The 72,089-nt window shown below is 35.5% G+C and overlaps 1 protein-coding gene and 1 non-coding gene across 3 annotated transcripts; one reads left to right on the forward strand and one right to left on the reverse strand.

Annotated features, from left to right (window-relative positions):
• The first annotated feature begins 26,667 nt into the window (after window positions 1-26,667).
• Window positions 26,668-39,235, forward strand: LOC141724386 (sphingosine kinase 2-like). Of its 2 annotated transcripts, XM_074526515.1 has the most exons (10): window positions 26,668-27,143; window positions 28,772-28,894; window positions 28,985-29,085; window positions 31,370-31,442; window positions 31,875-31,961; window positions 32,072-32,149; window positions 32,353-32,423; window positions 33,502-33,801; window positions 34,327-34,449; window positions 38,782-39,235. In XM_074526515.1, exons 1-10 carry the CDS (start codon window positions 26,813-26,815, stop codon window positions 38,971-38,973), a joined length of 1,479 nt encoding a protein of 492 aa, XP_074382616.1. In that variant the 5' UTR covers window positions 26,668-26,812; the 3' UTR covers window positions 38,974-39,235. The 2 variants fall into 2 exon arrangements, with proteins under 2 accessions (XP_074382616.1, XP_074382617.1); XM_074526516.1 differs by lacking the exons at window positions 26,668-27,143; window positions 28,772-28,894 and having other exon boundaries at window positions 31,367-31,442.
• Window positions 39,236-62,836: 23,601 nt separating this feature from the next.
• Window positions 62,837-62,943, reverse strand: LOC141662559 (small nucleolar RNA R71). The gene has a single exon (XR_012550668.1). It is a non-coding gene; the product is annotated as a small nucleolar RNA R71 (small nucleolar RNA).
• Window positions 62,944-72,089: the final 9,146 nt, after the last annotated feature.

Here is a 72,089-nt window from a genome sequence, read left to right on the forward strand (position 1 = left end):
CTCTAATGGATCCTGATTGGATATCTGCCATGCAGGAAGAGCTGAATCAGTTTGAAAGGAATAAAGTTTGGGAGTTAGTTCCTGCACCAAATAATAGAAGCATAATTGGAAGAAAATGGGTGTTCAGGAACAAGATGGATGAAAATGGTATAGTTACCAGAAACAAGGCAATGTTGGTTGCAAAAGGCTACTCACAAGAAGGATTTTTCTAGCATTTGCTGCACACTCAAATTTTAAGGTGTATTAAATGGATGTCAAGAGTGCCTTTCTAAATGGTGAGCTAGAAGAAGAGGTTTATGTGCAACAACCACCTGGCTTTGAAGATCCAGAATTTCCAGATTTTGTGTACAAGTTACTCAAGGCTCTATATGGACTAAAGCATGCACCTAGAGCTTGGTATGATATATTGTCAGAATTCCTGCTTAAACATGATTTTACTAGAGGTATTATAGACAAGACTCTCTTCTACAAGAAACATGGTGAATATATGATCCTAGTTCAGATCTATGTGGATGATATCATCTTTGATTCTACAAATAAAAAGCTTTGCCAAAGATTCTCTAGGCTTATGCAGAGTGAATATGAAATGAGTATGATGGGGGAATTATGTTACTTTCTTGGACTTCAAGTCAGTCAAAGAAGTGATGGAATCTTCATCAGCCAAACAAAATATGTTAAAGATTTATTGAAAAAGTTTGGCATGGTTGATTGTTCACCTGCATCTACACCTATGTCTACTGCAACAAAATTGGATGCAGATAAAAAGGGCAAAAGCGTAGATATTTCAAGCTATAGAGTAATGATTGGATCATTATTTAATTGGAAGTAGACCGGACATCATGTTTGCTACATGTTTGTGCGCTAGATTTCAAGCCAATTTAAAAGAATCACATTTGATGGCTGTGAAGAGGTTTTTCAGATACTTGAAGGGTACTCCAAACTTGGGATTGTGGTATCCTAAGGGAACTGGTTTTGAAGCTGTTGGTTATACAGATGCAGATTTTGCTGGATGCAGGGTTGACATAAAGAGTACTAGTGGAAGCTGTCAATTTTTTGGACAAAGACTTGTATCCTGGTATAGCAAGAAACAACAATATGTATCAACTTCTACAGCAAAGGCTGAATACATAGTTACAGGAAGTTGTTGTGCTCAAGTGCTTTGGATTAGAAATCAGCTAATGGATTATGGCCTAGTGTTACACAAAATTCCTATCATGTGTGACAATACTAGTTCTATATCTATAGTGGTTAATCCAGTTAATCATTCTAGAACAAAGTACATTAATGTAATGTACCATTTTATTAGAGAACATGCTATAAATAATACCACTGAGCTTATTTTTGTTCCAATAGAAAAACAATTAACTGACATTTTTACTAAACATTTGGATGAAGCAACTTTCACTATACTTATAGGTGAAATTGGAATGCTTAATTTTTCATCCTAAGGCAAGAAGTCAGCTAATATTTTGCAGCAGATTAATTTCTAAGAAATCAACATTTATTTGATTTAATTGGAAATCAACTGAAATATGAGTTATAAATATTTCAGAAATCACTGCATATTTATTTTTCAAAATTCAAAATTTCAACTTGGAATTTTTCAAATTCTAAGTAAACTGCTCAGTTGTTAATCTACATCTTTAATATGTAAAATTAACATAAGGCAGGATCAAATTGATTAAAAGTATATAGAGAACTGAGTTCTCGATAAGTCTAACTGACTTATCGACAAGTCATTTTGAGACTTCTCGAGTGAGTTCTCGATAAGTCAATTTATTGACTTCTCGATAAGCATTATTATGACTTATCGATAAGTCATTGTAGAGTTCTCTATAAGTTTAAACTTACAAAGTTCTCTACAAGTATCTTTTTAGACTTATAGATAACTCAGAAATAAAATAATTTAATTCAATAAATTATTTTGGTAAATTATTTTTGGCAAAATTTTTCTGATTTTATTTTGAATTTATTCAAATAAAAGTTGGAATTAATTCAGTCCATTTTGGATAAACTGGGTATTTATTTGACATCTCGATAAGTTAATTTTTAGTTTTCTACAATAATTAATAAAATGACTTGTCGATATGTTTTTCATTCTTTAAATTTACTTCTCGATAAGTATAACCCAAACGTCTATTTTTGACTTCTCGACAAATTATTTGCTTTTAGTATAAATACCCAGACATCTCGATACATATACATACTTACAACTTTCCAGAGTAGGGAACAAACTACCTAGCTTTTACTGATGCTAACCAAGCCCCTGATAGTTTTAAGGGGTTTATAAAATTCTTTTATGAATCCTACATTGCAGGAGCTTTAACCATTAACCATTGTTGTACTTGGATGTTCTGCATGAGTTTTGGACAACAGCTGTGGTAAGGACTGTTATGAATGACAACACAGTATCTCTGGTGGTAACTTGCTCAGTTGGAGGCCTGTTAGATTTTAAACGCAGCGGGGTCATGGTAAAACACTTTTACACATACAAAATCAAAATAAAAGTATATAAATCGTGAATAAAAATTCGAGGGATCGAATCTAACCTTTTAAAATAATTCGGAGATAACGATCAGAGATCCTTAGCAGTTGCTCCTCAAGTGTGAAGCACTCCACCGGTATCCACCAAGAAAACGATGTTAAGGAGGAGGAAGGAGGTAGAGAGAATTGGGTTTTCCAAACTTTTTGGGTTTTGTGTTTCGATCATAAAAATAGGGTCTATAATAGTATATTTATAGGCAAAATTTTCAGCTGAAATTTTCCCATAAATAATATTATTATTATCCCATTTATTATTCTCATTAATAATTAAAACACCTTTTAATTATTAATCCTTTTTCTAAACACTTTAGAAATAATTCTCTCTCTTGATTTAATTTCCAAAAATTAAATCCTTAATTAATAATATTAAGAACTTTTCTTAATAAATTTATAATCAATTAAATCTCATTTAATCAATTATTAAATTTGCCAATTAATTATTTATTTCACAAATAAATAATTATTAGCCATTATTAATTAATTCATCCACCATTAAATCATTCTCTTTTTATGGTGTAACCCTGTAGGTTCAATATTAAGCCGGTAGTAGAAATAAATAATAATAAAACTATTTTATCACATTTATTCTACATCGTGAGGGATACTTCTCAGCATATCGCGACTATCCGGATAATATGAATTCACTGCTTAGAATACCAAGAACCTATTCAGTGAATAGTTACCGTACAATAAACTCATTCTACCCTACAATGTCCCGATTAAATACAAGGCATGAATCTCGTGTCAAGCCTATCTAATTTAATCACTTGCTTTCCATTTACTATGCTTAGTTCTATGCAAATTAGAAACTCCTTTCTAATTTCATTCACTCTGGCCAGAGATTCCTGAACTAGCATAAGTGGATCAGCCTTGAACATTCGCTTCCTTCACTGGAAGGGGTAGATCCTTTATTGATCATACACTATCTTCATGTACAAATTCCTATACCCAGAAGAGCCCTAATAATTGTCCCTGGAGACTAAGAACTAAACCAAAGCATAGTTCAGTGTACACAAGATGACTATGATGACCTCAAGTCTAAGGATACTTGTACAACTATCACTATGTGAACAACTGCTGACACGTGAGTGAACTCCATCAGTTGTTCAGCTGTGCGAGTCATGTTCAGTGAACTTATTCCATAATAAGCACATACATACTAGCTATAGTGTCACCACACAAATGTCTATGAGAACAGACATCCTTCATAATGAAGCAAGCATAGTATATACCGATCTCTGCGGATTATTAATTACCAGTTAGTAATCCTACGACCAGGAACTATTTAAGTTTAGAGTTATCATCTTTTTAGGTCTCACTATTATGATCTCATCATAATCCATAAAAAGTTTTACTCTAAACTATGGTATATCTTATTTAAACACTTAAATAGATAGAGCCCGTAATAAAAACAAAACAAGTCTTTTATTAAAATCAATGAAATCAAAACAGATTATATAAAAAGTTATTCCTAAATCCTAATACATGATTGGACTTAGGACATATTCCTTTCAATCTCCCACTTGTACTAAAGCCAATCACTCTGGTATCTAATACCCATCTTGTCTTTATGACGATCAAAGTGACTTTCAGAAAGTAGCTTTGTGAGTGGGTCTGCTATGTTGTTATGTATGTCAACTCTATTTCAATACAATACAAGAAATGTTACCGCGCTCTCACTAACCTTTTGTAGACACATGGTCCATCTACGTCTTTGATAATACCAAACTCTTTGATTGTCTCATCAAAACGGATGTTCCATCTACGAGAAGCTTGCTTTAAACCACATATAGTTCGCAGCAGCTTACACACTAGGTTTTCATTTCCCTTGGAAAGAGAACCATCTGGCTAATTGCCAGATCTCATAGTCGTAGTAAGCAGCAATCGCAAGCAAAATCCGAACTGATTTTAACAGGGCTACAGGTAAAAAGTTTCATCAAAGTCAATCCATTGCCTTTGTTTGAATCCTTTTGCCACAAGCCTAGCCTTATAGGTCTCCACCTGGCCATCTGCTATAATCTATCTTTTGTATACCGTATACATAGATTCCATTCTGGATTTAATGGCACTATGCCATTTCTCTGAGTCAACACTACTCATAGCCTCATTATAGGTCACAGGGTCGTCATCATCAATGATCGACAACTCATTGTCATTCTCAATGACAAGGCCATAATACCTCTCAGGTTGGCGAGACACTCTCCCTGATCTATGAATGGGCTGTTCCACAAAAGGTTGTTCAGTCAGAACAGGTGTTTCCACTTGATCCGTAGTAGTTTGTGCTTCTTGAACTTCATCAAGTTCAATTTTGCTCCCACTGTTTCCTTCAAGGATAAACTCCTTTTCCAAGAAGGTAGCATGTCTGGAGACAAACACCCGATGATCGGTGCAAAAGTAATACCCTAAAGTCTCTTTAGGATATCCCACAAAACTACATTTTCCGGATCGATATTCCAGCTTATCTGGGTCAACTTTCTTGACATAAGCTGGACATCCCCAAATCTTAACATGTTTAAGACTCGGTTTCCTTTCTTTCCATATCTCATACGGAGTTTGAGGAACAGATTTGGAAGGCACCTTATTCAGTAAATATGCTGAGGTTTCCAATGCATGACCCCATAGGAATACTGGAAGATTTGCATAGCTCATCATGGACCGAACTATGTCTAACAAAGTTCGATTTCTCCTTTCAGATACCAATCTGGAGGAGTCCACTGGGAGACTATACCATTTACTTTGAGATAATCTAGAAACACTCCATCAAAGTATTCACCACCTCGATCTAATCGAAGAATTATAATACTATGTTTGGTTTGTTTCTCCACTTCATACTTATACTCTTTGAACTTTTCAAAGGCCTCAGACTTGTGTTTCATCAAACACATATCCGAATCCAGATCTATCATCTATGAAAGTAATGAAGTATGAAAATCCACCCATGGCATGCATAGACATTGGTCCACATACATCTGTGTGTACCATTCCTAGCAAATTTGCAGCCCTCTCTCCATGTCTACTAAATGGAGACTGCAGTGCCACAATGAAGTGAGATTTTCATCATCTCTTTTCTTTTATTAGTTTGTTCAATCTGAAGTAAATTATGTCACATACATACAAACCATTATTTAAAGTACCACGTCCATAAAGAATATTATCTCTAAGAATAGAACATTCATTATTCTCAATAATAAATGAAAATCCAGCCAAGTCTAACATTGGAATAATATTCCTCACAATCGAGGGAACAAAATAACAATTATTTCAAACAATAGTCTTGCCCGTCGGCCTATGTAAATGAAATGATTCTACATCTTCAGTAGCAACTCTTGCTCCAATTCCCATCAGTAGAATCACCTCCTCTTCCTCAAGAGTCCTACTTCTCCTTGGTCCCTGCAACAAATTGCAGATATGAGAATCACAGGCGGTATGTAATACCCAAGTAGAAATTTGATTTAATGACATATTCACTTCTATCATGAACATACCTGAATCAGAAGCGGTAGTCTCACTACCCTTCTTCTTCTTCAATTCTGCAAGGTAAACCTTGCAGTTCCTCTTCCAGTGCCCCACCTTGTTACAGTGAAAGCAAACAACTTTGCTCTTGGGGTCTTCAGCTTTTGGTGGAACCGGCTTTTCTTCACCTACTTTCTTCTTCTTGGAAGTGTTCCTCTTCCTTTTCTTAGGATTGGAACCTTCACCAATTAGAAGAACAGAACTCTTCTTAGGGGGAAAATTCGATTCCGCAGTCTTCAACATGGTGTGGAGTTCAGCCAGGCTGACATCCAACTTATTCATGTGAAAGTTCACAACAAACTGCGAGAACGAACTCGGAAGCGATTGCAAGACCAAGTCTTGGCCCAGCTCCCCATCCATGGCAAAACCAAGTTGTCCAAGACATTCAATCAAATTGATCATCTTAAGTACATGGTCATTCTCAGATGATCCCTCAGACATCCTACAACCGAACAACTCCTTCGATATCTCATATCGAGCTGTCCTCCCCGCCACATCATACAACTCTTGTAGATGCATGAGGATAGTGTGAGCATCCATATGCTCATGTTGCTTCTGTAGCTCAATGTTCATGGAAGCTAGCATGATGCATTGAGCAATATTTGCATCATCTATCCACTTACGATACACAACATGTTCATCATTATGTGCATCAATAGCAGGTTCAGTAGGCTTAGGTGAGTCAATCACGTATTTCAGCTTCTCAATCCTGAGAACAATTCTCAAGTTTCGAAGCCAGTCAGCATAATTAGGACCAGTCAATTTGTGAGCATCTAGTATGCTCCTGAGTGATAGTGCAGAAGACATAACGTACAAAGTAAATCTGTAAATGATAAACACATAACAATACTTAGCAAATATTCGATTTCATTTGAAAACACTATATGAATCGGGTCTTTATTCATAAGTGGCTCCCACTAGTTTATCTAATTTATTCAACCCCCTACGTGAAAAATTAAGCATTTATAATGCTAGTGGGAATAGGGATCCTACATTCCATTACACAACCCCGGCTGTGGCACGAAATGCCATGTAATGTTCAATAGGCAGGCAACTCTTGTCAATTACATCTAATGTTATTCCCTAATCAAACTTTAGCCTCTTGAATAATTGAGTCACGGCTGTGGCACGACAAACTCGATATTCTAAGTCAAGTCTAACCCAACATTCTATACAATTGAATCAGTCCCCAAAAGCCCACGGCTGTGGAACGTAACGACCTTTAGATTCTTATTCAATGTACACATCTCTATGTAATAGACAAGTATTTCTTATTTCGAAATCAAAGCCCTCGGCTGTGGCATGAAACAACAATGATTCAAAAATAAGAACTACTTTTCTATCATGTTGGAAGGCTATGACCGACACAAGCCCGTTGTATCATTGGCCAATTACTACTTGATATTATTTAATTTTAGAGGGATTATATTACGTTACAATCATAATCATATTATAAAGAGATTCTTCCTTTTAAACTAAATATTTCAAATCAATAATCAATAATCAGATGATTCCCAGATCGGGTGGAGCATTGTCAAGAGGCGTCACTTAATAACCCTTTCTTACATATAGAAATCTGTTGTTGACAGAATCATCCTTTCTCTCATATCAAAAATTCATATTCAATTACGTGTTTCACAAACACAAGAATCTCATGATTGTATTCATAATATTGTTATTAAGGTTATGAAATAATTTCAATATACTAGGTTGTCTAACAAGCGCCTTATGTTCATTTAAGTTCACCTAAATCTATCATTGCATGATAAACTAAGCATATATCACATATATCAACATGAATAAACATCAAGGTAGGCATGTTATATCATCTAGCATATTGGTCTAAGCATTATACATCTCTATGTATCACATGAAGCATTTAAAAGCAGTTAAAACAGTTAAAAACAACTTTAAAACACTTCCTGGAATATAATCAGTTCAAAACTTTTATATAAACTAAAATTGATCACTCCATTAGATCCGTCTCGGAAAAACGAATCCAACGGTATATTGCACGCCCAAAACGGAGTTACGAAACTCCCAGAAAATCAAATTTAATGTGGACAGTCGGGCTGTAAAGCATTACAGGAACGCGTTACAAGCCCTATAACGCATTCCGGTGATGCGTTACAAAGGTGTAACGCCTTCCGTGAATGCGCCACAGGGGTGTAACGCATTCCCGGAATGCGCGACACCCTTAATTTTTTTTTCTTTTTCAGCAGCCGCCGCCGCCCATGGAATTCCGTGCCGCCAGACCTGTTCCCTCTGTCTTTTCCCCGTGCAGCACAGACAGCAACAGCAGAAGTACAGCAGATTTATATATATACTTACTAACAATTAATATATATATATATGATTATTTAATTACGAATTTAATTGTAAGAAATTCAAAAATTCATAATAAAAAATCTATACATCATAAAATTATGAAAAAATACCCAGACGATCTACAACACTTGTAGAACCCAGATCAACATTCAAAATTATTCTGAGAAACGATTTCTCATCAGACAAAATTAATCCATGATATAACTTGTAAAAATCATAATTAATTCATACAAGCACATAAAATTCTGAAATTTTTACCACGGATCTATATGCATACAACCTATGCTCTGATACCATTGTTGGATTTTAAACGTAGCGGGGTCATGGTAAAACACTTTTACACATACAAAATCCAAATAAAAGCATATAAATCGTGAATAAAAATTCGAGGGATCGAATCTAACCTTTTAAAATAATTCGGAGACAACGATCAGAGATCCTTAGCAGTTGCTCCTCAAGTGTGAAGCACTCCACCGGTATCCACCAAGAAAATGATGTTAATGAGGAGGAAGGAGGTGGAGAGAATTGGGTTTTCCAAACTTTTTGGGTTTTGTGTTTCGATGATAAAAATAGGGTCTATAATAGTATATTTATCGGCAAAATTTTCAGCTGAAATTTTTCCATAAATAATATTATTATTATCCCATTTATTATTCTCATTAATAATTAAAACACCTTTTAATTATTAATCCTTTTTCTAAACACTTTAGAAATAATTCTCTCTCTTGATTTAATTTCCAAAAATTAAATCCTTAATTAATAATATTAAGAACTTTTCTTAATAAATTTATAATCAATTAAATCTCATTTAATCAATTATTAAATTTGCCAATTAATTATTTATTTCACAAATAAATAATTATTAGCCATTATTAATTAATTCCTCCACCATTAAATCATTCTCTTTTTATGGTGTGACCCTGTAGGTTCAATATTAAGCTGGTAGTAGAAATAAATAATAATAAAACTATTTTATCATTATTTATATAAATTCTCTAATTTATTAAATATGATTAATTAATCAATCACATTTATTCTACATCGTGAGGGATACTTCTCAGCATATCGCGACTATCCGGATAATATGAATTCACTGCTTAGAATACCAAGAACCTATTCAGTGAATAGTTACCGTACAATAAACTCCTTCTACCCTACAATGTCCCGATTAAATACAAGGCATGGATCTCGTGTCAAGCCTATCTAATTTAATCACTTGCTTTCCATTTACTATGCTTAGTTCTATGCAAATTAGAAATTCCTTTCTAATTTCATTCACTCTGGCCAGAGATTCCTGAACTAGCATAAGTGGATCAGCCTTGAACATTCGCTTCCTTCACTGGAAGAGGTAGATCCTTTATTGATCATACACTATCTTCGTGTACAAATTCCTATACCCAGAAGAGCCCTAATAATTATCCCTGGAGACTAAGAACTAAACCAAAGCATAGTTCAGTGTACACAAGATGACTATGATGACCTCAAGTCTAAGGATACTTGTACAACTATCACTATGTGAACAACTGCTGACACATGAGTGAACTCCATCAGTTGTTCAGCTGTGCGAGTCATGTTCAGTGAACTTATTCCATAATAAGCACCTACATACTAGCTATGGTGTCACCACACAAATGTCTATGAGAACAGACATCCTTCATAATGAAGCAAGCATAGTATGTACCGATCTCTGCGGATTATTAATTACCAGTTAGTAATCCTACGACCAGGAACTATTTAAGTTTAGAGTTATCATCTTTTTAGGTCTCACTATTATGATCTCATCATAATCCATAAAAAGCTTTACTCTAAACTATGGTATATCTTATTTAAACACTTAAATAGATAGAGCCCGTAATAAAAACAAAACAAGTCTTTTATTAAAATCAATGAAATCAAAACAGATTATATAAAAAGTTATTCCTAAATCCTAATACATGATTGGACTTAGGACATATTCCTTTCAAGGCCAACAGATAGAGTTTAATGAGCAAGATGTGAACATAACCTTGGGTCTTCCAACTGCAAACTTAGTGGAGGTGCCAACCCAGGATGAATTGACTGAGTTTATGGACTTCATCAACTATGGTGGGAGAATCAACTTGTCAAGCTTGAACATGACAAACTTAAGGAAAAAATGGTCTTTTGTGTTTGATTATGTAGTGAGGGCCTTCACATGTAGGAAGACGGGGTATGACAATATTTCAAGTGTGGTGCAAAAACTGGTGTACTCTATAGCCCACAACAGACACTTAAATGTTGGTCTACTGATCCTGAAAGAACTTGCAACCAGGCTAACCATGCCCCAATCTGCTAGAGGTAAGGAAATTTTTTTTCCTAGGTTCATGATGTCTACTTTAAATCATAAAGTAATAGACATACATATGTTGAATGGTATAGATAACACAAAAATAGGCAATTGTAAGAAAGTGTCCAAAATAATATTTGGTTAACTTACTACAAAGGATAAGGTAAATGTGAGTCTGAAAATCACTCCATTTATGATGGAGAGATTTAGGACTTACCCAATGCCTGACATGAGATCCAATGCACAATCTAGCACATCTATGGTTCCTGCACCTGTGGAAGTACAAACACAGACCCACAGGGACCTTTCCAAGCTGAAACCACTTCTTCAAACCAACCAATAGCAGCTACGAAACCAACCACCTCATCTTCCCAAAAGGATAAGGTGAGTAAAAAGAAGCGAAAGGAGATCACCTTAACTGTTTTAACTGAGAGTGGTGAGGACCAAACATAAGCTGAGTCACCATTGGTCAAGAGAACACAGAAGAGCAAGAAATCTGAGTTGACCACTCAAGCCACCTCTGTATCCTCCTAAAAGGATGCAGTTGTACAAATGAGTACTAAACAGACTCTAGATACATCCTCTCAATAGGGTGTGTCTATTGAAAAGAGCATTCACCCCAATGCATCTTGTATAGAGTCTGCACAGCCTGCACTTGATCAAATCCAAGTGTATGGTAGAAGAAATATGGATGGCACACACAGTGAAGGCACATCTATTGAAGCTCCTTCATCCATTCAGGGGGAGCTACCAACACTCACTTCTGAACAACAACTTCTAATCTCACAAATTTCTTCTCTATCTACAGCACTTGAATCTAATTCTCAAGTGCAAGCTAAATTAAACGACTTGGTTCAAGAAACATTGCTCACCACCCAGACACTACAATTAGATGGTGAGAGGATACTAGCTGGGGTAGACCTTGATGACACCATCAAAACTATGGGGGATTCATCAGTTTTTTCTGAAGACCCTATGGATGTCTCAAATGCACCTTCATGTACAAATCATCCTTCACATGCTGTTAGGTTTGAGGGTAGTACTTCTGAGGGGGATCTATCTAAATCCTCTCCAATTCAATTGAAGGTTCCTATACAAGGAATACCTCCCCTTAAAACCCTAGCGTAAATTGCATTAGAAGTTGATGTTAGGAGTACAATTGCCAATGACCCTGCCATGGGAGAGGCAAGTTTATCACAATTATGTGACAGTGCTTTACAAGAAGCACAAGGGTTTGAGACCGATGTACATGACAGTAACCCAGTCAAATCCCCTACAATTCAATTAGAGGTTCCCATAACTAGTGTGGAACAACTGGTCATAAACACAGAGCAATCTGTGAGTAAAATTGTGACTTCAGTCAAAGATGGTTCTGATCCCTCAACAGCTCAACCTTCAACCTCACAACCTCAACAACAACACATTCTCTCTCAATGGCAGCAAGAATCTGACTCTCAACCTACATCTGTAGATGATCTTCTAGTTGAGCAGATTTCTGGATTAGCAAATATCTCACAACATCTACTCACTTCAGACATGAGCAATCAAGACTATCAAGCCATTATGCTCACATACAATGAAGATGTTAAAAAATAGAAGGAGAAGATTGTGAATGATGCAGAAACTGAAAGAGATATGTCCTAAGTCCAATCAAGTATGAGGATTTAGGAATAACTTTTATCTAATCTGCTTTGATTTCATTTATATTAATAAAAGACTTGTTTTGTTTTTATTACGGGCTCTATCTATTTAAGTGATTAAATAAGATATACCATAGTTTAGAGTAAAGCTTTTTATGGATTATGATGAGATCATAATAGTGAGACCTAAAAGATGATAACTCTAAACTTAAATAGTTCCTGGTCATAGGATTACTAACTGGTAATTAATAATCCGCAAAGATTGGTACATACTATGCTTGCTTCATTATGAAGGATGTCTGTTCTCATAGATTTTTGTGTGGTGACACTATAGCTAGTATGTAGGTGCTTATTATAGAGTAAGTTCACTGAACATGACTCGCACAGCTGAACAACTGATGGAGTTCACTCACGTGTCAGCAGTTGTTTACATAGTGATAGTTGTACAAGTATCCTTAGACTTGAGGTCATCATAGTCATCTTGTGTACACTGAACTATGCTTTGGTTTAGTTCTTAGTCTCCAGGGACAATTATTAGGGCTCTACTGGGTATAGGAATTTGTACACGAAGGTAGTGTATGATCAATAAAGGATCTACCCCTTCCAGTGAAGGAAGAGAATGTTCAAAGCTGATCCACTTATGCTAGTTCAGGAATCTCTGGCCAGAGTGAATGAAATTAGAAAGGAGTTTCTAATTTACGTAGAACTAAGCATAGTAAGTGGGAAAGCAAATGATTAAATTAGATAGGCTTGACACAAGATCCATGTCTTGTATTTAATCAGGACATTGGTGGGTAGAAGGAGTTAATTGTATGGTAACTATTCACTGACAGGTTCTTGGTATTCTAAGCAGTGAATTCATATTATCCGGATAGTCGCGATATGTTGAGAAGCATCACTCACGATGTAGAATAAATATAATTAATCAGTTAATTATATTTAGTGAATTTTAATATTCATATAAATAATTAATAAAAAGTTTATTATTATTTATTTCTACTACCGGCATAATATTGAACCTACAGGGTCACACCATAAAAGAATATTTCCTTTGATGAATAATGAGAGAGAGAATTATTTTTCTAAATAGTTAAGAAAAATAAATAATGACTAAAATAGTTTTAATTATTATTAAAGCATTTTATGAAGATAAAATGTGGGGGTTAAAATATATAAAGATATATTATAAAACCCTAGGAGAGTCCTATAAATAGAATGAGATGGATGGCTCATTTGATAAGACACACAATTTTGGTTTTATGAAAATCCTAGCCTACATCTTCTTCTTCTCTCTCTCTCTCTCCCAAAACTCCAATTTTATAAAAGCTTAGTTTTATAAAAAGGTTCATTGAAGCGGATCGTTCTTGGTGGATACCGGTAGAGTGCTTCACACACTGAGGAGCAACTGCTAGCACTCCAATCATTATAAAGCTTCGATTCACGAGGTATGATTTCGATTCCTCAGTTTTTCCCTTTTATATATTTTTCTATATGTGCGGTATATGGGTTTTACGGAATAATTGTTATTTCACGCTTTCGCTCATCCGTAAATTCCTTCATTGGCATCAGAGCAAGGTTCTGCATATAGAGATTCATATAAAAAATTTCAGATTTTTTAATGCATGTATGGATTTATTATGATTTTTGCAAGTTTATTTGGATTTAATTATGAATTAATTCGAAATAATTTTTGCATGAGATTTTGACTACTGATCTGGGTTCTACAAGTGTTGTAGATCATCTAGATATTTTTTTCATAATTTTGTGATGTGTAGATTATTTGTTATGAATTTTTTAAAATTTGTTTTAATTAAAATTCATAAAATAATTATGCATGTGAATAATTATGATTAAAATTTGCACAAGGACCCATGGCTGATCTGGTATTTTTCTGCTACTCCCTGATTTAAGAAATCATATTATTTTGATTTTTATTAATTTATTAATTAACTGTTAATTAATTTATTAATAATAAAATTAAAATAATAATATTATTAATAATAATATTATTTATAAAGAGTTATTAATAAGGGAGTAAAGGAAAGGGGGTTACCTCTCCTAATTTGTAACAGCAGCAGGAAGCAAAAAGGTCATGGTAGGGAGTAACAACAAATTTTTTTTTTTTTTGAAAACCTGCTATCGGCTGCTGCAGGTGCGTGCAGCGCACGCGGGGCGGGGGGGGGTGTGTTGCGCATTCCGTGAATGTGTTACACAACTGTTGCGCATTTACGGAATGCGTTACACGCGTAAATGGCTCAACAGTGTTGTAACGCATTACGTACATGTGTTACAGCCCGTATGTCCACATTAAATTTGATTTTTTGGGAGTTTCGTAACTCCATTTTGGGCGTGCAATATATCGTTGGATTCGTTTTTCCGAGACGAATCTAATGGAGTGGTCAAATATTTTTTATATAAAAGTTTTGAACTGTTTATATTCCCGAAAGTATTTTAAGGCATGTTTTAATTATTTTAATTGCTTTTAAATGCTATAATAAATCCATACATCATTATATCAATGTGTGACATGATATTAATTGCATGCTTACTTGTTTATTTATTTTTATATATGAGATATATGCCTGTATTTACCATGCGATGATAGATTTAGGTGAACTTAAATCAATATAAGGTGTGCTCTAGAAAATCTAGAATAGGAATCGTTTCTTGCCTTAACAATAATATTATGAATACAATCATGAGATTCTTATGTTTATGAAACACGTAATTAAATATGAATTTTCAATTTTGAGAGAAAGGATGATTCTGTCAACAACAGATTTCTATCTGTAAGAAAGGGTTATTAAGTGACGCCTCTTGACAATGCTCCACCCGATCTGGGAATCATCTGATTATCGATTATTGATTTGAAATATTTAATTTAAAAGGAAAAATCTCTTTATAATATGATTATGATTGTAACGTAATATAATCCCTCTAAAATTAAATAATATCAAGTAGTAATTGGCCAATGACACAATGGGCTTGTGTCGGTCATAGCCTTCCAACATGATAGAAAGTGGTTCTTATATTTTAAATCATTGTCGTTTCATGCTACAGCCGAGGGCTTTGATTTCAAAATAAGAAATACTAGTCTATTACATAGAGATGTGTACATTGAATTAGAATCTAAAGGTCGTTACGTGCCACAGCCGTGGGTCGTTGGAGACTGATTCAATTGTACGGAATGTTGGGTTAGACTTGACTTAGAATATTGAGTTTGTCGTGCCACAGCCGTGACTCAAGTATTCAAGAGGCTAAAGTTTGATTAGGGAATAACATAAGATGTAATTGACAAGAGTTGTCTGCCTATTGAACATCACATGACGTTTTGTGCCACAGCCGAGGTTGTGTGATGGAATGTAGGATCCCTATTCCCACTAGCATTATGAATGCTTAATTTTTCATGTAGGGGGTTGAATAAATTAGATAAACTAGTGGGAGCCACTTATGAATAAAGACCCAATTCATATAGTGTTTTGAAATGAAATTGAATATTTGCTAAGTGTTGTTATGTGTTTATCATTCACAGATTTACTATATTCGTTATATCTTCTGCACTATCACTCCGGAGTATACTAGATGCTCACAAGTTGACTGGTCCTAATTTTGCTGACTGGCTTCGAAACTTGAGAATTGTTCTCAGGGTGGAGAAGCTGGAATATGTGCTTGACTCACCTAAGCCTACTGAACCTGCTAACGATGCACATAATGATGAACATGTTGTGTATCGTAAGTGGATAGATGATGCAAATATTGCTCAATGTATCATGCTAGCTTCCATGAACATTGAGCTACAGAAGCAGCATGAGCATATGGATGCTCACACTATCCTTATGCATCTACAAGAGTTGTATGATGTGGCAGGGAGGACAGCTCGATATGAGATATCGAAGGAGCTGTTCGGTTGTAGGATGTCTGAGGGATCATCCGTGAATGACCATGTACTTAAGATGATCAATTTGATTGAACGTCTTGGACAACTTGGTTTTGCCATGGATGGGGAGCTGAGCCAAGACTTGGTCTTGCAATCGCTTCCGAGTTCGTTCTCGCAGTTTGTTGTGAACTTTCACATGAATAAGTTGGATGTCAGCCTGGCTGAACTCCACAACATGTTGAAGACTGCGGAATCGAATTTTCCCCTAAGAAGAGTTCTGTTCTTCTAATTGGTGAAGGTTTCAATCCTAAGAAAAGGAAAAGGAACCCTTCCAAGAAGAAGAAAGTAGGTGAAGCAAAGCCGGTTCCACCAAAAGCTGAAGACCCCAAGAGCAAAGTTGTTTGCTTTCACTGTAACAAGGTGGGGCACTGGAAGAGGAACTGCAAGGTTTACCTTACAGAATTGAAGGAGAAGAAGGGTAGTGAGACTACCGCTTCTGATTCAGGTATGTTCATGATAGAAGTGAATATGTCATTAAATCAAATTTCTACTTGGGTATTAGATACCGCCTGTGGTTCTCATATCTGCAATTTGTTGCAGGGACTAAGGAGAAGTAGGACTCTTGAGGAAGAGGAGGTGATTCTACTGATGGGAAATGGAGCAAGAGTTGCTGCTAAAGATGTAGAATCATTTCATTTACATAAGCCTACGGGCAAGACTATTATTTTAAATAATTGTTATTTTGTTCCCTCAATTGTGAGGAATATTATTTCTATTCCCATGTTAGACTTGGCTGGATTTTCATTTATTATTGAGAATAATGAATGTTCTATTCTTAGAGATAATATTTTTTATGGACGTGGTACTTTAAATAATGGTCTGTATAAATGTGACATAATTTACTTCAGATTGAATAAACTAATAAAAGAAAAGGGATGATGAAGATCTCACTTCATTGTGGCACTGCAGTCTCCATTTAGTGGACATGGAGAGAGGGCTGCAGATTTGCTAGGATTGGTACACACGGATGTATGTGGACCAATGTCTACGCAAGCCATGGGTGGATTTTCAAACTTCATTACTTTCATAGATGATAGATCTAGATTCGGATATGTGTTTGATGAAACACAAGTCTGATGCTTTTTGAAAAGTTCAAAGAGTATAAGTATGAAGTGGAGAAACAAACCAAAAATGGTATTATAACTCTTCGATCAGATCGAGGTGGTGAATACTTGAATGGAGAGTTTCTGGATTATCTCAAAGAAAAGGGTATAGTCTCCCAGTGGACTCCTCCAGATTGGTATCTGAAAGGAGAAATCGAACTTTGTTAGACATGGTTCGGTCCATGATGAGCTATGCGAATCTTCCAGTATTCTTATGGGGTTATGCATTGGAAACCTCAGCATATTTACTGAATAAGGTACCTTCCAAATCTGTTCCTCAAACTCCGTATGAGATATGGAAAGAAAGGAAACCGAGTCTTAAACACATTAAGATTTGGGGATGTCCAGCTTATGTCAAGAAAGTTGACCCAGATAAGCTGGAATCTCGATCCGTAAAATGTAGTTTTGTGGGATATCCTAAAGATACTTTGGGGTATTACTTTTACACTGATCATCGGGTGTTTGTCTCCAGACATGCTACCTTCTTGGAAAAGGAGTTTATCCTTGAAGGAAACAGTGGGAGCAAAATTGAACTTGATGAAGTTCAAGAAGCACAAACTACTACGAATCAAGTGGAAACACCTGTTCAGACTGAACAACCTTCTGTGGAACAGCCCGTTTGTAGGTCAGGGAGAGTGTCTCGCCAACCTGAGAGGTATTATGGCCTTGTCATTGAGAATGACAAGGAGTTGTCAATCATTGATGATGACGACCCTATGACCTATAATGAGGCTATGAGTAGTGTTGACTCAGAGAAATGGCAAAGTGCCATGAAATCCGAAATGGAATCTATGTATATGGTATACAAAAGAAAGATTAGAGCAGATGGCCAGGTGGAGACCTTTAAGGCCAGGCTTGTGGCAAAAGAATTCAAACAAAGGTAATGGATTGACTTTGATGAAACCTTTTACCTGTAGCCCTGTTATAATCAGTTCGGATTTTGCTTGCGAATGCTGCTTACTACGACTATGAGATCTGGCAAATAGCCAGATGGTTTTCTTTTCAAGGGAAATGAAAACCTAGTGTGTAAGCTGCTGCGAACCATATGTGGTTTAAAGCAAGCTTCTCATAGATGGAACATCCGTTTTGATGAGACAATCAAAGAGTTTGGTTTTATCAAAAACGTAGATGAACCATGTGTCTACAAAAGGGTTAGTGGGAGTGCGGTAACATTTCTTGTATTGTATTGAAAGAGAGTTGACACACATAACAACATAGCAGACCCACTCACAAAGCCACTTTCTGAAAGTCACTTTGATCGTCATAAAGACAAGATGGGTATTAGATACCAGAGTGATTGGCTTTAGTACAAGTGGGAGATTGAAAGAGATATGTCCTAAGTCCAATCAAGTATGAGGATTTAGGAATAACTTTTATGTAATCTGCTTTGATTTCATTTATATTAATAAAAGACTTGTTTTGTTTTTATTACGGGCTCTATCTATTTAAGTGGTTAAATAAGATATACCATAGTTTAGAGTAAAGCTTTCTATGGATTATGATGAGATCATAATAGTGAGACAGAAAAGATGATAACTCTAAACTTAAATAGTTCCTGGTCATAGGATTACTAACTGGTAATTAATAATCCGCAAAGATTGGTACATAGTATGCTTGCTTCATTATGAAGGATGTCTATTCTCATAGATATTTGTGTGGTGACACTATAGCTAGTATGAAGGTGCTTATTATAGAATAAGTTCACTGAACATGACTCGCACAGCTGAACAACTGATGGAGTTCACTCACGTGTCAGCAGTTGTTCACATAGTGATAGTTGTACAAGTATCCTTAGACTTGAGGTCATCATAGTCATCTTGTGTACACTGAACTATGCTTTGGTTTAGTTCTTAGTCTCCAGGGACAATTATTAGGGCTCTACTGGGTATAGGAATTTGTACACAAAGATAGTGTATGATCAATAAAGGATCTACCCCTTCCAGTGAAGGAAGAGAATGTTCAAAGCTGATCCACTTATGCTAGTTCAGGAATCTCTGGCCAGAGTGAATGAAATTAGAAAGGAGTTTCTAATTTACATAGAACTAAGCATAGTAAGTGGGAAAGCAAATGATTAAATTAGATAGGCTTGACACAAGATCCATGCCTTGTATTTAATCAGGACATTGGTGGGTAGAAGGAGTTAATTGTACGGTAACTATTCACTGACAGGTTCTTGGTATTCTAAGCAGTGAATTCATATTATCCGGATAGTCGCGATATGTTGAGAAGCATCACTCACGATGTAGAATAAATATAATTAATCAGTTAATTATATTTAGTAAATTTTAATATTCATATAAATAATTAATAAAAAGTTTATTATTATTTATTTCTACTACCGGCATAATATTGAACTTACAGGGTCACACCATAAAAGAATATTTCCTTTGATGAATAATGAGAGAGAGAATTATTTTTCTAAATAGTTAAGAAAAAGGAATAATGATTAAAATAGTTTTAATTATTTTTAAAGCATTTTATGAAGATAAAATGTGGGGGTTAAAATATATAAAGATATATTATAAAACCCTAGGAGAGTCCTATAAATAGAATGAGATGGATGGCTCATTTGACAAGACACACAATTTTGGTTTTATGAAAACCCTAGCCTCCATCTTCTTCTTCTTCTCTCTCTCTCCCAAAACTCCATTTTTATAAAAGCTTAGTTTTATAAAAAGGTTCATCGAAGCGGATCGTTCTTGGTGGATACCGTTAGAGTGCTTCACACACTAAGGAGCAACGGCTAGCACTCCAATCATTATAAAGCTTCGATTCACGAGGTATGATTTCGATTCCTCGGTTTTTCCCTTTTACATGTTTTTCTATATATGCGGTATATGGTTTTTACGGAATAATTGTTATTTCACGCTTCCGCTCATCCGTAAATTCTTTCAGAAACAGATGGGAATGTGGATGCATGACTATCTAAAGACTTTGTGTTGGAGATGGATCAGGTCTTGGACAGATTTAGAGATGAATATATCATTATTCTTGGAAGCAATTCCAAGGCCTTGACTCTACAGGATGTCTATGATGTAGTCACTGAGGTCTACAAAGCTCAACTCAAAGCTTTTCACCAAGTACAGATCACCTCCAAGTTCAAACATTTTGCTGATCAAATGTCAATGATGGATCTTACTTCCATTGAAAAAGAAGTCAAAAATCTCAAAACATCCTTCATTACTCCTCATGCAGTTGTCCAACAACAAATCACTCATTCAAATGACACAAAGGTCAAGCTGGAACAACTTCACCAAAGCAGATATGAGCCTTCAGCTTTGCTCATGGATGGCATCAAACAGGCCGTGAAAGCAACTTTTGGCTCCTCAACATCTACAAGCTCTCATCAGCCTGGCTCCACTTCTACAAAATCTTCAAATCCAATCTCTTCAACAACAAGTCTCAGACTTGCATACCTCTAACGCTTCTCTCAATGCACAAGTCCAAGCCTTGACGTCTCTAGTCAAAAGTCAACAATCAGATATCCAGACCTCGGTGGACTCTCACAAGCATCTTCAAATGCAGAATTATGTTGCTTTGGGGGCCATCATGGGGAAGCTTAACATACCAATGCCCTCTTTACCTGAACAAATAAGGCCAAAAATTCCAACTCCCCTACTCATGCCTATCACCAAGACTAAGGGGGAGATTGAGGCTAGGATTCAGCAATCTAGAGATGCTAAGGCAAAATTTAAAGAGCCTATTCAGGTTGGTCAAAGTTCAAGTGCTCAAATTGATGTTGAAAAAGAAAGACTTCAAAGGGCTGCAGAAGGACCAAATCAAGATCATGAATTCAATGACCTTCTTGCAGCACTAAGAATGTCTCTTTAAAACAACTATGTGACTTGCAAGAAAGCTTTGGCCAAGAACATCAACTTCATAAGGGCAGTGGTGGTGAAAGTTGATAACTTTTTAGAGAAAAGGATTATCACGAACATCAATGATGGTGGTGTGGATAGGTGCATTTAGGCGACTCTTTCAAATCTTCAGACTTTAAGAGCATCTGAACTGGATGTAATGATTGACAGGGTGAATCCAGTTATTCAAGAAGACACTCAACTTCTCCAAGAGCTCATAAAGGCACATATAGCAGCTTTTCTAGAAGCCTATCTATATCCAAACCAGGGAGTAGTTAATGTATGTCCAACAACCAAGCAAGCCAGACATCTCCTTGTTCCTAAACATTGTGTCAGATCAAATATGAGGTTGATCATGACATTGCAGTCTAATTTGAAGTACAAAAAGAACAAGAAGCATGAGGATGTTGAAATGATAAAAATCTTGGACATATATCTCTTGAATCCTGACACCATGTTGCCAAATACTCAATACAACTTAAGAAATGACAAAGATGATGATGAGTAGAAGGATGACAATCAAAAACCTACTGGCGCAAATCCAAGTCAAATCTCCAAGGCAATTGGTAACAGGGAAAAGAAGCAAGAAGAAAAGAAGGATGATGAGAAGAAAAGAAGAAGTGAGAGGAGAAGCAAGACGAATCATGATGGCTCAGAACCACACCAAACCCTAAAAATCCAAACAACTCTAGCTCAACCTTTAGCTCAACATTCAAAGTCAACAATCTCAAACATCAAACCAGCTCAAACCTCCAAGCCCAAATTTCTATAAAAAGAAACTGCTAACTCTTTTCTAAAAATTCCAATCACCACAAGCCAAACATCTCTCAAGAAAATCATAGACCTACCTTATGTCAAACCATCACATAAAACTCATTTCAAGTCTGTTGGGAGAAAACCTAAGAAAGCTAAGCCTACTGAAAAAGTTGATCCCTCAACAGCTCAACCTTCAACCTCACAACCTCAACAACAACACATTCTCTCTCAATGGCTGCAAGAATCTGACTCTCAACCTACATCTGGAGATGATCTTCTAGTTGAGCAGATTTCTGGATTAGCAAATATCTCACAACATCTACTCACTTCAGACATGAGCAATCAAGACTATCAAGCCATTATGCTCACATACAATGAAGATGTTGAAAAACAGAAGGAGAAGATTGTGAATGATGCAGAAATAGATGGGAATGTGGATGCATGACTATCTAAAGACTTTGTGTTGGAGATGGATCAGGTCTTGGACAGATTTAGAGATGAATATATCATTATTCTTGGAAGCAATTCCAAGGCCTTGACTCTACAGGATGTCTATGATGCAGTCACTGAGGTCTACAAAGCTCAACTCAAAGCTTTTCACCAAGTACAGATCATCTCCAAGTTCAAATATTTTTGCTGATCAAATGTCAATGATGGATCTTACTTCCATTGAAAAAGAAGTCAAAAATCTCAAAACATCCTTCATTACTCCTCATGCAGTTGTCCAACAACAAATCACTCATTCAAATGACACAAAGGTCAAGCTGGAACAACTTCACCAAAGCAGATATGAGCCTTCAGCTTTGCTCATGGATGGCATCAAACAGGCTGTGGAAGTAACTTTTGGCTCCTCAATATCTACAAGCTCTCATCAGCCTGGCTCCACTTCTACAAAATCTTCAAATCCAATCTCTTCAACAACAAGTCTCAGACTTGCATACCTCTAACGCTTCTCTCAATGCACAAGTCCAAGCCTTGACTTCTCTAGTCAAAAGTCAACAATCAGATATCTAGACCCTGGTGGGCTCTCACAAGCATTCTCAAATGCAGAATTCTGTTGCTTTGGGGGCCATCATGGGGAAGCTTAACATACCAATGCCCTCTTTACCTGAACAAACAAGGCCAAAAATTCTAACTCCCCTACGCATGCTTATCATCAAGACTAAGGGGGAGATTGAGGCTAGGATTCAGCAATCTAGAGATGCTAAGGCAAAATTTAAAGAGCCTATTCAGGTTGGTCAAAGTTCAAGTGCTAAAATTGATGTTGGAAAAGAAAGACTTCAAAGGGCTGCAGAAGGACCAAATCAAGATCATGAATTCAATGACCTTCTTGCAGCACTAAGAGTGTCTCTTCAAAACAACTATGTGACTTGCAAGAAAGCTTTGGCCAAGAACATCAACTTCATAAGGGCAGTGGTGATGAAAGTTGATAACTTTTTAGAGAAAAGGATTATCACGAGCATCAATGATGGTGGTGTGGATAGGTGCATTCAGGTGACTCTTTCAAATCTTTAGACTTTAAGAGCATCTGAACTGGATGTAATGATTGACAGGGTGAATCCAGTTATTCAAGAAGACACTCAACTTCTCCAAGAGCTCAAAAAGGCACATATAGCAGCTTTTCTAGAAGCCTATCTATATCCAAACCAGGGAGTAGTTAATGTCTGTCCAACAACCAAGCAAGCAAGACATCTCCTTGTTCCTAAACATTGTGTCAGATCAAATATGAGGTTGATCATGACATTGCAGTCTAATTTGAAGTACAAAAAGAACAAGAAGCATGAGGATGTTGAAATGATAAAAATCTTGGACATATATCTCTTGAATCCTGACACCATGTTGCCAAATACTCAATACAACTTAAGAAATGACAAAGATGATGATGAGCAGAAGGATGACAATCAAAAACCTACTGGTGCAAATCCAAGTCAAATCTCCAAGGCAACTGGTAACAGAGAAAAGAAGCAAGAAGAAAAGAAGGATGATGAGAAGTAAAGAAGAAGTGAGAGGAGAAGCAAGACGAATCATGATGGCTCAGAACCACACCAAACCCTAAAAATCCAAAACAACTCTAGCTCAACCTTTAGCTCAACATTCAAAGTCAACAATCTCAAACATCAAACCACCTCAAACCTCCAAGCCCAAATTTCTATACAAAGAAACTGCTAACTCTTTTCTAAAAATTCCAATCACCACAAGCCAAACATCTCTCAAGAAAATCATAGACCTATCTTATGTCAAACCATCACATAAAACTCATTTCAAGTCTGTTGGGAGAAAACCTAAGAAAGCTAAGCCTACTGAAAAAGTTGAAGTTACTGAAAGGGCCATCAGGAATTGTTTCAAGGAGAATGATTTTCTACCTTTAAACTGGTGATGTTCAGATGAAGACTATTTTCAACAACTGGATGAGAAAATGGTTAGAGTCTGGGTTGTCACTCTAAAGGAAGTGAGAATCTACTTTCAAGATGGGACTTTCACTTTTCTTGGCAGCAATTTGATGGACTCTCTCTCTTCAACAGAAATCAAAAAAGTGATAAGTTTGATGAAGGACAAGGATACTGCTACAAGAGCATGGAGACCTATTTTAGCTGAATGGTTGATTGTAAGGGAGGATACAAGAGCCAGGAGTAGAGCAGAATATGAGGAGAAAAAGAGGAAGTATAATTAGGAAATTGAAATGCATATCAAAAGATCTGAAGAACTCAAAGCAAAAAGGATGAGCAGAATCTCCAAAGATGGAGGATTTCAAAATGTAAAAGCTGGCTCATTTTCAAGATTCAGAATTGAAATGTTTGATGGTTATCTAAAGCAAGACAGACTCAATTTGATAGAAGCTCTAACAGGGGCTCCAATTATAGAGGAACTTGAGATTCTTGTATATTTAAAAGACCTCGTGAGAAAAGAATCAGAAGTTCCAATCTTTGTCTGATGCTTGTAGAAACCCAAACTCAAAATCATCTAATGTACAATTGCTGTAATTGTGTCAATTTTTATATTAGCCTTATTTTCCATTATAACTTGGGGTTAGTCTTGTTAACAGGCATGAATTTGTGTTAAGTAATCTTCTCACAAATTGGGGGAGATTGTTGTGCAAGACATGCCTGTACTTTAACAAGACTAAGTCAAATTGACAACCCTAAGTAAGTTGTATTGTAATCTTAGTTTGCATTTTGTATTTGTAACATTTAAATTTTGTAAAAATGTCAAAAAGCAGACTGGAGTCTTTTTCTGTAAACAGTATCAAGCCTAAGAATTCTATCGGGAAGAAGATCATGTCTCAGAAGAATTATGAAGAAGTTTGGAGTTGAATAAATATGTTTTGAGAAAAATATTTTAAGTCAAGATCTTTACAAGTCACATATTTAATGTTATAGAGAAGTCATTCGAGAACTCCAGAATGACTTATAGAGAACTCAGGAAAACTACTAGAGAACTCAGAGATATCGACAAGCCAAATTGAAGACATGAAGATTGGAGATATTGACAAGTCATTTCTTCACTAGAGAACTCAGAGTTATCGACAAGCCAAAGTTTACTAGAGAACTCAGAGTTATCGACAAGTCAAATTTCACTAGAGAACTCGGAGTTATCGACAAGTCAACAAGTTACTAGAGAACTCAATAATGTCGATAAGTCAAAGTGAAGATATGAATATGAGAGATCTCGACAAGCTAAATTCTCTTATAGAGAACTCAGAGACCTCTACAAATCAAATTTACTATGGAGTATTAGAGATCTCGATAAGTCAATATTCTTATCGAGATGTCAAGATCTCTATAAGGAAAATTGGAGATCTCGAGGTAAAATCTCAAGGTGCAAATTGCAGACCAGTTCAATATCCAAGATTAATAATCAACAAACAATCCAATCAGCTGGATTGACAAGTCTACAAAAAGCAGTTTGGAGAATGTGCAAGATCAATGGTGAAGATTAACTGACAAAGGAAGATCAAAGTTAACACAGTGTGCAAAGATATGCTAAGCCAGAAATGGAAGATATATTTTTCCTAAAATGGAAATGATAAGTGAAAGTTTACTAAAGTGAATAACATATTTTATTATACACCGTGTAAACCACTAGTTAACTATCATATAAAGTTAACACTGGTCCTTTGTTAGTTGTAACAATTAGATCAGGAATTCTTGTATTCTCTCAAGATTGAAGCCAAACTCTTTAGCAACAAAGAGCCTAGAATTTTTGTAGTAAAACATTCTTAATTTTAATATAAAATTAAGTGAATTTTTAAAGATCTGTGTTATTTATAGTTGCATGATTAATTTCTAATTTAACACATCTCACTACAAGATTTGATTTACTTTGTTCAAAACCAAAATAGTTCAAGAAAAATATAAAAACACTAAAACACATTCACCCCTCTGTGTGTAATTCATTATCTAACATAGATATATTTTGAAAATATCTAAAATATATAAATAATTCATTTTATATCAAATATAAATAATATGTGTATCAAACTTTAAAAATTTTCTACTAAATACAATTAATTTATTTATAATTATAGTAACGGACAAAACGGTTAAATAAATTGGAATTTTTTTTAATACTATTTGCTTAATCTCGGAGAAAAAGTTGGTACAGATGATCCCATTTCCCCTTATTTATCTTCTTGTCTCCACATTGTGAATTCAGTTTCTAGATACGTATATACAGACATACATATCCCAACCAACAAAACAACAAAAGCAACCTTAGTACGCAAAGTCAAACAAGAATCACACAAAACTAGACTAGGAAAAAAACCAAACATAAACTCAATCAAACAACATTACATCCCCCCCCCCCCCCCCCAATTCAAACACAACGCCATGGATCAACAAACTGAAGTCAAAGAATGCATATCTGATACAGTCAAATTTAATGGTGTAGATACGACGTTAACGTTAACATTGGCCGGGAAATTACAGTGGCAGGACGGTCAGCGCCACCGTTGTTTGACTGTTGAGAAAGAAGTCCTCGGTTTCTCCACCGTGGGTTCTAAACTGTTTGTTAAAACTGTTGTTGAGATGTCTGAGGGTGTGTGTTGTGTTGGAGGTGGCAACGTGGGTCCCACTAGGAAGACGTTTGTGTTTGAGCCTTTGTCGGAAGAGTCTTTGCAACTTTGGTCTCAAAAGCTTGGTCAATATATTGATTCTTTAGGTGATTTTTTGTTTACATATGTGTGTTGAATTGTTGTAAATGATCATTGTCTGTGTTGGTAATTTGTATTTGTTTTATTCATGCTTATTTTGAAGAAGGGGTTAGGGAGATTAAGATGTTTACGGAATTTTCCCCTTTACTGGTTTGATTTAGTTTTATCAGGGTATTTAGTCGAGGAGTTTGGAGTTCAATTTTACTAAATTTGATGCTATTTGGTATTTAATCACTTCCTAGGTGAATGTGGAAGTGTATAATGCAGAATGTGAACGGGATTTTGTTTGGTTGGCAGTTTGAATGAGATGCATGGTGTATTTTCATAGGTGGAATTTATAGTATAGACTTTGTTAGTGGTATCTTGTGTAATGTGCTTATTTTAGTGATTTCCCTAGAACTTTTCTTTTTAGTGAACTGACTGGTAGGTTTCTAACTGCAAGTTTGAGAATGTTGAAGGCTTTCGATTTTTTGAGAATGTTGAAGGCTTTCGAATTTGAAACAATCACCATGTCTGTTTTGGAACTTATAATAAACCAAACCAGACAAAGTCGATGTATCCCCTAGGTAGAGCAGGATGCCTTACATCTACACAAAAAGAGTGGATATTGGAACTTATATTATAATCATAATTGAGTTATGCATGATCTAAGCAGTTGTCCCGAAACATTGTTCAGTTTAGTTCCTTAGAGTGGTGGTGTCGCTGAGTGTAAATCCCTAGAACCTTAATCAGAGTTACCGATATTTTGCTTTAGGTGATTTTACTTCCTTCTGGGAGTACAAGTTATACAGATATTTTTGTATAAATATGAAGGAAGTGGAGGAGTGACTTTGCATGACCATATATTAGCACAATGAAAGAGAAATAAGAAAATTCCTTCGGAAAAGGTAAACCTTAATGGCTGAAATCAAATTTGACATTATTTTATAGTTTTAGATGGCAAAGCTGATGCTACCGTGGAAAATCTGATGCTAACGTGCAAAGGTAATCCTTAATAGGTGGCAAATCTGATGCTTCCCTGCAAAGACATTCACCTCCCCTTTTTCTCGTAATGGTATTTTTAATAAACATGGGGGAGTTATGTGCAAGGGTAACTTATGTTAAAACACCTTAAGTTGTTGGCCCACATCCTAATAACCAGTCTAATGTGTTAATGGTGAACAGACACATTTATAGTTTTATTTATAGAAAGAGTTATTTCATGTTTGTAGTAATATCCTTAGACGTTCGACTTCACTAGGAGGTAATTCAATTTATCCAATAATTATTGCTTTCTTGTCATGTGCGTTTCTTTCCCTGAATTTTATCTAGACTGCGAAAACAATGGGTTGATAGTGTGCTGCTATAATTTAGGATGGATTCTTTTTACTCTTCTTGCTACTTTGTGCTTTAATGACTACATGATTAGTTTTCAATCTATGAGTAAGAAATGACTTCAATAGTTTGCCATACAATTCTAATTATCAGTTTTTTCTCTCTAAAAGAGTTCTCCTAGGTTGCTATAATTTTAACTAAATCATAATTGTGTTACATCATTGAGAGCCTCACACACACACAAACACATTTTTGAAGCATTTATACTAAAATGTCAGTGATATGTTATTTATCCTTTTTCTTCCTTTGTTTTTTATTGCAGGGCGGCCAAAAAAACTGCTCATATTTGTTAATCCATTTGGAGGAAGGAAATCTGCTTCAAAGATCTTTCTTTCTGATGTAAAGCCCTTACTCGATGATGCTAATATATTATATACAATGCAAGGTTGGTTTTTAATCGTATATCTCTTCATACAGACGTTACATATTTCGTAGTCGAGTATAATAGTCGTTTTCTTTGGATTATGTTTTTTAGAAACCAAACACCAGCTCCATGCTAAGGAGATCGCGAATAAAATGGATCTGTCGATGTATGATGGTATTGTTTGTGTTAGTGGGGACGGAATATTGGTTGAGGTTTGTCATTTCTCTTCAATTGTTTATTTAATCAGGCAATTCACATTTTTCAATTTCTTCTCTCTTTTTTTCTGCAACAAACGATGAAGGACGAGTTGCCTTTTGTTAATAGCCAAAACCAATGCAAGTAGAACAAATAACATATCCATGTAGAGTATTGTGTTTACAGGGAATGCTGTCAACTTGTCAAGTAAAGTGTTACATGATTACATGGACAATAAATATTTGAGAAAAAATGTCAAAAATACCACATTTTTAAGATAAGTGACAAGAATACCATTTTTTAATTTTTTGGCAAAAAATACCACTTTAATATGCATTTGAAAAATGTGTACTACTAATACACATTTCAAAAACTAATACAAAAAAAAAATTAGGGCAGAGACAGATACGCATTACTGAAAAGCTTATCACCTGTATGTGTTACGAGCCCTTTTTTTGCAATTTTTTTTAAAACATGATACAAATTTTTTAAATGTGTATTTGTGATACTTAACCTTGAAATGCGTATTAGAGAGGTAATTTTGGCCAAAATTTTCAAAAATGGTATTTGGGTAATCAAGTCTAAAAAAAGTATTTTTGGACATCACCCAAATATGAAAATGGATTACTTAGGTTAACTAAATAGATGAAAAACACCACTTTTAACCAATTTTTAAGAATTGTAAGGATCTATGTGATTTAATAGACTCAAATATCTATGAGTTCTGATTGATAATTTAATACTCTATAGTTGAGTGACCCATTATTATATTAAGACTATCTCCCATGTGTGTGCATGATGTAGTGTGCCTATATTTGCATGTGTTCTTTTGAGATAAACATAAGTACTCACACATTTTTATCTTTTTTTAGCCCATAATCAAATATAAAATAATGCAAAGAGTCAAACACATTAAACTTTTAGGAAAAATATTGTTTCAAAATTCATACAACACTAGGCTCTATCACTCTTCTTATCAATCCAAGTTAGTTAAAATATGTACGTCTATATACCTGTAATGGATATTGTGTTTAATTTGTCAGTACTTTACACGTTATATTAATCCAGCCAAGGGAGATCAAAATATTATTTAGTGCTAAACTTTAGTCTTTAATTACAAATTGAGGAAAAATGAAGATTAAACCATAATAATAATGATAAAAACCATAATTTGGGCAAGAATACATCAAAATTTCTAGAATTTGTTTTTAGTTACAGACGAATTATGAAACAGTTAAAATTTTGATGATATTAGAACTCATGCTTGATAAAGGGAATATAGAAGAAAGATTCAAAGTGAGAAATTGTTGGTAGAAATCCAGTAAAAGGTTCAATGCATTGGTCCAGGACTCCAGGTATCTTACAAGACATACCAAAAGGTAAATAATAAACCTTTGTTAGTAGTTTGGGCCTTCATACTTGTTAAATATATGATCGTATTGGGGCCTTCCTCTAACACCTTAAGGTTTTAGACGAACTGGTTACTCAAAACATGGTATTAGAGCTTAGGCGGACGGAATAACTAAGGTTCGATTCTTAGCCACCCCCAACATTCTCACAATTTATGAGGGACACGAAAGACAAATTTATGCCCCAAAGATGAGCGCCCGTGATCCACTCTTCGACCCATAAATGGGATTTCGAGTGAGGGGGAGTGTTAGAATAATATAAGATCCTGGATATGGCCATTCTCTAAAATCTTAAGGTTTTAGAGTAACTGGTTCCTTTACATGGTATCAGAGCTTAGGCTGACGGAAGAACTAAGGTTCGATTCTCAGCCACCCCCAACATTCTCACAATTTATTGTGGTGCCGGTGTTCCACTCTTCGACCCATAAATGGGCTTTCGAGTGAGGGGGAGTGTTAAATATATGATCGTATTGGGACCTTCCTCTAACACCTTAAGGTTTTAGATGAGCTGGTTACTCAACAATAATAATGATATTATCATATTGGAAAAAGTTATCCTTAAATTGTTATAAATTTTTAAAACAAAGTCAGAACTTAGGACTTGTAAGTTCCACTTGCTGAGCTGATTTTGCATATTGTTTTATAGAAAATTTTAGATAGGATAAACTGAAGGGTAGACTGTTTACCAAGTTTTAACAAATATATTATAACACCAAACACTGGGATACTTACATTTAAATGATATGAATTTGTCAGTCGACAGTGCCATAGCTGTTTTGGTTAACAAAGTCAGACCATTCTTCTGTAATATCATTTTTTAGATCTTTTGTTTTTTGTAAACATATGGTCATAAACTTCATCTCATTCCTGTATGGTATGTACTTTTTAGTAGGTTGTAAATGGACTCCTGGAGAGGGAGGACTGGCAGTCGGCAATAAAAATGCCTCTTGGAGTAGTACCTGCAGGTGTGTGGTATCACTTCTAGTCAGATATTCCAGTGTTTTCCTTTCTTTTAATATCTTTTTCTTTTACATGCATACTTGTGGTGTTTAAGTTTTACTTTTGATTTTTGGCCAAAAAAAAGTTTTACTTTTCATTAGTGATCTCTTGTCCTCTTGAATCCTTCAGGCACAATGTTTTACTTGTATGTTTAAGATTTGCTTACATTTTCACCTTTCATATGCCAAATTGAATATTTAGGTCATTTACTCTTCTACCTATTTTAATTGAACTATGTAAGAATCTTGTACAGAAGGAACCATTTATGTAGCAGCTAACTTCAAGTCGAATTTTTTGTCTAACTGCAAAGATGTTCTCGTAGTTACTTGAATTCACGGTGATGCTTGTTAATTACAGTGCTGTTATATTATATTTTTTGTGCAATATTATGCCCACAGGTACCGGAAATGGTATGTCAAAATCTCTTCTGGACTTGGTTGGTTATCCATGTACAGCCCTTTATGCGGTTCTTGCGGTCATTCGAGGTTATAATTTGGTCCTTATAGATGTTTTATTGTTATTATTCATTTTTTGCAATTAATTTCCTTACCCTCATTTTTACCGAGAAAGGATTTTTCTTTTCTGTCATCGGCAGGACATAAGCGTTCATTGGACGTAGCAACTATCTTGCAGGGGAAGACCAGATTTTATAGTGTGTTAATGCTTGCTTGGGGTATAACTAAAAATAAAATATGTAGCACTGTTGAATTATTATTTTGGTGTTGTTTTACTTTGGTTAAAAAGAAATTGCACTCTCCACTTTCCGTTGGCGGACTTCACTTCTGATGAGTTCACACATGCACTGTAAAATTGTTGAGTATAACCATCAATAATATTTTGTTTTCTAAATCGTCAGACTATGACATGCTGTTTCAGGTTTGGTGGCTGATATTGACATAGAGTCAGAAAAGTATAGATGGATGGGGAGTGCACGAATGGACTTCTATGTACGTACTTTGTTAACTTATATATTAGTCTGCCATTTTCCCCCTCTTAGAAATGAAGAGGTATTTCCTTTAATGATTAAAATTTAATTTGTTTTCTATATGTTTTCCCTATGTTTTCATAGTAAATCTAGATTAATTTGTATCTAAACTATCAGTCATATGCTAATAATATTAGGAATTACCTCCTATCTTAAGTTTATTAAGAAAATGTAATAAGATAAATAGTTTAAGTTCCTGTTTGGCCACCACTAGCATTCTTAAAGGCTTGCATCTAATGGAAATATACCGAATCAAAATGAAATACTATAAAATGTTAAGAATTGGCATGAAAGTATCTGCAATTTATTCAAATAAACTTTCAAGGTCCCATTTTATATTCTGTATATGCATCAAGATTCTAACCTCGTTGTTAGTATGTGTTGGAGGTCACGTATCAATATATTATTGTACTTTATCAGTCAGGTCTTACCTGTGATTGGCAAAGAGTATTTTAGGTTTTTTAATAAACAAAATGAACTATAAGATGTGCACAAGACATACTTATCAACCACGGCTTATATTTAGTTGGTGTTCTTAGTATTTTTTACATGTATAAATAATATATATATGTATATATTCACAAGTATGTTTTCGGCACTTAATATATACCCAGAATCTTTCTAGGAAGTGGTGTAATATAAAGTATACTAGTATTGAATATGACATACTATATTTTGTTCTCATGTCCTAGATTAAATGTTGAACCAAATCCATCCTTTGAAGTAATTATTGCCAGCTTCTTGTCACTGAATGGGTGTGTTCTTTGGCATGGATTTCTAGTGTGGTAGAAAAATACTGTTCTGTTGTTGGTTGGTCAAGTACTCTGTTAAATATAAATGTGCATCTTTAACCACAGTAGTCTCTTTAGCATAGTGAAATTATTATCTTGAAGTGGCTAGTGGTACACAACTTCATTTTATAGGCATTCTGAATGGCCGATAGAAAAAGTTGGAGGGTGTCTGGAAATTGTGTTCTGAAATTTACTTTCTAGATTGCTTAAGAAATTAAGTTTGTCTTCTCAAGACTAGTGTATGTACAGGCTCTTCAACGGATACTACATCTGCGAACATACAATGGGAATGTATATTTTGTACCTGCTCCGGGATTTGAAGCTTTCGGGGATAAATTAACTGGACAAATTGTTGAATGTGCTGGAGGTGTTTGTACTCGTGGTCCAAATCAAGAGGAGACAATTAATATTCAACAGCATGGATATCGACAGTCCAATATTAACCTGCAGAATTTGAATTGGAGAAAGATTGAAGGTCCTTTTATTTCAGTTTGGCTTCATAATGTACCCTGGGGAAGTGAGGACACCATGGCAGCTCCTGATGCGAAGGTTGATTTCTTTCTCTCAGTTTAAATTGATCGAATTCTCTTATTTTTTAGCTTGTTCTTAACCAAATTGATGAGTTTTTTTAATTTTTTTTTATTTTACATCAATTTCCCAGTGTTGTCTTATGTTTTATGAAATTAAGAATTTCACCACAATCTTTGACAAGCTAAATTTGTTAGAATACTAGTTTCTAATTTTTAGCTAGAACTAATATATTTTTGTTCCCTCTGAGATTTAATGCGCCTGTCTTTGGGTTGGGTGGACATGCAGAGATGGAGGGGATTATTTGAAAAACTAGATTATATCTATTTAGCCTATTCAATTGACATGTTTTTTGGAGCTCCACACTTTAAAGCTTTTTACAATTTCACATGATTGATTAGTGATTCGAATGAAATTTTAGCTATGTACTTCCGGACTCTGTTTCATTACTATTTTTCATTAATACATTTCATTAACATCCTACTGCTCTTCTTAATATTTTGGAACACAACAGTTGGTTGATTGTTGTTGCTTGTTTAAGTGCAGTTCGCTGATGGTTATTTGGATCTGATCATTATGAAGACTTGCTCCAAGTTACCCTTGCTAGCTCTAATGACTGAAATGAACAACGGAAACCATGTCAAATCACCTCATGTATTGTATCTTAAGGTGAGTTTATTGTTTGGAAGCTAGCTCTTAATTATATATATGTTTAAGCATTATAATTAAAATGGTGCTGGAGCCTAAAATTTCTTTGCTTGACGTTAAAATAGAACGAGACTTAAAAGTGATATACCTTTAGCCACAAGTTAGCTGCGGTTTACATAGTAAGAAATACTGTATTTAGAGAGGAAGAAAATGATAGAATTTAGGCATTTGAAATTTAAGAAGAGATAAATAAGGCAAACATATTTAGCAAAACAAATTAAATGAGGCAAACACGTACAAAATTACGATTGAGGTGATTCAGTATTAATCTTGGTTACCCTCCGAAATATATTATTACAATATTAAAAGTGAATTTGCAAAAAGATGATCTCCGGAAGAACGGAAGATAGAGCAGTTATCAACCTTGACACAAGATATTGAATGTAGTATTTCCTGACATGTTTGCCTATATTTGACAAGCAAGTCAATATCTTCTAAGTTCTAACATGCTTATATCAGCTTCTTTGTTCATAGAAACATCGATTTGAAACTATACTTCTGTAGAAGAATCTTTTGCGGTTGTTAGGAGAGGGTTTCTTACACTACTTGTAAAATGATCTTTGATCTTATATTCTTCTTCCAGTTCAAGACTTTACAATTGAACCAGCTCATTAGGGACATCAACTACACTCCATACACCATTAATTTTTTTTATGTGTTGAAAATTTTTCTATTGGCCCTTCCGTTAGGGATAATAAAAAATGTGGTTTGTAGGAATCGAACTAGAGATATTTCATTCACCTTTACAACCTCATACCGTGTGCGTGTGCTAAATGAATATTTTATTTAACTTGAATTCCACAAAAAAAAAGTTACTTAAATATTTGCACAGTTAATTAAGTTAATTTTAAAGAATTGAATTCGAGATATAAAGTTAGGCATAGTACATAAATGGATTATTATCTTATTTATTAATCATTTTTTAGTTTGAAAATATATCTCATATATTTTTAACATATTTTTTATTATAAAAAGTAATTAAAATGTACATATATAATTTTTTTAAAAAATATTGAAAATAGAATCACTTATATATAAATAATCTATATTGGTATTACATATTTAGATAAGTTCGAATTGTAATGAGTCAATGCATTTTAGTTTATTTCGAATTAGAAATCAGAACTGGGCCCATTGTTCAAAAAATACTCGAAATTTGACTACATGACCCGACCGAAAAACATCGTCACATTCTAAGTTTAGTAAATTTAAATTACAAGTTCGGCGAGAATATCTTATCAATAATGTGAATTTCTTTAATATCTTATGTTAATATAAATTAATATGTTTGACTTTATAGAATCAAATCAATTGATTATTTGTATTAAAATTACTAACTTCACTGGTAGCACATTATTGTTTTTGGGATTTGTCATGATTGTAAGAATATTCGAAATTTGATATGAGATCTCACGAGATTTGTTAAAACTACGATGATATATTAAATCGATTTATTCTCCATTTTTCACTTTAAAAAAACTCGCTTTTAAAAAAGAATTCTTTTAGATAAGCAATATTCATTGATTAAGATAATATTGTACAAATATTTTGAATTATTCAAATAAAGTTATATCTATACAATATTGTAGCATTTGATTCAATGCATTTTATATTATTTAAAGAAAAAATATATATTGTTCAATAATTTGAAGTAATTAACGAGTTCAACAGATATTTATAAAACTTTATTGAATTGAAAAATATTTATTCTTAGGAGAATAGTATACAATATTATCAAATTATTATATGAAGAAATATTAGAGTCGTAATGAAAGAAACTTAAAAAATGTTTAAATAACGATATAATTACAATTTTTTCTTCGAATTTTTGAAAAAAATCATGAATATCAATAATAAGTCTTTACAATATACAATTTATTTTTATGTTATAACCATGATTGATACTCGGTTGCGTAAAAAATAGATTGGATTGTTTGTCAGTGATAATGTGAATACCATATATATAAATTATAGCAATTTATTTGTTACATAATTTTAATTTTTGAATAATAATAATTGCATGTTATTTAAGTAATCAATTGACTCACTAGATGTTAATATTGATTATACATGTACATAAATTAGATATTTAGAATATAAATAATTGAAACCATCATATCATAATTTACTAAGAAATGTAACATACGATAATTTACGTCACACACACATATAACTTAATCTTACTTTGTTAATAGTGTAAATAAAAAACTAACATTTTCCCATATATATATACGTTGAATTTCAAAAACTAACATTTTTCATTAAAATCAACTTTATAACAGTAATGTAAATTTTACATTATTGTATATTATGATTGCAAGTCATTCTGACTTCAAATATGCATTTTTTTATCCATTTTAAATTGAGTAATTTATTGTAAGTTAGTAGTGAACTTAGTAATAATATATACCAGTACATATAGTTTATTTAAATAAAATTCAAATATATATAGTTTATTTAAATAAAATTCAAAATTTTTGGTCTAAGTCTATATTCAACATATAAGTTAATTTTTAGCTTTTTCTTTGTAAACATACTAACGAAGAGTAAGTTCAATCGTTTCGTTTTAAATACAAATTATAGAAAACAAATAAGAATGTATATATATATATATATATTTCTTAGTGAGCTATATTAGAAACGTTGTGTAATTTGGTAATGTCTTGTATTAAAATAATACACATTGATAAACAATTTTAAATACAAATTATAGAAAACAAATAAGAATGTATATATATATATATATATTTCTTAATGAGCTATATTAGAAACGTTGTGTAATTTGGTAATGTCTTGTATTAAAATAATACACATTGATAAACAATCAATTTGTATTTGATATACGTTAGACATTGTACAACATTTAGAAATAAGAAAACAACTAAGAGTAATTTCCACAACGTCCTTGCATTTTCACTACGAATAATATAAATAAATGAGCTCCTAATTGTTTAGAAGTCAAAATCAAACAATTACTCCAACAATACTCCTTAAATTCACTCTCTAACTATCTTTTTACTCATTAAAGTCATTTATGTTAAATAGACGGTAAGAAAAATATAATATAATAATAATTGAGGATGGGGGTATTCACAGAATTCGAAGCTCGAGGGACAAGGAGCTTGTTGGAGAGAAATTTTATCAATTTCTTCAAAATTTGACTTAAGAACCTATATAAGGATAGTGTTGGAGTTGCTCTAAGAACATTATAATTTCATGATACATAAAAAAAACTCTAGAAAATGACCCGTGGTTATTATGCTAGTTTTAGAATAAGGAGACTCATAAGAGTAGGAGATAGGCGTCAGATGTGTTTTAAGCAATGCCGGGCGACATGGTTCAGGGGCAGTGTACAAGGTCCCGAGCTATAGTGATGGACAGTTTTTTGTTATATTTTCTTTATGTGGACAGGCTTTTTAGTTAGGTTAACTGGTTAAGGACTGACCTTTGGGTTGAGGTCAGGATTTTGTTGCTCGGATATGGGTGTAAACCGATACAGGTTTAATGATTTCTCGATGGATGTTGGGCAGATTGATTCTTACAATTTGGATGGACTCAACCCTGAACGAATTTGTCCGAGAAACTCAGAAAAACTAAAGGATAAATTTGGGTGTGAGAGAGTTTAAAAAGAGAGAGACGCCAATATCTTTTACAATGACCATAAAGTTGTAAGTGAAGGATTTTTGATAGTAACAGTGTATGATTACAGTTTACAACTTTTTTTTTTGTTGCTAAATACAGTTTACAACTTTATTTGTAATAAGTTAATAACAACTGTTGATTACAGTTTACAACTTTATTTGTAACAAGTTAATAACAACTGTCAGTATTCTTAATTGTGTTGTAATATTTACTCCCTCCATGTAGTGATAACTGCCAACATATTTTCCTATGTTTAGTATATTCTTAATAATAATATAATCAAACCAAAATATAAAACCAACTAATTATTCTATGTTGTTAATTACACAGTATAATTGTAACTGTACATTTTTTTATGCTCATCAGATTTACAACGTTATATTGTAGAAACTGGGAAAGTCTCCCGAGCTTTATTTTATATTAAAAAGTAAGGGCGGTGACCTGTATTCTATCGAACTTATGTAAGATTCTTGATTGGAGGCCACGCGAAAGCATTTTGATGTACATAGCAAACTGGTGTACAGGGTACTATGGGCTATCATGTATGCCTGCAATTGTGAACGCCTAAAACTAGATATATATGCAAGTGCTTGTTGCATGTGAAGCTAACGTGAGTTTCTCATATGCATTTCTATGTGATACGAATAATAGGTGAAGGCGTTCATTTTGGAACCGGGTTCGCAAACTGCTGATCCATCCAAGGAAGGGATAATTGACTCAGACGGTGAGGTCCTGGCTAGAGGAAAAGGAACATACAAATGTGACCAGAAGTCACTGATGACATATGGAAAGCTTCAAATAACCGTTGACCAAGGTTTAGCTACGCTTTTTACCCCAATCTAGCACTATTTTTTTACACCTTTTTGTTAATGTGGTTTTAGTTCTGTAATTAATACTTGTAGTGCCAAAACAGCTGATAATGTGTTCTTGAGGGATCACGGTCTGTTTTAACAATTGGAATATTCTTTTTGTTGAACCATAGTGTGACCCCATGTGTGTTTTTTAGTCGTCCACTTCGAAGGATCGTTTTATATTTTTGGGATATCTTAAAAGAACAAGTGTATAAGTAAATTATTAATAATAAGTTTTTTCAATTGTTAAGTTATTTACTGGTTATCTTGCCCGTATTACGCACACGGATTTTTGTTATATACGATCTTTTTTAAAATTTAAAAGATATATATTCATGAAGTTCCGATAATGTGTACCAACATTTTTATACCAATATCATCATGTGTAAAAACTATCAAAGAATCATTTGATAATGTCTCTTCCCTTTTCCTGTTTTTGATAAAAAAATGGTATAGTATTATAGTCAAATGGTATGGAGAGTTCTATTTTTTGTATATACTTTAAGCACATTTATAGTTTAAATATTAACCACGTAACGGAAAGGATAATAATCAAATTATAGGATAAACTACCTGCCATTAAAAATTATTAGTCCATCAATTTAGAAATTTGCAATAACATAAAGAACATCCAAAAGTTTGAACTTTACTGTATCAAAGCAAAAAGTTTTTGTTTGCAAAATTGTAAACAACAATGAAAATAAAAATCAAACTTAATTATTGAAATCCTGAAATAGAAAAATGATATAATGTTCATTTAAGATTCCTCGAAAGGAAGCAATTATATGAATCTTGAGTTCGTTACAAAAATATTTTAATTTTCCTGCATAATGGAATATAATATGATGTTACTGCAATATGAAGAAATAACAAACTATACGTATATTATGTACGATAAATCACATCTAATGATGGGTAATTATACAACCTACCGACCTTTTTAACTCATTTTCTAGTCGATAGAGCTGAACCTGGAGTACCTGCACCATCGGATTTACTGGGAACACTTGTCTGCAATTTTGGATATAGTAAGAAAACATTTGTAAATTCAAGAGCTAACAAATATCTTTAGGATAGACAATATGGTAGGTATATGGTGGAATAAGCAGAAAATTTTTAAGATGTGAAACATGAAGCTCACATTTGTATAATTTAAAACGGAAGTCACAATATCAATGTATTCAAGCACAGGAGAAGTGCTAACCTGTTAGATATATTTGATAATGTCATGACTAATATGATTTATATTTAGTTTTCAGATCTTACTTAAACAGGACAAATCAGTACTTAACTGAAATCAGCACTTATACTGAAGTCAGAACTTAAGTGATCAGTACTTAAGGTTCAGGAGATATTTATCAAGAGATAATATCAGAACTTAAAGGAAACTTTCAGATAAGGAAGGCGGCTGATTGAAAGGAAAGAAGATCAAGACAAACGTAAGAAGAGATATGCATGAAGAAGGAAGTCTATGAAGAATGAAATACTTGGAAGAAAAGATAACTGATTGATATATTTTAGGAAGCATGATTATATTCTATATCAATTAGCGATTATCTTGTAATTGTGTGATATATAAACACAGATATAGGGCTTACACTATAAGTGTTATCATTATCGAGAATATTATTCATTGTAACCCTAACAGCTCTCGTGATATTTGTTCATCACTGAGAGATGACAGTTTCATATTGTATCAGAGTTTATTGCATTGAATAAAGTCTGTTTTCTGTTACTTGTGTTATTTGAATTTGATTTGAATATGCTATACACTGTATTCAACCCCCTTCTACAGTGTGTCTGAACTAACAAGTGGTATCAGAGCCAATCTGTTAACACACAAACAGTTTAAGATCCAAAAACAATCATGTCTGAAGCAGAAACTCCAACCAAGCCCACTAAAATTGAAGAACCACCAAAGACTCAAATCTATAGTCGATATGAGGCTATTAGAGTTCCCATACTGAAGCCATCTGAATATCCTATATGGAAGGTGAGGATGACTATGTTTCTGGAAGCTATTGATCCAGAATATCTTGACAGAATCCATGAAGGACCTCACAAGCCAACAAAACTCGCTGTTGTAGTTGCAGTTGAAGCAGCAAAGTTTGTACCAAAGGAGAAGAGTGATTACACTGCTGAAGATATCGCTTCAATTGCTAAGGATGCTAAGGTACGACACTTGCTGCATAGTGCCATTAATAATGTAATGTCAAACAGGGTAATTAACTGCAAGACTGCAAAAGAGATATGGGATGCCTTGGAGACAAGATGCCAGGGAACTGATTCGATTAAGAAGAACAAGAAGAAAATACTCACTCAAGAGTATGAACATTTTGACTCAAAGCCTAATGAGTCATTGACTGATTTATATGACAGATTTGTCAAACTCTTGAATGATTTGTCACTAGTTGATAAGGAGTATGATATTGAAGATTCAAACCTTAAATTCCTGTTAGCTCTTCCTGAAAGTTGGGATTTGAAGGCAACGATTATAAGAGACAACTATAATCTTGAAGAAACAACTCTTGATGAAATTTATGGGATGCTCAAGACTCATGAACTTGAGATGAAACAAAGAAGTAAGAGGAAAGGAGGAAAGTCAAGGACAGTTGCTCTTAAGGCTGAAGAAGAATCCCCCAAGGCAGCTACCTCAAGGAAAGGCAAAGGAAAAGCGCTCATCACAAAGTCTGATACTGAGTCATCAAGTTCTGATAGTGATGATGACTCAGAAACTGAAAGCTTGCCTGAGATGGATGCTGATGAAGAGATGATGAAGTTGTGTGCTCTTATGGTGAAAGGAATCACAAGGATTGCATACAGGAAGTTTAGGAAGGGAAAGAGGTTTTCCAGGAAAGGTGCAAATTCTGATAAGAAGAATTTCAAAAAATCTGAAGGCAAATGAGGGAAGTCTGACAGCGGAGATTACACAAATGTCAAATGCTACAACTGTGGTGAGAAAGGCCACATATCTCTTGATTGCAAGAAAGTGAAGAGTGACAGAGGCAAGGCTCTTGTCACAAAGAAGAAAAGCTGGACAGACACTTCAGATTCTGAAAGTGAGGAGAACTATGCCTTGATGGCAAATGCTGATATGGCAAATGCTGATAGCAGTCCTGAAGCTGCTGAGTTAAAGGTACCTCAAACTACTTATGCCTTTCATACTGATGATATTAATGAGTTGAGAAGATATCTTAAAACCATGTTCATTAGTTATAGAGATCAAACTTTAACATGTGAAAGATTAACTTCTAAAAATCTTGCTTGTAAAAAGAGGAATGATTATTTAGAAAAAGAGTTAGTCATGTTCCATCAAACTCAGAAAGATAGAGATGATGCTTTCTATGTTAGGGATGAAGTACTTAAAATGAATGAATCTCTAAAAACTGAGGTAGAGAAGGAAAGAGAGATTATCAGGACTTGGACTAACTCTGGCAGAACAACTCAGAATTTGTTAAGTAGTGGAAACTGGAAAGAGGGCTTAGGTTATGGAGATGATAAGAATGATAAAGGAACTGTAGATATTAAGCCTATAGTTGTTAAACAAAAGCCAAAGTTAAAACATGTTAAGTTTGTAGCTGTAAAGTCTGAAACTGAGAAATCAGAAGTTAAAGAGTTATTAACTTCTGACAAACTAAAACAGGAAAATACAACTGAAGTAAACGTAGGCTTAATGACAAAGAAGCAGCTTAAGCATAAGCTGAAAGAAGTCAAGAATGTAAACAAGGTAAAGTCACCTGGGAAAAATAGGAATGGAAAGGAAGGTGTAAATGAAAGTAATGATTATAAGCCTGTTCCTAATGCTCCTAGAAAAACATGTCATAACTGTGGAAGTTCTAACAATCTGGCTTCTTTTTGCAGGAAGAATAAGAACATAAACTCCTTACCTTCAAAGTCAGGAGTTAAGAGTCAATCTGTTAGATATAAGTCACAAAATCCTTGTTTTCATTGTGGTAGTTTATGACATTCCATTTATACTTGTAAGGAATATCATAGTTTGTACTATGATTATTATCAAATAAAACCTTTTTTAAAGAAAGTTAGCATTGTTCCTTCTAGTGTAAGTTCTGATACAAAGTCTGATAGTATAAATGCCGATAAGAAAAATGTTAACATAAACTCTGATGCTAAATCCGCTGCAAATGTTAACAAACTTAATAAGGCCAAAGGATCCAAACAAGTCTGGGTCCTTATAACTAATCATTAGTGGTCTTTGTGATTACAGGGCAACATGAAAAACATCATAGTTCTGGACAGTGGATGCTCAGGACATATGACTGGAAATAAATCCCTGCTATCAAACTTTGTGGAAAAGGCTGGCCCAAGTGTTTCTCATGGAGATGGCAACATTGGAAAAATATTGGGATATGACAATATGAATTTTGGGAATGTCATCATTAAAGAAGTAGCTCTGGTCTCAGGACTTAAACACAATATGCTGAGTGTTAGTCAAATCTGTGACAGAGGTTATCATGTGGATTTCTTTGAAGAACACTGTGAAATTGTAAGCAAATCTACAGACAAAGTTGTTCTGAAAGGATACAGGCATGGTAACATTTATGAAGCCAAGCTTTCAACAAGTACTGATGGGTCTGCAATCTGTCTGGTGAGTAGAGCATCAATTGAAGAAATCTGGAATTGGCACAAAAAACTCTTTCATTTAAATTTTAACAATATAAATGAACTGGTCAAGAAAGATCTTGTGAGAGGACTGCCAAAGTCAGTATTTGCTCCTGATGGCCTTTGTGATTCTTGTCAGAAGGCTAAACAAAGAAAATCTTCATTCAAGAGCAAGACTGAATCATCAACTCTTGAGCCTTATCACCTACTACATGTTGATCTATTTGGTCCAGTGAATGTCATGTCTATTACAAAGAAGAAATATGCTATGGTCATAGTGGATGAGTTCACCAGATACACATGGGTGTACTTCTTGCACACAAAAAGTGAAACCTCATCTATCTTGATTGATCATGTCAAGCAACTGGATAAATTGGTCAAAGATTCTGTGAAGATAATAAGAAGTGATAATGGCACTGAGTTCAAGAATTTGACAATGGAAGAGTTCTGCAAAGACCATGGAATCAAGCAGGAATTTTCTGCTCCTGGAACTCCACAGCAAAATGGAGTTGTTGAAAGAAAGAATAGAACTCTTATTGAAGCTGCATGAACTATGCTTGATGAAGCAAAGCTACCAACCTATTTTTGGGCTGAAGCTGTGCAGACTGCTTGTTTTACTCAGAATGCAACACTCATTAACAAGCAAGGAAAGACACCATATGAGATGGTGAAGAAAAAGAAGCCAAATCTGAAGTATTTTCATGTATTTGGATGCAAGTGTTTTGTTCTTAAGACTCATCCTGAACAACTATCCAAATTTGACTTAAAAGCTGATGAAAGAATTTTTGTTGGATATCCACTTTCCACAAAAGGCTTCAGAGTCTACAATTTAAAAATAAGGGTGGTCATGGAATCTATCAATGTCTCCTTTGATGATAAGAAGATTACTGGACTTAAAAATTTCAATGATCATGATCAGCTGAGATTCAAAAATGAAGAGTTAAATTCTGATACTGAAAACCCTGACAGTCTAAATCCTGATACTGCAAACTCTGATGGATTAAACTCTGATGTTATTGAAACTGTGGTGACTGCGCTAAAGGAGGATGCACCTGTGCAGGGGGAGCATACTGAAGATACAACCACATCTCAAGAAGCATCAGAACATACAACTGGCTCTTCAAGTTCTGATTCGTCAAGTTCTGATAAGCCAAGTTCTGATAGTTCTGAAAACTTAAATTCTGAAGTATCCAACTCAGAGAGCATAGTTTCAGGGGGAGCATCAGAAAATGTTGATGAAGATAACATGGATCATGGGGGAGCATCCAGTTCAAGAGAAAACCTTCCATCTGCAAGGAAGTGGACTAAATCACATACACCTAACTTAATTATTGGAAATCCTGATGCAGGTGTCAGAACTAGAACATCTACTTCAAGTGGATGTCTTTATAATTCTTTTCTTTCTCAGACTGAACCAAAGAAAGTGGAAGAAGCTCTCCAAGATGCTGATTGGGTGCAAGCAATGCAGGAAGAGTTAAATGAATTTGAAAGAAACAAAGTCTGGACCCTAGTGCCAAGACCAAAGAACAGATCTGTTGTTGGTACAAAGTGGGTGTTCAGAAACAAAACTGATAGTGATGGCATAATTACAAGGAATAAAGCAAGGTTGGTTGCAAAAGGATATTCTCAATATGAGGGAATTGATTATGATGAAACATTTGCACCAGTTGCTAGATTGGAAGCCATAAGGATATTTTTGGCTTATGCTGCTCACAAAAAGTTTACTGTCTTTCAAATGGATGTGAAAGGTGCTTTTCTCAATGGAGAATTGGAAGAGGAAGTATATGTTGAACAACCTCCAGGCTTTGTAGATCCCAAATATCCAAATCATGTCTACAGGCTTGATAAAGCACTTTATGGCCTTAAGCAAGCTCCAAGAGCATGGTATGAGACTTTAGCTCAGTTTCTTCTGGAAAGTGAATTTAACAGAGGAACTATTGACAAAACACTGTTCTACCTCAACCATGGAAAGGACTTACTTTTGGTTCAGATATATGTTGATGATATCATCTTTGGTTGTACAAATGACAGACTTTGCAAGAAATTTGCCAAATTAATGCAGTCAAGATATCAAATGAGTATGATGGGGGAACTTAGCTATTTTCTGGGCCTTCAAGTCAAGCAGAATGAAGAAGGCACTTTCATTTATCAAACCAAGTACACCAGAAATTTGCTGAAGAAATTTGGAATGCAAGATTATTCAAGTGCATCCACTCCCATGGCCACTACAACAAAATTGGATAAGGATACTGGTAAATCAGTAGATATTACTGATTACAGAGGTATGATTGGCTCTCTACTCTATCTAACTGCTAGTAGACCTGATATCATGTATGCTACCTGTCTTTGTGCAAGATTTCAAGCAGATCCAAGAGAACCTCACTTAATAGCTGTGAAAAGAATTTTCAAGTATCTTAAGGGAACAGCTGATCTGGGATTATGGTATCCTAGAGAATCAGACTTTAAACTAATAGGTTACTCAGATGCAGATTTTGCAGGTTGTAAAATTGACAGGAAAAGCACAAGTGGAAGCTGCCAATTTCTTGGAGGCAGATTGGTTTCTTGGTTCAGCAAGAAACAAAAGTCCATTTCCACATCAACTGCAGAAGCAGAGTACATTGCTGCAGGAAGCTGTTGTGCGCAGATTCTTTGGATGAAGAATCAGTTTCTGGATTATGGGTTAACATATTTTAAAATCCCTATTTACTGTGATAATCAAAGTGCTATTGCTATGACAGGTAATCCAGTTCAACACTCAATGACAAAGCACATCAGCATTAGGTACCACTTCATAAGGGAACATGTGGATGAAGGTACAGTGGAATTGCACTTTGTTCCAACAGATCAACAACTAGCAGATATCTTCACAAAACCACTGTGTGAAGCTGCTTTTACAAGATTGGTAAATGAACTTGGAATTGTTTCAGGTTCTTTCTCTAAATCTGCTTAGCTTTTGTTTTGATGCATCAGACTTTATGACCAGTATTTACAGATATTACTCTCTTTGTGTATTCTGTGCTTAATTGAAAATTGCTGAAGTACTGATTGTTGTCTGATGTGAATTTCTAAACTCTGATAATGATATGAATGTTTCTGTGATTATTCAATCCAATAAGGATAAATATGCTAGATGCTGACCTAGTAATCTTTAATATACTAACAAATCCCATGTTAGAAGTAATTATTTATGTGGAAATCTATTGACACAAGCAAATTCTGATATTGAGCTTAGTTAAGTTTACTTTGTCTATCTTATTACTAAGTCAAAAACTAGAATAATGCTTCTCATCTGTTAAGTTCTGATGTTAGTAAATCTGGTGAATGTACTAAGTGCTGATAAGCCTCACTTATCAAAAGAAAAGGAAAAGAAAAAGAATAAATATCAGGTACTCCTTTGAGATCTAGAGTAAAAACTGTGGAAGGGAAGACCCAAGTGTATTGCTGGTATTATGTAATATGCATTAGAAAAACAAAATTAAATATTTTTCTTGGTGACTTTTCACACTCTATGATTACTGGAGAAATACTCTGATAATATCATAAATTCTGATAAGCAGTCGTGACTCAGTTACACTGAGAAGCCACTGAAAAATGGAATTTCAAAAGATGCATAAAATGAGCACAAAACAGTTGAGGTGGACTCATGTATGAACTCATTCTAAAGTAAACTTCAGAATCATGACAGATTTTGAGCAAAGTTCTTAGTTATGCCTTATTTTTAAGATGAACTGAAGTGAATCGGACTTTAATCCTTATCTGATATTTAGCTTACTGCACACACATACACTCCATATGAATGATGAAAATTACTGTGATGATAAATGATGTTTTAGATGAACAGTTTATGTGTCAGATTGCATAAATTCTGAGGACAAGTTATGATGGAAGTTCTGATGATTAAGTTCTGAAGAAATGAAATCAGAATTTGTGTGAAGTATTGCAGAAATAGGCATTCATTTTTCGAGTTAAAAAATCATGTTCTGATGACTGTTAAGTTCTGATATAAGTCTAAGATTTGATATTACACTCTGATTCTTTACTTGACTTAATTGTGGTTAAAATCTGAAACATTCTTATTTAAAATCAGAATATGTTTGGGTGAGATATTAACAGTCAATACAATTAGGGTTAGTGGCACACGTCCATGCACAGTAATTTTTACTTGTTACATGTGCGCATTAAATCCTGTTTTACACTTCCAATGGCTGTTTTTCTTCTCATCAGTCTAGGGAGACGAGGTAAAATTATTTCTACCTATAATCATTAAATTTTCCTTGCGTCTCCTGACATTCCATTGGCTATATAAACCAACACTTTATTCCGTCCAGCACATCTCTCATTTTCTCACAAACTCACTCTCGTCTTATTCTTATCACCACAAATGGCTGTGTTTGGATGTTTTACAATTATGGTACAGAGACTGTACATGTTTTTCTAAATGGAATTCCAACTCCATACCATATCAACAACATTCCTCACAATCTCTGGATTCAATTTCCAGAGATCATCAAACGTGATCTGTTGACAGTCCGAAGAGATCTACATCTCCGTCATCTCCGACAGCAGGAGCGAATCATTCGTCTCACTGTTCTTTTGGTTGATAGTAGGAAGAAGAAATAATTTCTGCTCCCTGTTTCTCTTCATCGTCAGCTTTGTCTGGGTTCTTAGCTTAGGACAAAAGCTGTTGATGTTAGGACTTGTAGCTTAGGACAATCTTGTAATTTTGTGATGTACTTTAAATTTCATGACATGTATTTGCTCAATATATTAATGAAATTTTATATTTAAGCAAGATTTTATCTCTCAGTCGTTTGATATTCTGATGCATTTTTAAATCCTGATTTACCCATATTCTGATGACCGTTTTAGCTCTGATACAAATCAAGTTATGATTCTGACGTGTCAATATTTGTTACTTGGTTTTTTTATGGTCATACTCTAATTGGTCATATTTTTACAGAATATTGGTCTCGCAATGAAAATAATTTATTAAGTGGGAACAGTTTTTACATTTTAAAATAAAACTGAACTACCTTAATTAATGGGATTACTTGGTAAGTGGAACTGTTTTTCCTTGAAAAACTGCATGTGATAAGTAATGATTACTGAATTCCCGTGCCTATTAATTATTCTTTACTGCTGCATGTCTGATAGGTGTCCTAACGGTTACTTTTACTACCGTGTATAAGTAAAAGAGAGAAAAGATTGTAAAATCTTTTATTTAATTTCACATTTTATCTCTCTCTCTCTCTCTCTCTTTACTTCTATTCTCTCTCATCTCGTGGCATTTTTTCATACAAACATTTTATCAAACACCTTACAGTCAACCTAATTTCTCAATTTTTCTCATGGCACCTAAGGATTTGATTATAGATGGAGCCAAGTTTATACCCAACAACTATGCTGCAATCTTGAATCATGCTGAAGCTCCATCTGATTTGCACTTTGTGCAAGATCTTCTAGCATACAGTGAGATTGGGTATGCGTTGACCCAACCTCAAGTAATTTCAAGCCAACAAGTTATGACGTTCTGACGGACTGGGCATTTTGATAATGGTGGTGCTACTGGTACTCCAAGCATTATTTTTGAAGTAAATAATGTTGAGCATGTGGTAACTCCTGGAGCAGTTTGTAAAGCTCTCCACTTACCAGAAGGCTGCACTTTTTCAACAGTGGAGGAACCTGTTCTACAATAGCTCATGGCCAATTTGGGGGATGAGAAGAGTTTGGCCAAGCTTGGACAGTTGAAAAGGGCACATATCAGGAAGGAATGGAGCTTTTTCTTCGACTGCATCACTAAGGCATTCGCCAATAAGTGTTCCAACTTTGATGCCATTCCAATTATAAGTCAACACATCGGGTATGCTATTATTCACCAAACTCATTTTGATTTTGCAAGTGCTGTGCTAGGTTTTATAGGGGATATGATGATAGAAGATAGGAATGTAGTGTGCTTTGCTAGATTCTGTCAGCTTATACATAACTTCTATTGTGCTGATGAACCCCAACCTACCACTGACTTAATTCCACCCTTTAAGCTTGCAAAACGGGCTTTTAATGACTTGGTAAATGCTGACCTTAAGAAAAAGGTGGGTAGACCCTTACAGATACCTCAGTCTGTAAAACAGATCCTGGTAAATGCTGATCCTCAAACCTACAGATCTATTTACCCTGATGTTCAATCCACCAACATATCCCAGACACCACAACAACCATCAGAACATACCACATATACACCTCAACCTACTCAACCCTCTATCAGAACATATCTCAAACCTTCACAGATATCTCAATCTTCATCATCAGCACATACTGTGAGGCCTTCATCTTCAAAGCCCAAGAGGACAAAGACTGTACCTCAGACACCACATACTAGAAGGAGGATTTTTCTGAGAGATGAGTCAGACAGTGAGGAACAGGTTCCTGTGTCAGAACCTGTTGTCAAAGAAGCTGAGAAGGTCTCTTCTCAGAAGGATACTGGAATTGGGGGTTCTAAGCTTCTCAAAAGGCTTAGAAGGATGTATTCTGCTGAAATTCCTAAGGAATCTCCACCTTCAAAGAGATACAAGAAATAGATAGCACAAAGGTACAGGGCTGAGTCAGTTTCAGAGGATGAGGAAGCAGCAGCTAAGGAAGGAGATCAAAAATCTATGATCTCAAAAGAGCCAGAATTTGCTGAAGCTACTGCATCTACACCTCCATTGTCACCAACTCAGAAAATTGCTCAAGATAAAGTATCTACACCACCCGTGTCTCCTGTAAATGAACCAGTATCTACTGCAGACCCAGGCACAAGTGCTGAGATTGATATTCATAACCTAATTGTGCCCGGGGTTCTCTACTTAGAAGCTCCACCAGCTCCAATCAATCCATCAACAACACCAATTCCTGATGCTAATGAAATTCCAGAATTTTCTACAACACCTTCTCTGCATCTGGATATTGAAGATCAGACTATAGGTGAGCATCAGAATATGGCTGTTGATCAGAACTTGGAAGCAGATCAGCACTTAGAGGATGATATTGATGTTGAAGCCTCAATAGCCTCTCATACTGTTCTTTTATCAGAGGATGTTGACTCTGTAAGTTCTGATGCTGCAAATGATTATGATACTGGTGATGCTGCTACAAATGCAGATGCTGATGAAGCTGGTCCTTCTTGCCATGCACCTCTACAAGCTCCTTCAAAAGCTGAACTAGTTAAAAAGTTTATTAGAGGAGATGCACCAGTACCTTGGATTGAAACTCCTAGAGGACATGAGTGGACTAAGGAGTGGAACACAGTTACCTTTGTTCCAAATGAAAGAATTCTTGCTGAGCACTTGGCAAAAGCTGATGAGATGCTAGTTAATGATGATTTCAAGATACAGCTGAGAGTTACTGCATTGAGTACTAGACACCTTTAAGGTCAACACTCAACAACTCATGCCGAGGTGCATAAAATTCAAGTAGCTTTACTCAAGCAAGAAATGACTATGAAACTTGAAAAGAATTTTTTTTTCCAACCTACCTTTGACAGAGTTGCCTACATTGAGAAAACCCTAGAGAAGCAACAATCTCAGATTGATGAAATTTTGAAAAATCAAGCTTCTCAGCAATCTCAACTCGATGAAATCCAATCCTCAGTGGAATTGCTTCTCTCTCTTCTGTTATCTGCTGATGCCAAAAAGGGGGAGAAAGTAATTAAGTCCAAATGCAAAACTTTCAAGACACTGAAGGGAAAGGATGATGGAAAAGATGACCCGGGAAACTCTGGAATGGGTGGAGGTCATGGTCAAGGTAGAGGTCTCTCATCAAGAAGAGCTGGAACTACAAGTCATAGAACAAGTTCTGATACTGGGAGAAGAATAACTTCTGATACTGGTAAAAGGATAAGTTCTGATGAACTTTTGGATCTTGATGAAGAAATTTCAAGACAGTTAATTCTGAAAGAAAATCCAGGAATGGACTTTGAGAGTCTAATGGAAGAAGAAGCTAGACTTAAGTCAGAAAAAGTCAACTCCAAATCTGAAGCTTCTGTTGATAAAAAGAAACTTCCTACGGCTAAAGGCATTGTGATAAAAGAAAGGACAAATCTTGTGGCAACTAAGGTCAAATCACAATTGCAGATAGATCCAAGGTCCAAGGGCAAAGATAAAGTTGGTGAACCTATAAAGGTTTATGTGCCTCCTATGGATGAAGAAATTTCTGTTGAAGATGCTGATCTTACTTGACTTCAAGGAAGATTTCTAAGACAACCTCTGACATGGCTCAAGTTGTTCAGAGTCAAGATATAGTTAGTTCTGATATAACCATGAAGCAAGCAACCTCTAACATAGCTCAAGTTGACTTGATATCAGAAGATAAATCAAAGGAAACCTCTGACATTACTCATGTTAAATCCTCAAAGTTACTCCTACCAGGATTCACTAAAGCCAAACAGACTCAACCTTTGAAGACTGCAGCAAGTGGTTTTGAAGAAAGAGTAGTTACTGGAAAGGAAGCAAGAGATAAATCTGGATTGGGTAGTGCTGATGAAAGAAGAGTGCAGAACATAACCAATGATCCAACTTCCTTAAGTGAACCAGGTGTTGGAGCAACTCCTGAAAGATTGAATCAACTGGAATCTGTACAGATGGTATACCATACCTACTTGAAAGAACACATCTTGTTATATTTCATGACAGATGGTAGGGTTTACCATATAAGCGAAAATGCTATACCACTGAAGTATTTCGAAGAACTAGAACATGTTTTATTCTTACTTCAAGTGAATGACAGAATAACAGAAAATGCTGCAAACTATTTGAAGACTCAAATTCAGAGACATAAAAGGCTTTATTATGTAAAGTCTGATAGCACATACTATCCAAAGTACAGAGATCACAAGGGTGATATTGTTGATATGAAGCCTAATACTGCACATATCAGAACATATCTTGGTATTAAGGGACTTGAATTCAATCTAGAGTCTGACAAAGCCTATGTCATAAGACTAGATCAGGAGTTGAGAAAAGTAAAAATTAATGATCTCAGATATGCTATCTTTCAAACTGGTGAAGATATTGTAGAACTCAAAGATGCTAAAAAGAGGATGATTGATGAACTCATATATGCTGAGAGATGTTTGTTAAAGAACTATCTCTAAATAACTCCTGGCATCAAAGAGATCAGAAAGTGAAGCCAAGTCAAGATCTACAACTGCTCAAATTCTGATATATATACAGACTGAAGTTGTTATCAGAAGTTAAAGTTGGTAAAGCTTTAAGGACTGTAAGTTGTAGTTATCTAGTCAATTTCACATGCATTTGTACTTAATGTTTTTGACATTATCAAATATCTGTTAAACTTGTATATTATGCTAATTTACAAGTTGGGGGAGATTGTTAGATATATTTGATAATGTCATGACTAATATGATTTATGTTTAGTTTTCAGATCTTACTTAAACAGGATAAATCAGTACTTAACTGAAATCAGCACTTATACCGAAGTCAGAACTTAAGTGATCAATACTTAAGGTTCAGGAGATATTTATCAGGAGATAATATCAGAACTTAAAGGAAACTTTCAGATAAGGAAGGCGGCTGATTGAAAGGAAAGAAGATCAAGACAAACGTAAGAAGAGATATGCATGAAGAAGGAATTCTATGAAGAATGAAATACTTGGAAGAAAAGATAACCGATTGACATATTTTAGGAAGCAGAATTATATTCTATATCAATTTGCGATTATCTTGTAACTGTGTGATATATAAACACAGACATAGGGTTTACACTATAAGTGTTATCATTATCGAGAATATTATTCATTGTAACCCTAACAGCTCTCGTGATATTTGTTCATCACTGAGAGAGGACAGTTTCATATTGTAACAGAGTTTATTGCATTGAATAAAGTCTGTTTTCTGTTACTTGTGTTATTTGAATTCGATTTGATTGTGCTATACACTGTATTCAACCCCCTTCTACAGTGTGTGTGACCTAACATAACCAAACATTCATATGCATTATGAGCATAATATAATGTGCTGCTAACTAATATGTTATAATCAGTGAGCTCAACTTTAATAGTAATTTCTCTTCCTGCAATTTGCTTCAAAGGTAGAGGATATGATGCAGGATCCTACAAAGTATACAATCAGTAGAAAACTTGATATAAATATAAAAAAGTAACATATGTTTTGGATAAAACAATTAATTGACACTAAAGGGGTTAAAGTACTTTACATTGTATCCTTTCACCATCAAATTTTTTACTGTTTTACCCAACTTTCGTTTCACGGCACGATCATATGCAACAAAATTAAAAGCTTCTGTGTCATCTTCAGCGAGAACAACGATCTTGAACCTATAAATGATATATATAAATTGTTGGTGATTGTTTAATTATACAGATATTGTTCATATATAAATTTAAATTTACATATATATATATATATATAAGAGACTGAATTTGTTTCTCGATAACCTCTTTTGTGGTACTGCATAATTCTTCTGGAACATCGATACTTTCCTTCGAATTTTATAACTTCTTCGTGACAATCATTCTTGTTGCAGCTACCATACCACCAATTGTCAATTTCTTCAACGGATTTAACCTTGACTTTACACATAAAAATCATCTACATATTTTATTAACATGTTTTAATTTATTATATTCACAAAAAACCCTACTTCGTATGTATGCAGGCAGTATTAATGAAATATAGAATGTAGTATATGTGAACTTACACATTGATTTTAAATTGGAAGTATATAAATAAATAATACCTTCAGAAAATCATTAGAAGTTTTTTCACTTAACTCCTTTAGTGTAACCGTTTCAATGACAGGCATCACCTCTTTAACATTTGTTGTAGTTGGAGAAGAAGTTGTCTTCTCAGAAGGTACATAACCTTCTTCGCGAAGCCTGATGCAAATATGGATAAATGATTTTAAACTTATCAAAAAATAATTAATTAATAATCTAAGATATATAGATGAAATATAATTGATGAAAATGAGTGTACCTCTTTCTCATAGCAAGAACAAAATTATTATCCAAATTAATGTATCTTAGATGCGGGTATTGTGCTAATCTGAACAAAACCTGTATATACATATGAAATTAAATAATGTTGAGTGCATGTTAATCACCTCATAATTTAATACTTTAATATTAAATTTTATAGGACTTACTCTTCCAAATCTTGAGCTTTGTACTTGACACTATAACAATTATAGGCTCCTTCTCACCATCTTTAAATCCTGCCTTAACCTCTTTAACACGTGCATCAGTAGTCACGGCAAGATTACCCCATACAGTGACCTTATGAGAATCTCTGTATATGTACGTTCAAGATTATGAAATAATACAATATCCAGGATAAAAATAGAGTTTGATCAATAATAAATATTAGTCAATGAGAAGTCCAGTATAAATCTTCCGTCGATAATCCTAAACTTGATAATATTCTTTAGACAGTACATAGTTTTTATTTTTCATACATGCTCAAAATCCACTAAAACACCAATCACATCTACATACCAAGATCAATTTTATATATTGGATTAATAAATGTATAAAATGTAATAATTTGTGAGACTAATACAAAAACTTAATTTGTTCAACTTATTGATGCGTAAGTATTTGAAAATAGTGTAACCTGCTGAATATTCGGGAGAATCAGGATTCTCATATGCATTTGCAACAGCAAACAGATCGCTCAAGTCAAGAAATTCAAACTTGTGCTTGGATATCATGAAGTCGTCTTCAACTATTTCAATATTAGTCGATGGCGAGAAATTGATGCAAAATTTAGAGTTCACGGGTCTGAGAGAGCCCAAAGCTTCTTTTGTGTAAAAATTAGAAAAAACAAAGACTCCAGCTTCGACTATTTTGTCAGCATGATATTTCCATTCATCAGCATAAACAAAAATATGAACATGATAGTCTTGATCATATAATAAAATAGATAAAATAATGTTGTATAAATAAGTTAATATGAGTCTAATTTATCAAAAAACTTAAAAAAATAATTTAGAAATTTAGACGCTTACATCCTCATCCAGTAAAACTAAATTGTATCATTTAATTATTTCAGTCCCATTAGCTGCGACAGAAACAGAAGGCAACATTTTGGTAACTCTCGCCTTTATCTTCCATGTGGTTCTAGAGGCGTCAATAGAAGAGAGCTGATCAAACATTGTGGATACTTATCTGTATCATAAAACACAAACATTAAGTACAATAGTAAGATAGAAGAAAAGGATGCTAGGATGTGGTTGATTACCTGTATGAAGTCGATTTATATGCTGTAAAAACCAAATATGGTCTGCCAAAAAAGAAGAAGAAGTTTATAGAATAAAGTGATGGATGAAAAATTAGGAGTAACTATCTCTAAGCATAAAATTAGAAGGAGTAATCAGTTTATGTTTGTTACAAATCATAAGATATGACAGACACACTGATTTATCGTAAAGTTATTGTAATGATATACATGATATACCTATTTCAATCTAGAGACGTAAAATTAGGAGGCACATTAATCATATGATCTCTGTATAAAATAAAAAGATATCACGTGTTTTACAAAGATGAAAAGCAACAATATTTATATAGTGCAACATTCACTTACTAAAAATACCATTTAAATATATAACTCACGTATACGTTATTGATTTAATCTATAGTGCACCGAAAAATTCATCAAATTATATTTAGATATCGTAGTTGTATCGATATTATGTATTCATATTATAAAAATCTAAAGTTATATTGGAAAATTATATTTGGTGCTTTATTTAAATATATTATATATTAGAAAATATTACCTCTATAGGATTTTTTCGTATATACGACTTTGCAAGTCGTATCAGGTAATTAACATACGGGATAAACTTAATGATCTATTCAATATTTCAATATTATTAGAAAATTTATCATTAATAATAATTGTATAATTGTATTATAATTGGGCAAGACTAATACGCTTTCGTTAAAATAACTTTAATGTTTAAGAAAAACTGTTACATATGGATTTATTTGAACCAATAAATTAATTCCAAGCATGTTTACTAAATGGCTATTAAAGAAAAACTGTTACATATATGGATTTATTTGAACCAGACAATTGATTCTAAGCATGTTTTCTGAATGGTAGTGAATTCGTTATGTATTTTAGAGTCATAGAAAGGCAAGCTTGTTTAAAATAAAATTCTTTATGTAGAGTCAAATTGTAATATTCGGGATATATCGTGTAATTATTTTTATCAATAAATAAATATTCTTTGATTATTCTGTGAATTTTTGGTGAATTATCTCTTAAGTGGTATATATGTTTGGATGTTTAAATGTGATATTATTTGAGTATTTTAATTTTTATATGTTCAAAATAAAGTATAGATAATTGTGGTATTTTTCTATTAATTTTTATGTTGTTATATGATTTTATAAATGATTTATGGATTTGATAAATTATTTTTCCGAATATTTATAAACTATTTTGTATAATCGGGAACCAACTTCAACCGTTTTTACGTTTTTACAACTCGGAAGTCTCGGAAAAACTCCTTCCTAACCTAATTGCAATATTCCGAGCATTTTCCATGTTCTAGAGAATTTAATCTGATCATTTTGGTATGTCATAATAGTCATTTGGAGTTCAATAACATACTCAAATCCGTGTTTTAATATCGAATTGTGAAATTAGGGTTTATAACCCGTATGAATATTTTTTTTATCGTAGGTAATCCGCAGCCGGTACCCGTATGAATATTTTCGATTGAAATTTGGGGGTTTTTGATCTAGGGGTTATTAGAATGATTGGTTGGTATGGATGTGTAGAGCTTGAAAAAGGAATCAATTGGTAGTGTTCTCGTCTACAAATGATACCGGAATCGAGCTGACTGGAGCAATAAAGAACTCGTCGTCCGGCCAGTTTTCTTCGAGCTTTTCCGGCCAACGAGGGGTTATCAGTTGATTTTGATTGAATGAATAGATTCCTGGTGTTGTGTAGATGTGATCTGGAGATGATGGTGGTGTGAAGATACTAGAGACGACTTCTCCGGCGAAGCCCGTCGTTTTCCGGCGAGGGGTTGGTTAAATTGCAAACAGGATCCTGTACTTTTGTAAACGATGCAGTTAGGTCCCTGTAGTTTTCAGAATTTACAAAAATAGGATTCCTGTTTTAAAAATTTATAAAAATCATATTTTCTATTTATTTTAAATTTTAGGAATTCGATTTTAATTAATCAAAATTTCAAAAATCATTATTTTAATCCCAAAAATTATTTTTAATTTAAAAATAAATCTGAATTATTTAATTAATTAATTTAAGTTGATAATTAATTAATTAATTGGTCAATGAATTCAAATATTAATTTATTAAATGATTTAATAAATTATTAATTAATTATTAATTGATTATTTAATTAGATTTAATTATTTAAAAATTTCGAAAAATAATTTTGAGCTTTAAAATATTATTTTAAATTATTTTCAAGGCTCGAAAATTATTATAAAATGATTTTGAAGCAAGATTCGGATAATCGACTCTTGTTAATTGTTTATAAATGATTCAATGACCCGTTTTGATTACGAAAAATGTTTAAAAATTTATATTAAATACATGAAAAATCATTTTGACCCCGAATCTTCTTTGAAAAAGTATATTTTATTGAATATCTTACGTGTTATGTGTTATATGTGATCCGATTGGTGTACGATATGCTTATATGTGTATTGTTTGACTGTTTTAATCATAACTTTCAATCCGTAAGTCGGATTTGAGTGAAACGAAGGGTAGATAGAAGCTTATAACGAATAGAATCAAGTGAGAATAAGTATTGATAGATACTTGTGTTGTCTAAGCAGAAGAAGCGAGGCGTAGGAAAGGAAAACAAATAGTCAGTGATTAGGAGTCGGTGAACGAGAACAAGTGAAGCGTAAGCAGAGTGAGAAAAGGCAAGTACTTCCGAACCTTTCTCGAGATATATAGCAAGTGATTCCTAAACTATCTTGATATATGTTTGGAATAGTTCTATTTTATATTGCAAGTGCTTTGAAGCATTTAACCCTAAATGCCGATTCCAATTATTGATTTTTGAGCCGTAAGCCTTATTCTTTGTAAACCATTGATTGTTGAATACCCGATACAAACCACAGTCATACGATACTACTCCACAAATACATACAAACTAAATACCGATCACTGAACCAGAATTGTTTAACATTCAATCCTTCATAACTTATTCAACAGAAGAGTAATCCTTAATAACCACGAGACCTTGATTCTTCTATTATGAGATTCTTTTACCAACTGATAGCCAATCCTTGTACTTACCTTGTTATATCCTATTGGTGAATGTAAATCACCTTATGCTTGAAAACCAATGTTGTTTATGATTCTGTTTATTTATTTACATTGTTTATTCTGTTATTGTTATAAAACTGGATTGTTTTATAAAATATGGACCAGATTCGTGGTCAGACCAGATTGGTGGTCATGTTAGGCCAATGTGTGCCTTGGATCCAGTAATTAGAGCAGAGCTGTGTGCCTTGCTCGGGGTTAGTGCGTGACTGATCAACAGCCTAACCTTGGTTTTTAAAATGAAAATTGAATATCCAATTCTAATCATTGTTTATAAAGAAACTTGATACCCTAAATCATTTCCCTTGATCATTGTTTAATCTCAGTATGGTCACTGTGACTTGCTGAGCTAGTTAGCTCATTTGTGCGATTCTATTTATGTTCTATTCCAGTTAAGAAAAAACCTGTTTGTAGCGAGGATCCCCAATCAAATGTGCGAGCTAGGATTTCAGGTTGAGCGGAATAAGCTAGCTGAAGAATTTTGTAATAATTTAAGTTTGAAAGTTCGTAAGAATGTTTAATATTCAGATGTAATTTTAAATAGTTGGGATTTGGAATGTTTGTAATATAAGTAAGTTGTGGCTTGTGTGCATACTTTAACCTGTTGCGATTCGTGGATGAAGGTAAGTAGGGTCACTACATATAATTATTATCTTTATTATTGTCATAAGCAGGTATATATGTATGGTATATGTATTGTGGACCCCAAAACTTCTAACCCGGGTTTTGAGGGCGCTACAGGTTTGATATTAGAGCTATAGGTTATAAGTCACTGACACAAGCCTAGATTGTCGGGAATGGGTAGAGGGTTAGGATTAGAAGTAAGAAATAGAAAGATAGAATGTTGAGAGGTTGAGTGAGACTGTATAATAGTGTTAGTATGGTTCGTGTTGTGGTCCGAGATTTTTATCTTGCGATGTGATTTTCAGATAGCAGCGATGGCAGATTCCTTTATTCCAGTACCAGCTGATCATTCTGAGCCTTCAGTCGGAGGACCGTCATATGATCCACGTCCTGCTCTTCCACCGGTGTTGGCTATACTACCTCATGTTGTGACGGCTGCACCACTGCGAGCTATTCCACCTCCTGGTATGAGGCCACCTCTCCGAGGACCCCCACCTGCTGATTCTAATTCTACTGGGCATTAAGTTGCGGGTTCACCATTTCAGTCTATCCCACACTCTATTCCTTACTATCGGTATGAGGCTCTTCTTTTGGAGTGAGATGCCTTGTTGGCATAGATTCAGGAGCTACAACATATTGTGAGGACTATAGGTGTTGATAAGAGTGTGAGGGAGCTTCGGGAGGAGATTCATGTGACTCGGAGGGTTCTTGAGGCCAGACTGCATGGAGCTACTTTTGAGTATGCAGGCCCTGATGCTCTTATGGGCTGGGCCAGAGAGGTGATGGAGGATCTTGTGAGGCTTTGTGGACCAGAGTTTCCCTGAAGCTAGAGACAGAGATGCAGATGTAGAGATACAGAGACGGTGATGCTGAGACAGAGTTGCTGTGGTAGCTTTTATATGTACATTAGTGTATAGTGTGTATGAGCAGACTTTTGGATTGTATATATAGACTAGACTTACTGACTAGTGTGTAGGCTTGTTATACCCGTTTGTTTTTGTTGAAGTGTTTTCACGCTTGTACTTCCAAAACTTTGATATATATATATATCAGTACATTTTCTTTTCCGACATTGTCATTTACATTAATGCACCTGTTTTACTTTACTTTATTTATTGCACTAGTTATAAACTCTTATGATACCATGTACCCTGATAAGTGGCATTTTATACCACTTAGAACGTCTTAAAATGGCTTAAATTGGTGTCTTGAAATCAAGTATTTTGTGTATTTGATGCGTTTTTCTAGTGTTTATGCATTTTAGGGTATTAGTTGCATTTCGGAGGAGGAATCATCAAGAATAAGCCTTGGCATGTGTTCACCATTGCGAGAGGAAAAGAACGAGCAGATTACGGCGAAGAAATGGAGCAAACCTGGAATTTTTCCAGTAGGGTCCTGCGCGCCCGCGCAGCAATGCTGAGCGGCCGCGCAGCAGCCTTGCGCGCCCGCGCAGAAATGCTGAGCGGCCGCGCAGGGTCAGGGAAAAAGATGAATTATTTTAGACTTCTACTTCTGTTTGGCTTCCAACTTCTATGTAATCTGAGTTTTATGGGACTATTATAAAAGTAGATTTGAGACGTTTTCATAGAGAATAAGAAGGAGATTGTGTTTTAGATTGTGTTTTGCACAAGAAGCGAAGGAGATAAGGAAGAAGACCGATTTAGCACACTGCAGCGAAGAGGAAGCATATATTCTTGTGATTCTTGTTTCGTTGTAACGTTGGATGCTAGTTTTCTTGCTTTGACTTATTTACTCTTGTGACGTACTCTGTTTTAATATAATTAGTTAGTTATTATTTTCTTGTGTTATTTATCATGATTTCATATGAACCCATGATGGCGATAAGTTATATTATGGGCTAATCGTGATCATGGGGTTGCAACGGATTTATTATGGAATTCTTTAGTTAATTGTTTAATACTGTAGTGTATGATGATTGCATGATATCTAGTATTGGTTGTGCGTATTCGTCTTATGTGCGTCGCGAACATATAAGATAGGGTGTTAATCTCTTGTGAAGCGATGGTGGATCTTGAGATTTAGAACTTGCCATGCTAGCATAGGTTCATGTAAGTTGTGCATGATTAGTGGGTAATTCTAACAATTTTATTTGCCCTATGTAATCAAAAGGGATAACTTGTGCTTAATCGTTGTGTTGTCAATTTCTATAGACATATAGGAACTCAACATAATTGATGACTATTCAACTTCTATCTTAATTGTGGATGCTTGGTAGAATGGTATTAGTACAATGAAAGTTGGCTTTTATCAGTTTCGTGTTATTCGATTAATGTCATCACTGTCACATGCTAAAGGTATTAACAATGGCTATAGAAGGAAGTAATAATGAAGTTATGATCTCATGAGTGTTTTATTATTGATAAATTGAAGTGTTAGTTAAGTGGTTAGTTAAGTAGTTAATTATAGTTAATATTTAATCAACAATTTTAAGTATTATTATCTTAACATTGAGAAGTAATCATACATTGGTGAGTGAGTTTAATTAGACAATAACTTAGTCTGAGTCTCTGAGGGAACGAATTAGAAAGTATTCTATATTACTTGCGAACGCGTATACTTGCGTGAATATTAGTGCATGTTTTCGCCCTAACAAGTTTTTGGCGCCGCTGCCGGGGACTCGGTGTATTTGTTTAGTTTATGTACTTACCATCATTGGTCATTAGGACTCAGTGATTAGGACGTAGTAGTTAATTACTCTTTTCGGTTGTGTTTCAGGTACTTTAGCAAGTGTTTATGCAAACTCGTTCTCGTGCTCGCAAGAGGACCTTAGATACAGCTGAGGAGAAAGACGAAGTTCTTGATACTCCGGAGAAGTTAGATTTTGAGGATTCGGACTCAGGAACTGAGCAGAAAGAACCAGTAAACATGGGAGATCGCATTGTTCAAGCTGATCCAGCTCTTATGGATTTTTCTCGGCCTAAAATTGATGACATTCAGTCAAGCATCCTTCATCCGGCTATTCAAGCTAACACCTTTGAAATCAAGCCGGGCATTATTCAGATGGTGCAGAATTCTCTTTCTTTTGGAGGAGCGGCCACTGAAGACCCCAACATGAACATAAGGAATTTTGTCGAGATCTGCAGCACTTTTAAGTATAATGGCGTGACTGATGAGGCTATCAAATTGAGGCTTTTCCCATTCTCACTGAGGGATAAGGCTAAAGACTGGTTACATTCTGAACCAGCTGGGTCCATCACTACGTGGCAAGATCTTGCACAAAAGTTTCTGGTGAAGTTTTATCCAATGGCAAAGACTGCTGCTATGAGGAGTGCTCTTACTCAGTTTGCGCAGCAACCTACAGAATCTATGTGCGAGGCTTGGGAACGCTACAAGGAAATGTTGAGAAAATGTCCACATCATGGAATGCCGGATTGGATGGTAATCACTGGTTTTTATAATGGTTTGGGGGCCCAATCTCGGCCCATGCTCGATGCAGCAGCTGGAGGCGCCTTATGGGCTAAAAGCTATACTGAGGCGTATAATCTTATAGAGACAATGGCTGTAAACGAGCATCAAAACCTAACTCAGAGGATGACGTCAGGCAAGGTAGCAGGTATTCTGGAAGTTGATGCAGCCACCGCTATTGCAGCCCAGCTCCAAGCGCTATCAATGAAGGTTGATTCTTTGGCTACGTATGGAGTTAATCAAATAGCTATGGTTTGTGAGCTTTGTGCAGGTTCTCATGCTACGGATCAGTGTTCTCTTGTCAACGAATCTGTTCAGTATGTGAATAATTATCAGTGACAACAGCAGCCTGTGCCAGCGACCTATCATCCTAACAACAGAAATCATCCAAATTTCAGCTGGGGGAATAATCAGAATGCTATTCAGCCAACATATCAGCAAGGAGTAAGTAAACAGTTTAACCCACCTGGATTCCAGCAACCACAGCAGTATGCTACAAGGCAATCATATCCTCAACAGGGAAGTGCAGCTGCACCTACTAGTGCTGATTTTGAGGAACTTAAGCTGTTGTGCAAGAGTCAGGCGGTTTCTATCAAGACCTTGGAAAATCAAATCGGTCAATTAGCCAATGCAGTGCTCAATCGTCAACCTGGCACTCTTCCCAGTGACACGGAAGTACCAGGCAGGAAGGAAGCTAAAGAGCAAGTCAAGGCTATTACCTTAAGGTCTGGAAAAGTAGCTGTTGCTGAAAAGGCAAAAGAAGTCGAAGCTGAAGTTAGAGATGAAGAATCTAAGCAAAAGGAGAAAGTGGCGGAACCAAGGAAGACTACTGTTGAACACACTCTGCCTGAGGCTAATATAGGGGAGAAACAGCTCTATCCTCCACCACCTTTTCCTAAGAGATTGCAGCAACAAAAGCTGGATAGACAGTTCGGGAAGTTTCTGGAGGTGTTCAAGAAACTTCACATCAATATACCTTTCGCTGAGGCGCTGGAACAAATGCCTAGTTATGCGAAGTTTATGAAGACTATTCTTTCAAGGAAGGTGAAACTGGATGACCTTGAAACCGTTGCTCTCACGGAAGAATGCAGCGCGGTTCTGCAACAAAAGTTACCACCAAAACTGAAAGATCCAGGAAGCTTCACCATTCCTTGCACCATTGGCAATCTAACTTTTGACAAGTGCCTTTGTGATTTGGGAGCAAGCATTAATCTGATGCCGTTGTCGATCTTTAAAAAACTTGATCTGCCTGATCCAAAACCCACATACATGTCGCTACAATTGGTGGACCGTTCCATTACTTACCCAAGGGGCATAGTTGAGGATGTGCTCGTCAAGGTGTATAAGCTCTTCTTTCCTGCTGATTTTGTTATTCTGGATTTTGAGGAAGATAAGAAGATTCCCATAATCTTGGGGAGGCCTTTCTTGGCTACTGGCCGTACCTTGATAGATGTGCAAAAAGGGGAACTTACTATGCGGGTCCAAGATCAGGATGTGACCTTCAACGTATTCAAGGCAATGAAATTCCCTACAGAAGATGAGGAGTGCTTAAAAGTAGATGTGATTGATTCTGCGGTTACTTCGGAACTCGATCACATGCTAATGTCTGATGCATTGGAAAAGGCCTTAGTGGGGGATTTTGACAGCGATGATGAAGATAGCAACGAGCAATTACAATATCTGAACGCTTCTCTATGGAAGCGAAAGCTCGACATACCATTTGAATCTCTTGGTACTTCTGACCTTAAGAATGCTGAAGGGAAGCTCAAACCATCAATAGAGGAAGCACCTACCTTGGAGCTCAAACCATTACCTGAACACTTGAGGTATGCTTTTTTAGGTGATTCATCTACGTTACCTGTTATTATTTCAGCTGACCTTTCAGGTAGTGAGGAAGACAAGCTCTTAAGGATTTTGAGAGAATTCAAATTGGCTATAGGATGGACCATAGCAGACATCAAGGGGATAAGTCCTTCATATTGTATGCATAAAATTCTGTTAGAGGAAGGTAGTAAGCCAACTTTGGAACAGCAGTGAAGACTGAACCCGATCATGAAGGAGGTGGTGAAGAAAGAAATTCTGAAATGGCTAGATACAGGCATCATTTATCCTATTTCCGACAGCTCGTGGGTGAGCCCCGTGCAATGTGTACCTAAGAAAGGAGGTATCACTGTGGTCGCAAATGAAAAGAATGAGCTCATCCCTACTCGAACAGTTACAGGATGGAGAGTATGCATGGATTATAGAAAATTGAACAAAGCCACAAGGAAGGATCACTTCCCTCTCCCATTCATTGATCAAATGCTCGACAGATTGGCGGGACATGAGTATTTTTGTCTTCTGGATGGTTATTCCGGGTATAATCAGATTTGTATTGCACCAGAGGATCAGGAAAAGACTACCTTCACTTGTCCATTTGGCACATTTGCTTTTCGAAGAGTTTCGTTTGGGTTATGTGGCGCCCCGGCCACCTTTCAGAGATGTATGATGGCTATATTCTCTGACAGGATTGGAAATAACGTCGAAGTGTTCATGGATGACTTCTCCGTCTTTGGACACTCATATGATGAATGTTTGAATAATCTGCGCGCCGTACTCAAAAGATGCGTGGAAACTAATTTGGTGCTTAATTGGGAGAAATGTCATTTTATGGTGCATGAAGGCATTATCCTTGGGCATAAGGTCTCTAGCAAAGGTCTGGAGGTGGACAAGGCCAAGGTGGGAGTCATTGAAAATCTTCCCCCACCCAATTCGGTGAAAGGAATCCGTAGTTTTCTCGGTCATGCGGGTTTTTATCGGCGATTCATCAAGGACTTTTCAAAGATATCTAAGTCATTGTGCAATTTACTTGAGAAAGATGTGCCTTTTAAATTTGATGCTGAATGTTTGGCAGCATTCGAGACTCTCAAGGAGAGTTTGATCACGACACCAGTTATTACAGCACCAGATTGGACAGAACCGTTTGGGATGATGTGTGATGCGAGTGACTATGCGGTAGGTACAGTTCAGGGACAGCGTAAGAAAAATCTCTTCCATGTGGTCTACTATGCGAGTAAGACTTTAAATGGGGCCCAATTGAACTACACCACTACTGAAAAGGAGCTGTTGGCTATAGTCTTTGGCTTTGAGAAATTTCGATCTTATCTGCTTGGTACGAAAGTAACAGTATTCACTGATCATGTAGCTATTCGCTATCTGGTTTCTAAGAAGGATTCGAAGCCGAGACTCATTCGTTGGGTGCTTTTACTTCAAGAATTTGAGTTAGAGATCAAAGATAGAAAAGGTACTGAGAATCAAGTAGCTGACCATCTCTCTAGGTTGGAGAATCCCGATTCTACTTCACAAGATAGGACGTTAATCAATGAATCTTTTCCGGATGAGCAGTTGTTTGCAATGCAGGAGGAAGAACCATGGTTTGCAGATATTGTAAACTATCTTGTCAGCAATATAATGCCGCCTAATTTGACATCCGCTCAAAAGAAGAAGTTTCTGCATGAGGTGAAGTGGTATATGTGGGATGAACCATATTTGTTTAGACAGGGAGCTGACCAGATCATCAGGAGATGTATCCCGTTCTGTGAGACGGAGGGGATATTACGAGACTGCCATTCCACGGTTTATGGTGGACACTATGGAGGTGAGAAGACGGCAGCTCGTATTCTGCAAGCAGGTTTTTTCTGGCCTACTTTGTTCAAGGATGCTCATCAGTTTGTTTTAAGGTGTGATCGTTGCCAAAGAGTGGGAAATTTGTCAAGGAAGGATGAGATGCCATTAAATGTGATGCTTGAAGTCGAGGTCTTTGATGTGTGGGGAATCGATTTCATGGGGCCTTTTATCTCGTCTTGCAATAATCAGTACATCTTGCTGGCAGTCGATTATGTCTCAAAATGGGTCGAAGTTAAAGCTTTACCGACAAATGATGCAAAGGCAGTGCTAAATTTTCTTCATAAGCAAATTTTCAAAAGGTTTGGGATGCCTCGGGTAATTATAAGTGATGAAGGATCGCATTTTTGCAACCGTAAGTTCACTTCTATGATGCAGCGTTATAACGTGAATCATCGAGTAGCTACTGCCTATCATCCGTAAACAAATGGTCAAGCGGAAGTGTCTAACAGAGAGATAAAACGCATTCTAGAGAAGGTTGTTTGTCCGTCAAGGAAGGATTGGTCTTTAAAGCTCGATGAAGCTGTTTGGGCTTACAGAACAGCATTCAAAACTCCACTTGGGATGTCACCGTTTCAGTTGGTGTATGGTAAGGGATGTCATCTACCGGCGGAGCTTGAGCATAAGGCCTACTGGGCATTGAAGAAATTGAACCTGGATTTAGATGCAGCTGGTAAGAAAAGAATGCTTCAGCTTAATGAACTTGATGAATTTCGACTTCAAGCGTACGAGAATAACAAAATGTATAAGGAAAAGGTGAAGAGGTGGCACGATAGGAAGCTACATCCTAAGTTATTTGTGCCAGGGCAACAAGTTCTGTTATTTAACTCTCAGCTCCGACTTTTTCCTGGGAAGTTGAAATCAAGGTGGTCTGGACCTTTTATTGTCAAAACTGTGTTTCCACATGGAGCGGTGGAAATTTTTGAGAAGGATTCGGACCAAGCATTCAAGGTTAACGGTCAGCGGTTAAAGCACTACTATGGGGACATGGCAAACCGAGAGGTGGTTAGTGCCATTTTGTTGACTACTTGAGAAAGGTACGGAACGTCAAGCTAATGACGAAAAAGAAGCGCTGCGTGGGAGGCAACCCATGAATTGTTGTTACAGGAACCCTTAGAAGTTAATAACCTATCCAAAAACACAAAAAAATCAGAAAAAAGGGGCTGAAAAAAATTTTTTCCAGAGACCCTCTGCGCGCCCGCGCAGCTATGCTGAGCGGCCGCGCAACTTGCTGCGCGCCCGCGCAGAAATGCTGAGCGGCCGCGCAGGGGTCGAGTTCCAGAAAATTTTTTGCAGTTCAGAAAAAAAAAAAACACAAAACACAAAAACCCAGCACAGCCCATAAACCCACGAATTCTTTTCCCATTACCCCATGATTTTATCCCTCAACCCCACTCCTAATCTAATTTAACCTACTCCACACCCTATATATACATACACCTATCCCACATATCTCCCACACACTTCCTACACTTAAACCCTCTCATAAACATCAAAAATCAGTTCTTACACACTTTTATTCATAAATCAATGACACCCAAGAGAGCACGCACTATTGACAGCAGCAGCACAGTTCCTACTGCTGATTCATCAAGGGGTACTGCTGCAAGGCCTCGGTTAACTGACAGAGCTGCGGAGGAGGAGTACACTAGGCTGTTGGGGAAGCCGATTCTGAAGGAGAGGGGGTTTTTACCATCAGGGAGGGATGGTGAGTTGTTACCCATGATTGCCGAGAAGGGGTGGATAGCTTTTTATGAGTCACCCGAAGCAGTACCGATGAGTGTGGTTCGCGAGTTATACGCGAACGCAAAGGCTGAAAAGAATGGGTTTTCTGTAGTTCGTGGGCTTACGGTTGATTATCATCCTGCGGCGATTCGCCGTGTGATTGGACAGCGAGAGAGGAAGCCCGAGGAGGAGAACTGGAATGAAAAGAATACTGAGGATTTTGACTTGGATTTGATTTGTGCGACTCTCTGTCGACCGGGCACAGTTTGGAACCGCAGTCCAGCCAATAATGAGTATCGTCACTTTCCGGCGATCGCCATGAACAGGTATGCCCGTGCATGGAATGCATTTATATGTGCTAATATTTTGCCTTCTTCACATGCACACGAGGTCACAGTTGAGAGAGCACAGTTTTTGTGGGGAATTCTGAATGAGGAATACTATGTGGACCTTGGTGAGTTTATCTACCAAGGAATTCTGAAGTTTTTGAGGGGAGCAAAGCATATGAACATCCCTTATGCATCCACGGTTACGAAGCTTTGCCGAGCAGTAGGAGTGAACTGGCCGGCTCATGAGCAGTTGCAGTTGCCAGCAGCTCCGATAGATTCTGGCACTCTGAATGGGATGCAGGAGTGGACCGGTGGTGAGCCTGAGGAGCATGGGCTGGGTTATCGTCTTCCAGGAGGGCGTCCAGCACGAGGTGCTACTATGGCTAGGCCAGGGCGTGGTGAGGCTGGTTCTTCGAGAGCTCAGGAGGGTGCTGGGATGGGTGATGCCCAGTATAGGAGGCTTTCACGGCGGATGGATGCCATGTATGAGACGCAGAGCAGGTTTTCTCAGGAGCTCACCCTTGCGTTAGGGACTGCTTTTCGAGGCCTTGGAGCTGATATCCAGTGGCCAGTTTTTGGTGAGGACTCTGCGTACCCGCCGCCTGATACTCCACCCACTGAGGGTGATGATGATGATGACTCCGAGTAGGTATACCCTGTGTTCCTTTCTACTACCTTCACTGGGGACAGTGAAGATTTTAAGTTTGGGGGTGGTAGTTAAGGAATATTTTGTGTGTGTCATATAGCTGCATATTCATGATAGTTAGTTCATATAGTTGCATAATTTTTGCCATATAGTTTTTTTATAGCTTTATTTGTTTGTCATATCATATAGCTCATGCATATACCATGATCCCTTTTGCAATGATTTATCGACTGAATTGTGATATTGATGCGAGTGTAGTGATAGCATTAAAGTGGTATTAAGTTGTGTAGGTTGATATGCATGCTAGAAGCACTTGTATTTTCACTAAGTCTTAGAGAATGCTTAAGGGCTAGATTGTTGTTATGATCTGATTATTTTCGAGGATAATCTATTTATTATGCTTAGAATTTGATAATAGGTTCTTAGTGGTAAAGGCATGAAAAAGAAAAAAAAATTTTGGAGTAAAAATGGAATTTGTTGCTAAGTTGTGGCTAGGCGTCAATTGGCTAGTAGCCGGCTCGCATGTTATGCGAGTAGTCTAGGGTTGAGCAAGATGGAGCGAAACGCACTTGCTCAGAAGAATTTTTTTTTTTTTTTTTTGCATAATTGATCAAGAGTGGGCTCTTTGGTATTCGAGTTATTAAGTTCTTAGGGGACTTTGTGCCTAGTGACCTAAGGCTTTTAGAGTCTGGGATCCGCTAACCTAACGCTCGTTACATGGATACCATTGTATAAGTCTTTTGTGGACCTCACTCATTGCACGGTCAAATAAGCATTTGAGTTGTAAATAAAAAGCACAATTCCGTAGTAAGCTCCAGAGTTCTTGTAGTGTTGTATATCACTTTGTACCTAGAATTTTTATTCTTTGTATAATCGTAGGATTGCCTTGAGGATAGTCTAGTCATAGTAATTGGTCTAGTTTCGAAGCATATCTGTTAAGTATTTGCACACACCACGTTTCTGGCTGTATGTCTGTTTGCATGAGTTTATTGATCTTTAGTGTCTAACTGCATTCGTTGAGACGTGACAATTTGGTTGGTTAATTGTAGTAAGGGGGATCGTTGCATTTTCATATAGATTGCATTCATGCACATTTTTATTTGTTTTGAGTCTGTGACGCTTGAGGACAAGCATCGATTTAAGTTTGGGGGTGTGATAAGTGGCATTTTATACCACTTAGAACGTCTTAAAATGGCTTAAATTGGTGTCTTGAAATCAAGTATTTTGTGTATTTGATGCGTTTTTCTAGTGTTTATGCATTTCAGGGTATTAGTTGCATTTCGGAGGAGGAATCATCAAGAATAAGCCTTGGCATGTGTTCACCATTGCGAGAGGAAAAGAACGGGCAGATTACGGAGAAGAAACGGAGCAAACCTGGAATTTTTCCAGTAGGGTCCTGTGCGCCCGCGCAGCAATGCTGAGCGGCCGCGCAGCAGCCTTGCGCGCCCGCGCAGAAATGCTGAGCGGCCGCGCATGGTCGGGGAAAAAGATGAATTATTTTAGACTTCTACTTCTGTTTGGCTTCCAACTTCTATGTAATCTGAGTTTTATGGGACTATTATATAAGTAGATTTGAGACGTTTTCATAGAGAATAAGAAGGAGATTGTGTTTTAGATTGTGTTTTGCACAAGAAGCGAAGGAGATAAGGAAGAAGACCGATTTAGCACACTGCAGCGAAGAGGAAGCATATATTCTTGTGATTCTTGTTTCGTTGTAACGTTGGATGCTAGTTTTCTTGCTTTGACTTATTTACTCTTGTGACGTACTCTGTTTTAATATAATTAGTTAGTTATTATTTTCTTGTGTTGTTTATCATGATTTCATATGAACCCATGATGGCGATAAGTTATATTATGGGCTAATCGTGATCATGGGGTTGCAACGGATTTATTATGGAATTCTTTAGTTAATTGTTTAATACTGTAGTGTGTGATGATTGCATGATATCTAGTATTGGTTGTGCGTATTCGTCTTATGTGCGTCACGAACATATAAGATAGGGTGTTAATCTCTTGTGAAGCGACGGTGGATCTTGAGATTTAGAACTTGCTATGCTAGAATAGGTTCATGTAAGTTGTGCATGATTAGTGGGTAATTCTAACAGTTTTATTTGCCCTATGTAATCAAAAGGGATAACTTGTGCTTAATCGTTGTGTTGTCAATTTCTATAGACATATAGGAACTCAACATAATTGATGACTATTCAACTTCTATCTTAATTGTGGATGCTTGGTAGAATGGTATTAGTACAATGAAAGTTGGCTTTTATCAGTTTCGTGTTATTCGATTAATGTCATCACTGTCACATGCTAAAGGTATTAACAATGGCTATAGAAGGAAGTAATAATGAAGTTGTGATCTCATGAGTGTTTTATTATTGATAAATTGAAGTATTAGTTAAGTGGTTAGTTAAGTAGTTAATTATAGTTAATATTTAATCAACAATTTTAAGTGTTATTATCTTAACATTGAGAAGTAATCATACATTGGTGAGTGAGTTTAATTAGACAATAACTTAGTCTGAGTCTCTGAGGGAACGAACTAGAAAGTATTCTATATTACTTGCGAACGCGTATACTTGCGTGAATATTAGTGCATGTTTTCGCCCTAACATACCCTATCCCCTTAACTGTTTATATTCTGTAAAAAAGTATGTGATTTACTTAGTTCAACTATTACAAATGTTTTCAAAAAGAGATATTTCTATTTACACAAAACTTTTCACAAAAAAAAATTTGATTT

This window comes from Apium graveolens, chromosome 5 (assembly GCF_009905375.1).
Source record: "Apium graveolens cultivar Ventura chromosome 5, ASM990537v1, whole genome shotgun sequence".
Lineage (NCBI taxonomy): Eukaryota > Viridiplantae > Streptophyta > Magnoliopsida > Apiales > Apiaceae > Apium > Apium graveolens.

Excerpts from the sequence above, each read along its gene's own strand:
- LOC141724386 (XM_074526515.1), top strand. The coding sequence starts at position 26,813 with ATGGATCAACAAACTGAAGTCAAAGAATGCATATCTGATACAGTCAAA. Across the intron at positions 31,443-31,874 it reads TCTTGGAGTAGTACCTGCAG|GTACCGGAAATGGTATGTCA; the intron begins GTGTGTGGTATC and ends TTATGCCCACAG. Across the intron at positions 33,802-34,326 it reads TGGCAGCTCCTGATGCGAAG|TTCGCTGATGGTTATTTGGA; the intron begins GTTGATTTCTTT and ends GTTTAAGTGCAG.